Raw genomic sequence first — 72089 nt, forward strand, 5'->3', positions numbered from 1 at the left:
ATCCATCCCTCTCCTCATCAAGTTCATGATCTGGTGTGTTCCAAATAGATGTCATTGGATAATTGCAATATAGTGAAATAACTATTTCTAATTAGGGCAGATGCAGAACACTCAATGCAGAGGTTACAGGAAAAATCGCCAGGGAGGAGATGCTTGTGTTGGTTCATGAAGGATGGGGTTTCCCAAGAGGATAGGGAAACAGGTAGCTCAATTAATGTTTCCTATTATTATTACCATTCTTACCAGATTTGAGTCAGACAGACATGGATTCAAGTCACAGCTCTACTAGGAAGGTCAGCTTCCTCATCTGTAATCTTGCCCTATTTGGTTCTGCAAAGAATAAGTAAGGTGATTTAAGTAAAACAGAAACTAAGATATTTGACACACAGGTTCTTCATAACTGCTCTTTCTCTTCCCAACTCTAATTTTGTTTTGTTTTGTTTTGTTTTTCTTTATTGGAATATCCTTCTCCTCTCCATTTCCAATCTAGAAAAAAATCTACCTATTATTCAAATTGTACTTGAAATACTGCCTCTTCTATGAAGCTATTACTTACCAAGAAGACACAATTTTCCTTCCTTTGAAACTCCTTTGGAGTTCATCTTGACCTCCATAATGGTTGGTTTGTGGTTGGTACATGTTTGCTGTGATAAATTAAATTGCCCCCCCATTCTGACTCCTGTTCATAGTCTTAATGTCTGCTTGTTCTTTGTTTGTTTTTTCAATTCTTTCTCTGTGTCCAGCTAGCATTATGACCATGCCAAGGCAAAACTCTGATTTTTGAAAGTCTTGACCAGCAGTTGGGATAACTAAACTACAACGTATCTTTGACCTGCATGGTTCTGCATGTCCCTCCACTCTTGGTCAGTCTTGTTCCAAACCTGTCTTCTTCTCTCCACATGATACATAGCTACTGAGCTCTTTCCACATACCAGACAGGGTCATAGGTACTGGGGATATGTCAGTGAATAACACAGACCTTGTTCCTTGTCCGTGCTCCCAAGGAACTTATACTCCAGTGTGGTGAGACAGTCAGTAATCAAACAACAACACAAACAATGGCAATGATAATGATACTACGATGGAAAAATACAGACAGACTTGTTCTAGGCCCAGTCTGTCTCTTGTCTTGCTTCACCTAGCCTCTCCTCCTCGCTTTTCTTCCTCTCCACTCTCATCCCAGTGTCTGTAGGTCCAAATTCTTATCCTTTAAGGCCCAGTTCAATGCCATCTTCTTCATGAACATAGACATGTGCACCATGTAAATGTACAGAGAGCTTTTCACGTGCAGCTTCTCACCCATGCTACAAGCTCCTGAGGACAAGGCTTCACATACTTCATCTGGGCGCCAGGAGCTCCCAACAGAAAGCCAGGAAAGAAGTACTCAGTAGCTCTTTATGAAATGAGCAAAGCGTCCTCTCCCTTGTCCTGCCACATTGTACCTAAGGAACCCACATCCATGTTCTTCGTAGGAAACCTGTTCCGTTTCTGGCTCCGATTCAGGAATATATTCTTCACAAAAGGTAAATAAACACTTGCAATCCAGAGATGCCAAGAACTTAGAACATTCTGCATCATGATTTCCATGGTAACTGAGGTTGTGCGTAAAGAACTCTGCCGTGATAGCATCTTAATCCAGAAAGGTTGAGCATTTTTCAAATTGTGAATTCTGTTATTCTGGCCATAATAAATGGTTACCTGGATTGCAAGCTGCTAAATAGATACTCTGCATTTCTAAGCCCACCGTCACCGTCCCATGGCATGGCCACCATGAATGTAAAGTACTATTTACCAACAGATCATCTGAAGTTGTTTGTGGGAGCCCTGGATCAAGTCAACCCTTACTGCCATCAATAAATAAGCAAAAACTTACAGAACATTAGGCTAGGGTGTACATACGTTATTCCTCTGCTCATACAGTGCTTACTACTTTTCACCATATATTTGATTTTTATCTTAGGTGCTATGCATAAACAGAGCCAGAGGCACTGCTGTGAGGGCTGGTGAATGTGCATGCCTCTGTTTACTTGGGAAATGTAAGAGCTGTGGGGTTTTAATTACCCTGAGCTGGTAGAGATCAATTTGAAAAACAAACATATTTGTAAAAAAAAAATCAAGCACTCTTTTGCTGCCAGAGGATTACAACTTGAAATCATAACATCTTAGAGCTTTACAGCTAGAAGAAACAGAGACTGGGGGGGGAGCCAAGCCCCTCATTTTACAGATTGGAAAACTGAGCCCCACAAGGTGAAATAGCATGAAGAGTGTTTAAGACCTTGGGTTCTGCTATGAGATCTTGCTCAAATCCCAGGCTCATGATTTACCAGATGACCTGGAAAGTCACTTGACCCTTCTGGGCCTCAGTGGCCTCATCTGAAAAATGGAGACAATGATAGAGTTGTGAGGATTAAATGTGGTAATGGATGTAAAGTGCTCAGCATGGTACCTGACATAGTCAATAATCAATAATGCGAACTTTAGTCATTATCATCATCATCATCATCATCATCATCATCTAAGGTCACATGGCTTATTAGTAACATTGTTTTTGCCTGAACTAATACCTCCTTACACATACCTGAGTTTGTTTCTATAGATAGTAAGAAATAAAGATGTTATAAGTCTTGTCCCAATAATCCTATGGTCCAAGTTTCCAAATCAACTTTTATAGTAATTCAGTGTTCTCCAGTGCTCACTGAATCTTCCAGTAATTGTACATTCTACATTGTCACAGTTCTGGAAATATAGTTCACTCAGCATGAATATATTCTTGTCCTGAATGTGTAGCCACTTGAGAACTATGATTTACCAAGATGTTTTACTTTGAAGAGTACAGAATCTCAGTATATTTGGCTACAATTCTTTTACCCTTTCCAAAGGCCCCAACTTAACAAAACACGATGCTCTTCGTGGCTTGATCTAAACGGATAATCCGTGACTCAGAAAAAGATGATTTCAGAGCATGACATGCAAATGCAGAATTCATGGCTGTTTGTTTAAAATCTGGGCCCTTTTCCTTGACTGCATTTACTATAATTAGAAGATTGGCCGTTCTCACAAGGGGTTACAAACACACCATGGGCAATGTTATATGTGTGACACCAGAAAAAAGATTAATACTTTTATGCTGAAGCTGTCAGCCCCCAACATGACTTGCTATCTAAAAAAAGAGAAAGAAAGGCGCCTGGGTGGCTCAGTCAGTTGTCTGTCTTTGGCTTAGGTCATGATCTCAGGGTCCTGGGATCAAACCCCACATCGGTATCCCTGCTCAGGGGGGAGCCTGCTTCTCCCTCTCCCTCTGCCCCTCCCCACCACTTGTGCATGCTCTCTCTCTCTCTCAAACAAATAAAATCTAAAAAATAAAAAGAGAGAGAGATTCCAGAGAAGGAAAACACTGGGAATTTGGATGATGATTAATAGCCAGCCAAGAGAAGAGAACTGTCTACTTAGACTCTCCATGGGATGGTGGGAAATAAGAATGGAAGGACTGGACTATGTGATGATCCAGCCTAGAATAATATGGTGCTTTCAGTGGCAGATTCAAGTTTTGTGGGGTCCAAAGCTCATATAATTGAGGAGAGCTTCTTTGAGTAAAATAATACAAAGTTATAAATAAAAACTACTGGGACCTCTCCCAGAGTCTTACAAAGGGCCCTGGCAAGTGAGGGGCCCTGAAGCTTAAGCTTCATTAGTAACTTCGGGTTTTGGTGCTTTAAAGTTTATACGATTTTCACATAGGTCAGATTTAGTAAATTGATTAAGGGCCTTAGAATTTGGGGACCTGTGATTTGACTCCTGGGGGGACCATGCATAGCTAGCTGTGTCTGTCATCTTTGTAGGCAAGTGTCTTAACTTCTCTGATCTTCACTTTCCCCAACTATAAAAGAGAAAAAAATAATATCAACTTTGTATGGTCATGCAAATTTTTAAAATTCATGTAAAGCACTGAAATAAGCATCTAGTTAGCATCTAGTAGGTGTTCCATAAATAGTAGTATTGTTTTTATTTCCTATATTTCTCATCCAGTTCCCATCTTAATCCTGTTGATACAGTTTTAGAAAATAAGGTTTTCCCCTTCAGCATCAACCTTTGATAATTTGGGGATTACAATTGTCTAAGTCTGTATCTCTTGCTTCTCTGTTCTGATGCCTAACTTGTCCTCCTGACTGTTTGACCCAAAAATGAGTATGGGGCAGGATGAGAAATGGAATTCAAATCAGCTAGTTAATATCCCTGGAAAAAAGAAAAAAGAAAATGATACCTAGTGTTCCAAGTATTTAACCCCTTTCCCCCAGGTCAGCTGTTCTAGATCAGCCATTCCCTCCCCGTTATGGTCACATATGTCAGGGAACAGGGGTGGGACGCAGGTACACAAGCGTGGGCTTCTGCATCTTGTTCCTTCCTCGGTCCGATTAAGAAGATGCAACAGGAGATTGAGGGGTTGTCCAACTCTATCCTTTCTCCTGGAGATATAGACGGTGTCTTCAAGTTTAGAAATAAGGGCGTGTCCTTCTCTTTCCACAGTTTGCTATTGTGAACATTGCTGCCATAAACATTGGGGCAAACCATGTGACTCTTAACTCTAGGAAACAAACTGAGGGTTGCTGGAGGGAAGGTGGGTGGGGGATGGGGTAACTGGGTGATGGGCATTAAGGAGGGCACTTGATGTGATGAACACTGGGTGTTGTATGCAACTGATGAATCACTGAACTCTACTTCTAAAACAAATAATACACGATATGCTAATTAATTGAATTCAAATAAAATTTTTTTTTTAAAAAAAAAGAAAGAAGGGCATGAATTTTTCATTGAAAAGAACAACCTTACTTCCTGGGGGTGCCAGTCTCACATTTCTGACTCTGCAGGCGGGGACAAGCTTCAGCTCTGAGAGGAGACACATGGTGTAGATTTGAAGTCAGTTCCACTACTGACTGCTGGTGGGACCTTGGGCGAGTTAGTTTCAGGAGATGTAATAATCACACCTACCTCCCAGGATTCTTGTGAGGATTCAATAAAATATGTATGTAAAACACACAGTATAGTGCAGGGGCAGAGGGGAGTGGGGGGAGGGAGATGGAGAGGGAGGGAAGGAAAGAACCGGAAAAAGCCCAAACGAAACTCAAAGCATTCAGCTGTATCTCAAAGTATGAAGAACTGGGGCATGTCCCAATGGCTAAAGGGACTTCAGAGGGCAAAAAGACTTCATCCTTACGTGCCAAGACAAGCCCTGGCCACTTACCACAGTGTAATAAGAAGGATCTTGAGGCCGTATCCAGGCATAGCAGGAAAAAGTTCCGTGATCTATGAATAATGTTTGCCGTAAGCATGGGACAGAGCATCTTGCAACATATAGTCCCCACCTACTAGCTCTGCCTTCTCTTCTCCTGGGGATTCAGATCATTTTTCCAGGCTCTGCCATATGAGGTCACTATTTTAGGTAAAACCTCAATCTTCAGAACTAAGAAAACCTACCATTTACGTAAAATTAAAGAGTTCTTCACAATAAATATGCCAAGAAATAACCCAAACAATAGGAATCTCCATTGTTCTTCCTATTGCTTTATTATCTATCTACTTGGACCTTCTAATTCCATTTAATTTCTGCAGTGCTCAGCAAAGTCTGTTAATTCTCTTTTGAGACAGAAAACAACAGCAACAACCTTCCTGACTTACAGACTTCTAAACATTTCAAGACAGATGGTGTTCATTTTAGTTCTGCGCTGTGGATCTCACCTGGCACTAGCTTTGGTACATAATAGGTGCTCAATAAATACTTTTAATGAATTAATAAGATTTATTTTATGCCAGCTTCTTCATTCCGATATGTGCTTCTGAAAGACAGATATGTTATATTACTCATGATTTACTCCCTTGCCCCCATTCCCTCAAGTGATTGACATAGTATCCAGTACATGGTAAGGACTCTATAAATATTTGTTAAATGAATGAAGTATTAATGGCAGGACTGCCAACCTCCATAGCTTCAAATTCCTTCTGCTATCTCTTCAGACCTCTCGCTACATAAATCTTTCACATCAGCACATTACAGTATTTGAGAATTTCCCATTTGAAGAGCTCACCAGAGAATGTTCCCCATAAAGAGGAATGGGCCTCTATATCACCTTATTACTCACTAATTTCATCAGAAGTGCCGTTTGTTGAATTCCCCCAAGCTACTTCCTTTTTGTTTTTTACTTTCCCTGCCACTCTCTGCTTGCTTCTCAGAGGGGCTTCTCATTCTGTTAGAGCCACAGGCAGCCATCAGGAGCCAAACGCATTCTAGTCCCACTGCAGCAAATGTCCTGAGCTTCCCTGCTGCACCTTTGGGCTGGAGGAGTTTCCATTTACCAAATCCAGTAAGCACCTTTATAGATCGATGACTCACTCAGCAACTGACCTTTTTTCTTTTTTTTAAGATTTTATTTATTTATTTGAAAGAGAGAGAATGAGAGAGAGAGAGAGAGAGATAATGAGATGGGGCCAAGCAGGGAGCCCGATGCGGGACTCGATCCCGGGACTCCAGGATCATGACCTGAGCCGAAGGCAGTCGCCCAATCAACTGAGCCACCCAGGCGCCCTGAGCAACTGACTTCTAACACTCAGTCAATTCATGCTATGTTTCCATCATGTGTTGGTTAAGTTTAATTTAAGATAAAGATTTCTTCACACTCTTATTCCATTTTGCTTCCACTTCCAAGGCTATTTGTGTTTGTGCAGAAACCAAACGTGCTTTTCTACAGGCAGGTGGATGCTGGTGTTTTATTCAACAGGTGTCTACCTACTACCTACCTATCTTCTCATCTTTCTAAGTCTTGTTTTTTTCTCTCTGCAGAAACCCATTTTATTTCGCTTCAGTTCGTTTCATCTCATTTTATTGCATTCATCTTTGTTAGCTACTCAAATCTATTTGAAATAATGTGGTTTATACAACTCAATGAATGTATATATATAAATGTGTAGACACACACACACACACTCACTTGAGGAACAACGCAAGAGAGTGAATGGCAGACAACAGCAAGTATAGGCTAGTATGCAGAAGGTTAATTTGAAGGGACATTCGAAATCATCCCACCGAGGTTCGGCCCTGGCTTGAAGTCACATGACTATTTCGTGGCAGAGTTAAAACAAGTTCTCAGACCTTCTAACACCAAACCTCGTGCTTGTTCAGGTCCTCAGTACCTTACCCAGTGCTTAGTGTTAAGGCAAATATATGTAGTAATCCATTTGGATAGGTCACTCAGCAGATGTGAAATAATTTGTCATCATAGGGCAAACACCATGTATCCTCTAAGAGTTATACAAGCAAATGTCTGTCCTTAGTCATAAAATCTTTTCAATGTATTTTAGTCTAATGGAACTTAGGTTACTATTTGATTGGCTGAAAAACTCTCTAATTCTGAATCAATTCAATTTAAATTTATGTTTTCGAAACACTCATTTCTCTTCAAGAAGTATTCGAAGCAGCTTATAGTAGGAAAAAGAAAATTAATAAAACAGGAGCAAAAAGGGAGATTCAGTCTTGAAAACATTTGGTAGTAAGTGACAATAGTTGTTATCTTTGTGCTTTAAACATGGCCCTGAGCTTCCTGGAAGCCCAATCTAAAAAGAAAACACAATTAGTTGTGTGGTTCTCTTTAGCTGAGAAACAGAATCATATTTTCTCAGAAGAGAAGAAATTTCCTTATGTTAAATTCTGAGATAATTTTCTCACAGGGAGCAATATATGGGGGAATATAATAAATGGTATTTTCAATGACAACTCTGAGCTAAATCAGGAGAAAAATCCACACAACTTTTCTGTAGCAATTCCAGCAAAAAGACCAAGATGATGTCTTAAATTACATAAGAAAGATTCTGTGAGTTACCCAGCAGTCAACTCGATCAAAGGAAAAAATGTAGGTAATCTAGAGAAAAGGGCAAATTACATGAGCCTTAAATTATTCTTCCTCAACTTTTCTCTCTTCCAGGCTCTGAACCAGCTGTAGATGTCACACAGTTTCCAGGCCTTACTCTCTAGTAAGAACACAGAGTGCAGTTACCCAGAAGACTGCTAATTGCGGGCAAAGTTAAAATTTTGAAAAGAGTTAGCAGGTGTTAAATTTAATATTGCCTCAGGCAAACTGTCAAGCCTAAACAAACTTCCTGCCTGAGTGGAAGACCTCCACCCAGAGACTGGTTAAACTTCCCAGTCAGGAAAAAGTAAACAACTCCATGTTGCCATACTCAGGGCTGCCTCAGTTTCCTCAACCGTAAAATGGGAATAAGCGTTTGCCAACTCACAAAGTTGCCAGTGGAGAGTGACAGTGATAACATGCAAACATACTTGGCACCTAGTGGATTCCCAGTAAAATGCTACATGCATGAATAAGTAAGTTTCAGTTGATATTATAGACTTCCATTGAATATGGAACATGCATCACTCCAAAAGAGATCTCAAAATCGGCTTTAAAGGACCTCTGTGTTCTCGCTCCTTTTAACGTGTGGTTGTATCAAAGCTGCAGTTATCTAGAGCAGAAGTCACCAAACTACTGCCCTTGAACCAAATCCAGCCAGCTGCTTGTTCCTGTAAATAGTCTCATTGAAGTACAGCCACGCCCATTCATTTACATATTGGCTATGGTTGCTTTCCTGATGGACCAGCTGCTGAATAGTTACAACAGAGACCATCTGGCCCTTAAAGCCTAAAATATTTCCTACCTGGCCCTTTACAAAAAGAGTTTGTTGCACGCCTGGGTGGCTCAGTTGGTTAAGCGACTGCCTTCGGCTCAGGTCATGATCCTGGAGTCCCTGGATCGAGTCCCGCATCGGGCTCCCTGCTCGGCAGGGAGTCTGCTTCTCCCTCTGACCCTCCTCCCTCTCATGCTCTCTGTCTCTCATTCTCTCTCTCTCAAATAAATAAATAAAATCTTTAAAAAAAAAAAAAAGAGTTTGCTGACCTCTGAACAGAACACATGTCCTCTTAGATGCTGCACATCCTTTCAAATACGGAACATTCCCAACTATGATTTTCACCTGAGCATGCGCATTGATGAGCATTCATGCCGACTTACCTTCTCAACCTTAGATCCTGGTTCCTATCATTAATGCTCCCATCTTCTGAACCCAGTTAATGAATCAAATCCTACCATCTTCTTTTCCCTATAAAAATTCTCACAGCCTACAGCCTTTCCATTCTACTCCCAAGGTAGCCCGGAGGGCATTTAGCCTCCCCCACCCCCGCCCGCCCTTTCTTCTCCTCCCCTCCGTGCCCCCCAACCCCGTGCCTCTGCTGACAGACTCTGCAATTCGTCCTCCATACATCTGCCTGAGCCAGTGGCCTAAAATGCCATTTTTACACTATTCCAATCCAGCTCAAGAGTCTACAGTGGCTCCCACCTGCCTTTTACACCAAGTTTGACTTTACTCTCTTGGCTTTTAAAACAGTTTACACCCTGGCTTCACAGTACATGTAAAAGTCTAAGTCCCATTCCTTCCCGGTCCACACTCAGCACTGTGATCTGGCCCATCTCCGTCATCACCCACCTTGCTAAATCTCACCACTGTTCTTCATTCCCACCACGGCCTCTGTTCTGGATTGCATGGAGTCCTCCAAAATTCATATGTTGAAGTCTGGACCCCTAAAGCCTCAGAATATGACCCTACTTGGAAATAGGGTTATTGTGGATGTAATTAGTTAATACTGGAATAAGGTGGGCCTTATAAGGGTTTTTATTTAAAAAAAAAAAAAAGGAGAAATTTGGAACCAGAGACACAGGGAAAACACCATGCGAACGTCAAGACATAGATCAGGGGGATGTATCTGTAAGCCAAGAAATGCCAGAGGTGGCCAGCAAACCACCAGAAGCTAGGACAGGGGCCTGGAACAGATTCTCCCTCATGGCTCTCAAAAGGATCCAAATCTGCCAACACCTTGCTCCTGGACTTCTGGCCCCCAGAACCGTGGGACAATAAATTTCTACTCTTGAAGTCCCATCTTTGCTAGAGCAGGCCTGGCAAGGTAATACAGCCTCCTATCTGCCCCAGGCTCAGAAGCTTTCTGGAAGATGTCTCTGAAGGCCCTGTGATAGGTGGCCATACAGAGGTGACAGAGAGGTCTGTGAATGACAAGGGAGCAACTAGGGAACCCAGCAGACTGGGCCCTCCCTTCCCAAAGGAAACCCAACCAGCTTCCTCACAAGCCTGCACGCTTTCCCAGATTTGACCCCATTCCTACTGGGTCAGAGGGCGAGCAGGACTGAAGAAAGCCCAGATCCGGAAATGCACTCCAGGGATCCGCCTTCCTTGCCTTGCTTCTAAATGTCTACTCTTCCCCTCCCTTCCTTTCCTCACTGAAGACTTAAGCCACAACTTTTATAAAAAGCAAGTTCTGAGCCAAGCAAATCCACTTCAGGAGTCCAGTGCCCGCCCTCCCCCTGCTTCTGTCCTGGAAGTCTGGACATCTATCTGGAGAGGCCACAGTCCTTGAACAAAGGCTGCCCGCGAGAGGCTGCCAAGACTCCAGCTTTATCCAGGAACTTCAAGGAGCTAAATTGGAACCTATCAAATCATTAAGGAGACTTCTTGCAGGGAATGTGACCCCAGGGAGTGAAGAGAGGCAGAGTGGAGCTCTGCAGCCCTGTTTTGCTCTTATATGCAAGCCCATGTGACTCTGGCTTGTTGGCGGTGAGAAAACAAAACCCCCTCCAAGTCACTGGACTCCAGGAGCCCAAAGGCCAAACCAACCATTCAGCCACCGAGTCATCACAGACTGTGTGTCTGTAAATGTATTACCCTCTTCCCCAGAGACATCTGGTGAGTCCAAATGGCTTGGTAACCTTCCTATCTCAAAGGATGTAGAGTGAGCAGCAACCAGATTTTCTTGATCCCAGAGAAGAAAGAAGGACACACACTCAAGTGAGAACATGGCTGATTAGGTGGAGGGAGAAGCAGGGCCAGCTTCATAGATGTGCAGTGTGCACAGGCACTGTGCATTTTTATTTTGCTCTGAACCCTAAAAATTATGTAAGCAGTTCTAGGGAGAAGTGTGTGTGTATGTGCACACCTGTGTGTGTGTGTGTGTGTGTGTTTGGCTAGAAAGTGGGAGTTGATGATGAGTGATGAGTAGAGAGAGAATGGCTCAAATTCAACCTGGGAGTAAAGAATAATGAGAAGTCCAGTCTATTCTCGGTGTTTGTAGTACTTGGGTTCAGTAGAGTTGCCGCAAACACTGAATTTGTGAACACTGAACCATTGATCCTAGGGGAAATACAAGGTTAGGTTCCTGTGAGCCTCTGGTCCCAACATTTTCATCAACTTATCAACATACAACCTACTTTTGTATGTGTTTCTGTTTAAAGACACCTTATTAAACATATATTATTGATTTGTTAACATAAAACTCACAGCCAAGGGCACCTGGGTGGCTCAGTTGGTTAAGCGACTGCCTTCAGCTCAGGTCATGATCCTGGAGTCCCGGGATCGAGTCCCACATCGGGCTCCCTGCTCGGCGGGGAGTCTGCTTCTCCCTCTGACCCTCCTCCCTCTCATTCTCTCTGTCTCAAATAAATAAATAAAATCTTTAAAAAAAAAAACAAAACAAAACAAAAAAAACTCACAGCCTACAGCTCTATACCTCCAGTGGGAAGGAAACTTATCTAACATATTTTCTCTACAAAGCACATCACAGCCATTTTGCACTTCGGAACACCAGACAGCACTTCAGCACGGTGCTCGGGGGCCACTTTAAATAGTGAAATCACCAGCAAAAAGCACAAAATTGTGAAAACACAACAATAAATACACTGTGAAAAGGACACAACATGAGAGAGGAAACAAGAAGGCAGATGTGGCCTTGTTTGACCTCCGCTGGAAGATGCCTGCCCAGTGACTCAATTCACCACTCTGCACAGGTCCACAAAAAACTGCAAAAATGCCCCAAGTATTGGTTTGGAGTTACAAATAATTCACAACTATGGAATCCACAAATCAGGAGGATTGAGGAGCTTATCGTACAGTTTCTGTTCCATCACTGCTGTATGACATTCGGCAAGTTATTTATCCTCTCTGTTGGTTTCCTCTTCTCTATTAACTGAATTTCTATTCAACCTTTAAGACACAAGAAGCACCATTTCCTCCATGAGGATTTTCTAACAACCTCAGTTGAAAATGAATTGTTTCTTTTTTTGTGGCCCCAAGTCACTACTTTTCCATGACATCTGCCCCTCCTCTGTCACCATGCCTCAGATAATAGCCATGTTGTTGGAGCATGGGGCAGCTTTATCTACACATACTACACTACTCCGTCTTCCTCCTCACCTTCTTTGGTTCCATTGACTGCCACCTCCCGGTGCTCATGGCCTCGGACTGCCGAGTGGCTATGTGCCAATCCCTGCTTTATGTCACCGTCATGACGCAGAAGGCGCATTTGGGTTTTGTGGCTGGCACTTATGTTTTTGGTATCTTCAGTGCCTTTGTGATGAATTGTTCCTTTCTCCTCAATATTCCTCATTTTTGCCTATTCTGCTATTATAAAGGTGATTTAATTATGCTTTACTGCAATTCATTGTTGATCCTCTATTATTCCAGTAAGTAGATTATAAAATCTGTTAGGAGAGGGATTATATCTTATTCACCTTTATAGCCACAACACTAGTGAGCCCTTTTCCATAATATAGGTGGTGAATAGGGATTTATTAACTCGAAATGGGAATAATAAGCCTGGCCTTACCTATCATCATTTTTTAAGTTGTAGGAAAACATACACAGCATAAAATTTATCATTAGGAACATTTAGTACTTACAATGATGTACAACCATCACAGAATATTCAACACTCCAAAAAAAAAAAAAAAATACAACAACCCTGTACCCATTGAATAGTCATTCCCCAATGTCCCCTTCCCCTTAGGGCCTGACAAGTACTAATCTGCTTTCAGTCTCCATGGGTTTGCCTCTTCTGGATAGTTCATGTAAATGGAATCATACAATATGTGGCCTTTGTGTCTGGCTTCTTTCACTTCACATGATGTTTTGGGGGTCCATCCATGTTGTATCATTACCAATACTTCATTCCTTTTTATAGCTGAGTAATATTCCATTATGTGGATAGACCACATTTTATTTATTTCGTTCATCAGTTGATGGGCACTTGGGTTGTTTCTACTTTTGGCTTTTATGAAGAGTCTGCCATAATATTCTAATATTATGATTCACTATAGAAACGTTAGTGATAATAAATATTTTTGTTACACAAATGGACTGCCTGTTTACCAGTCCCCTACCGCATCCCCACTAGACTATAAGGTCCTGAGGGCAGGGACTTTATCTTGTTCCCTGTGGACCCCCTAGGGCCTTGGCTAGTTCTGGCGCAGAGTACATGGCTCAGTAAACCTGCTGACTGATGCATGATTTCTGCTTAGAGGACTGACTGCCTTATCACAGTAGATATGAGACATAGCAAAAGCCACTCCCCTAAAATCATAGAATATTAGATCTTGAAGAAGAAGCCATCTGGTCCAAAATTGTCATTGGATATTCTTGGCACTATCACTTTCTAGCTGTGTGACCTTGCATGAGTTTCTTAATCTGTTATTCAGATTCCTTACCTATAAAATAGATGTGATAACTTGATCTACCTCATAAAGCTATTTTGATGATTAAGTGACTTAATACATATTCAATGTTGATTATTAAGAAGGAGGAATTAAGATCAAAAAAGGTAAGCAAATTACCCAACATTGCACAGCTAGTTAGAGGCAGAGCTGGGACTAGAACCCATATCTCTTAGCTTTCCCATCTTCCATGTGGTTGTTTGAAGACTACTCAGAACACATGGGGAACAGAGCTTTCCCCTATAATGAGATCAGTACTGCTTCCACAGTCATATTTTCTGCGGCAAACATCACCTTCCTTGAACAGGTGGCCTCCAAGCCCTGTTAGGTGTTTTGTTTTGTTTTGTTTTGTTTTGTTTTGGAGGGGTTGTTTGTTGTTGTTGGTTTTTGTTTTTGTTTGCTTGTTTTTGTTTTTGCCTCCTTCCACATTCCAAATCTCAGTTTTTGCCTACTTCAGGAAAATAGGACATCTCTTGGAAAGGGACAATGCAAACTAGCACATTAAGTCTACTAAGAAGTTCTACATATAGATCCCTGCTCACCCAGCAGTTCCAGAGCATAAGGAAATATGAAATCTTTTCTCAGCAGAGAATCTCTATCACCCTACTTGGAATGCCAGGAAACATAGTGTTTTGGCAAACACCGGCCTCAGTTGTTACCCTTGACATCAAATGAAAGGGTTTTGTTTAGTTTTTTCACTGCTAGAACAGTACCTGGCAACAAATGATTATTTGTTGAAGGAATGAATAAATTTTAATAAAAATCCCTAAGGGAATTTGAGGTATTGGCCACTGGTAGAGAAGAAGCCAACACATCAGCTGCTGGGTCTTCAGTCTAATTGTCCCCAAGCAGAAGATCCCCCACTGAGTTGGCTTTCCCATAAGAAGAAGGCTCCCATCCACCCAGTACTGACTTCTTGCTTTCCAAGATGGCGAGTCCTTGTCAGAGTAACCCAAGGATGTAACTCCAGTCACTGCTGCCTGGTTCACTAGACTCCTTCCCCAGCATACCAGTGTTTCCAGGGGCACCAGTCTTTGTGACTTCCACACAAAAATCAGGTTCCCTTACAGATCTGGTATGAGTCAACGGGCTCTAACCGAACACTCATCAATGAATGAACTCCCTTCCACCAGCCCCTGCCAGTCCTTCTGGGCTTATCTAGGCAGTAGCCAAGAGCACTAGAAAAAGGGAAGCCTGCTTCAACTTTTCCTGGCAAAGGGGCCTTCCTTTTCAGAAACTTTAGCTCAGCTAAGTGGAGACACCTGGTGTTTGTTGTTGCAACTTCAAGAACAATACATCAAAGACTCCAGGCAGAAAGTCAGGCTCCTCATAAAAATTGCATCATCACAAAGACAGTTGGAGAAGAGGAAATGCAAATGGTAGGCCATCTCACTCCTAGGAGACTTTCTTCCCTCTCAGATTTTCTACTGTCTCTAGTTTTTCTCTATACTTTTGCCTTTAAAACATGGGGAAAGACACAATTACACGGCACCCAAAATTTGTGAGTAGCCAGGAAGGAGGAGAAAGCCTCATTCCTGATTGCTTCATTTTGTCAGGTGTTATATCAGAGTGCTAACTTCTGAGCAATAACTGTTCGGCAATACTTAATAAGTAGCTGGTGTACCATAGTCCCCCTCCCGACCCCAAATTTTTTAAGTCTATACAAGGCCAAAAGAATATTAAAGTTTAGTTTCACTGTGGAAGAAATATGGCCACTGCCAAGAACTGATTAGTCATAAAATCCACAGCATTATCATCATCCATCACTGCCTTTCTTTTAATGACTGAATAAAAAGAGAGACATCAAAGTTTTCAAAATAAGGTTATAAAAACGCTGTACACAGATGAGGCCTCCAAATATTTTGATAGAACCTGAGCAAAAAAAATACAGAAAAATCATTGAAACAAATCACAAAACATATGTTGTTATGTTTTGCTCTAAAAACCATGAAGTTTATCCAGAACCCTATTATGGTAACTGCTTAGCTTTTCATGCATTCCTAAATTACCATGTAATCTAAAACCTTGTTTTCAGCTGCCCTATATTGGAAAGTCCCTTAAAATAATCAGGATGATTACAGGCTAGTATTCAGAAAGAAACTCGCTTGTATTATAGTAAATGAAAGTGTTATTTATCAGGCAGGCTCCTTTAAAAAAAAAAAAGAAAGAAAGAAAAGGAAAAAAAAAAACTACCTCAGAAACACAATGTATTCAGGAAATACCTAAACCGAGGATTGCATTTTGGGCTCTCTACATTTTCAAACACATGGATAGTTGGTGTAAAAATATGTTCTTTTCCTGCAGGGACTTGACTGTAATTAGTGTATGCCAAAGCTCTCTCACAGAGATTTCATTGTCTTATCTACTTACATCATCTTAATGCGATTTTATTTTACTTTGTCAAAGTCATATTAATGTAAATGTGTTCTTGATAGCAAACAGAGTTCTTTTTTATGCAAAACAGGATTCAGCTGACTCTAATAAAACAGCTTGCAGTCTATTAGACTATAACAGTAATGTGCTTATTTTGTTTCTCAAATCAAGACGGTGTCAGAAAGCTATAGACGGAGATTTGTCTTGTTTTTCACAATAATTGCTAGGGTGGGGTTACATTATGATCTTTAAATGAATAGTATCGCTTAGAACAAACACTTCATATATCTTTTATCTTCCCCTGCATACAGTTCTGAGTTTTCTTTGAAAACGCTGCGCTACTTTTCCACATAAGTCATCAGAATGTTTCCAAAGAATTTTAACTGCCAGATTAATTATATCTTGCAAACAAAGATAGATTGCTTACATTCTTTATTCAGAATTCCTGCCCAGTATGGAGCAACTGGCAACAAATTAATTTCTTTTGCAACCATGCAAAATGTTTTGCTATGAAAAGCTCTGGAAGGTAAATGGATCCTTTAAAAAAAAAAAACAACCCAGGTTGCTCATTCTGAAAGGCTAATCTGTAAGCAAAGAACAGAGGATTAAATGAACTTTATGCTCTCCCCCCACCTTTTTAGCATCTATGTTATAGCCTTCCATTAATGTATTCAGTTAATTAAGTATTGCTGTGACCTGGTGGCAATTTTTGAAATCCAGGGAATTTTTCCCCCTCTAAATTCTGCCTCCCCCACAGAGCAGAATATAATCTGTTTCCAGTCAGTCTGTTTATGTCAGCTGTGCCTCCACTACAAGCCTCTAAGATGTTTTAATAAATTTATCAACCAAAAAATATTACAAACATTTCATTTCCTTTGATTCAGACACACACACATACACACACACAGGCCTCTGCCTTCATTGCAAATTCTTGCTGGTATGAATCATGCTAAGTAATATTTGCTTTAACTTTCGTGTGGTTCTACAAACAACCTTTATATGGCTGGACTTCAAAGCTAGGAGAAATAAAGGTTAGAAATGTGATAGGAGTAATCTATTATTAGGCATGAAACATTAAACCACTTTTAGCTATAAGTCTTAAAACCGGAATAATCTAGGTTTTTTAATGTAGTGCATATTTATTGTGCTTCCCTTACACAGGCATTTATCACAGAGAAGTGTTTGGAAGAGAAATATTTTCCATTGCACTATGGGCCACAATTTGGTTTAATTTTTCCTAATATTTAATTTAGAAAAACGGTAATATTATAACAGGGTTCTCATGTTTCCTGGCCAAAATGCTTGGTGTTCCTCACAGAGTAAAATTAATCTGTTACCAGCCTGCTGACCTGTAAGTCAGGTTTCAGTAAAGTAGGCACGGAGCGGGGAGGGCTGAGGAAGGGGGTGAGTTAGGGTGGGTAGGGAGATAAGATCTCTTTCTTTGACTAGAAGGAAAAAAAAAAAAAGCTTAGAGGAATGTCTCAACCCACCCATGCCATCAAATGACAGAAAATAAGCTGAACGTGTATTTGAGCTGAGGAGTGTTTGAAATCATTTATTAGCTCCATCCAGAACGACTTGCACTGCAGGAATGTTAATTGTTAAAATCTGTACTGCAGTGATTTCTTGAAGCTGGGGGGCTGAATGGAGTGGAAATTCAGCTCCTTGTTTCTCTTTTTCCTCCACATATATTCGCACTTAAAAAAACAAAACAAAACAAAACAAAAAAAAACAAAAAAACTAATGTTATGAAATAAGTCAGATGTCAGATGGGGAGCTTCCTAGCACAAGGGAATGCAAAACAGTGTTAAGGATATACGCATATGCAGGAACAACAACAAAAAACATTGGTAACATTTTGTTCTTGATTTAATTTGTGCTCCTAATACAGTAGATTAAAAATAAGTCCAACTGTTAAACACATTAGTGTTCAGTCACTGCCCATGTGCCAGGAAAGCAGCTATCACTCCGGACCTGGCCCGACTCTCTCTGGAGTCTTGAGGAGACAGGAAATCTGACCCCCAGGAAATCTGAGCCCCCAAGTCCATTAATGACCCTACAGTTTGAGGATTCCTCATTTTCATCTGCTGATTAAATCCCAGAAGCTTCTTCATATCTTCTCACACTGTGTAAAAACTGGGGTCTCTCAACAAAGCTGAAAGAGAATATTGGCTTGGAAAGATGGAGGGGAAAAGTGGCTAATAGCCAGCCACAAGCAAGACACTCTTTGAGGCAAATTGGGCAATTATTTGTGAGACTTGTGTCCTTTAAGAAGATTGGTGTAAGCCCCACCTTCCACTCCCCTGGAATTTTATGACTGGGGCTAAAGATAGGATTGAATCCCTATATGCCTGAACTGGAAGACATTCCAGAGATCATAGCACTCTCCTCTTCTGTGGGTGATGCCCAGTGAGATTAAGGACAGGGCGTGGCCAACGTCCTACAGTGAAGCTGGCCCTTATTAGACATGAAACCCAAGCTTTGGTTCCTCCAACCCTGTCTGATGTGTGATACCACACTGCCCTTTCAGTTTGTTCAACAACAAAAACAAAACAAAACAAAAAGCTGAAATTAAACCCATAGGTAAGAAAAATAATGTATTTCTTCAGGTAATTACAGTAATAGCTCTTTACCTAATCTGTGTGTTATTGCACCTGTATGGGTTTTTTTTTAATTTTTAAATGTTTTTTTTTTTAAGCTTTGTTTATTTATTCTTCAAAAAGAGAGCGTAAGCTGCAGGAGGGGCAGATGGAGAGAGAGAATCTCAAGCAGACTCCCAGCCGAGCTCGGAGCCCGATGCAGGGCTCCATCTCACGACCCTGAGGTCATGACCTGAGCCAAAATCAAGAGTCAGATGCTTAACCGACTGAGCCACCCAGGTGTCCCACACCTATATGTTTTTTAAGAATATGTATAATTGTGGGTTTTTTTTAATAAAAATACCAACTCTTCAGTTCTTACCCCCTCCTTCCCTTACACAAATCCTCCACTCCTAGCTTCCCCTGCTCCCTCTCCAGTGTACTTTTTTGTGGTCTTTGGTCAATCTGGTTTAATAGGTTACCTGTTGCTGACACTCTCACTTCACACAGAAATGAAGCTCCCTGCTGTGACATGCTTTCTGGAAGCAGAAGGGTAGGAGGCTGTGACATTTGTAAATCTAGGAAGTAATAGCTCCCCAAAAGCAGTGCAGAGAGTTACAGATCTTGCCAGAAAGGAGAAGAGTTAATTGAAACTATTTGGGGCATGCAGTATTGAACAAGGAGATGGTTTCTGAGCAACACATATCTAAACGTGGCTTGCCAAAGACCTGCACACTTTTAATTTGCTCTACAAATTTGGTTAGCCCTATAAGTGTAAATATCAAACAGTGGTCATGGAGAGCATTAAACATTAACCAACTGAGACCTTAAAGACTTGAGTAGAACATTAAAATTAGAGGAGAAAGATAGACCAGGCAACTCTGGGAAATTAGGTTAAAACTCCAAAAAAGAATGTTTGTTGGCTGAGTAAAAATAAAAAAAACTATTTTGAGATTGGTAACCATTTGTCTCTGTAGACAGGCCATTTCCCCCTCTGAGATTATATTTTTAAAATCAGGCAAACTTACCAAAGTCTATTTGATTTTCCGATTATTCTTTAAGATGCAATGTATTACCACTCAAATGAACCCTAAAGAGGGATATTTCAATTGCTCTTCCCAGACCCATTACCTTACCTGGAACTGTGCATTTTATCCATTTTGTGTGTTTGTGTGTATTCCATGTTGCTTCATCTAGGGTTCAAATCCCGTAAAGGTTCAATAAACTTTTGTTGAGCAGCAAAATAAAAATGCCCTTTAAGGCAGTAAGGATGGCTCCCAGGTTCACCCATTCAGATTTGTTGGATAAACCTCAAAACAAAAACCTGCTTGAATCCAGGATGTACTACTACCTTCTCCACAAGGGCAATAAGCACTTCCTTTGAAATAGTAGGATTCAGAAAAAGGAGAGTAATACCATATTCAAGTACCTTGTTCTCTACGTATCCTTTGGCCCAGCAGGCCTCACAAAGTAAATCCCTACAAGGTAAGAATAGTTCTCTCTCAGGAGAAATGTGGTATATTATTTCTTTGCCATCTTAGTAGATAAAGGATAAAGGATAAGGATAAAGTAGGTGACAGCTCTCAATAGCCCTACATAAGACATGGTGAAGCTGAAGTAAAATAAGTTAAATCACTACTAGACCAAGAATTAACTCCTAAGACAATTTAAATATGGCTGCTCATCTTCGCAAGATTCAAAATACCTACTCATGATAGAACAAAAGAAGCCTTAGGAGCCCTGTCTTAACTTGGGTTGCCTGAAAAGTAGTCCCTGAGACAAGACTTTGAGTGAAGAAATTGATTTGGGAGGCAAAAGAAAAACCAGTCCAGGAGAAGGCAAATGAATGAGACCAGAGAGGCAAGGCAGCCAGATTGAGACGTACTGATAAGCCAACTACCACCGTGGGCAATAGGAGCTCGGGCTCAGTGGAAAAACTCTTAGAGCCAGTGCAGAATACACACCTCAGTGTTATCCCACCAGAGAGATGGGAGCCGGGGTATTTATATACCAGCCATCAGTCTTCAGATGAGGTGTTTCCTGAGAGGCACTCACCCTGGGGCACAGACAGCTGGTCACATAGGCAGAAAAAGCAGGTTTGGGTGACCAAAGGAAGCTCTCCAAGCAAAGAAAGGCAGGAATGGCAGTTACCACACAAGGCAGAATGCTCTCAAGTCACCAGGGGGAGAGACTATGGGCAGGGCCCTAATAGGCCCCTTTGGTGGAATCTAAATATCAGCAGTAATTTCTAAGAAGTTCAGCTGTAGTTCTTTCTTGGGTTTAGTATAGTGGCTAGCACATCCTAGAGGCTTAATCAATATTTGTCAAGTAAAGGGGGTACCTGGGTGGCTCAGTCATTAAGCGTCTGCCTTCTGCTCAGGTTGTGATCCCAGTGTCCTGGGATCGAGCCCTGCATCGGGCTCCCTGCTCGGCGGGAAGCCTGCTTCTCCCTCTCCCACTGCCCCTGCTGTGTTCCCTCTCTCTCTGTCTCTCTCTCTCTGTCAAATAAATAAATAAAATCTTTAAAAAATATTTGTCAAATAAAGGAAGGACAGAATAAAACATCCATCAGTTAATGATTTTGTTTAATGCTTCACATAAACGCCTTATGTTCTGTTCAATATTGAATAGTTTTTTTTCTCAGGAAGCTATATAATATGAGCTCAGGCTTAGTATCAGACAGACCAGAGTTTATACCCCACTTCAGTCACTTTCTAGCTGTGAGAGCTTGAGAAAACTCCTTCTCTTCTCCTCATTTCAGTTACTCCATTTGTGAGATGGCTATTTCACAGTATCAAATGATAAAAGGCTAGACAAGTTAAGTGATACAGGGATTGGTAGAGTAACTGACACATAGGAAGTACTCAGTGCTACTATGAGGACTCAAGAGTCAGTTCTCGGACTTCAAATTCCACTTGGGCCACCAACTACCCATCTTTCTTCAAGCAAGTCATCTAGCCTTTTGGTGCAAACTTCCCCATCTTGAAAGTGGAGACGGAAGTTGCCTGCTGCTCATTCCCTGGAGAGAGAGGCTCTAAGCACATATCATGACAAGGATAAGTCACACTGAGGAAGCACTTCATAGGTTATACAATCCTTGCAGGTATGTCATCTTGTTTCTGAACAGGCAAGGATTCTGGACTTACATATCATTCTTCCATTGTAGGGAAGTGCTGCTCCATTTCTCCAAATGTCCCCTAGTCTGATTTGTGCTTGGATTATGTCATAGACCATGAAATGATCCAGAGACCTATAGGAAATGCACACAGGAACCCTGAGGAAATGGGGTTTGACTCCTCAGTGCTTGGTGAGCCAGTCAGGGTAAGCATGGGAGTCGGCGTCCAGTGGGGCCATGCCCAAATGGATCTTGTAAGTTTATGTCAGGATGGAGTGTTAATAAAGCCAAATGAGCCAAGAGTAGAATTTATACCAGCAGCCGCTGAACCAGTGAAGTCATGTAGCTGGGGATCTGAGTGGGCTTGTCTGAGATGGGCGGAGAAGGTAGGCCTCCTCATGCACACCAAACCAGGAGACAGAAGCTTAAAACTTAGCCTAAGGATGATCCCAACAGAATGTCTGAGCAGTCATTATGTGTCAGGTATGATAAAGGATATACAGATGAATCTCCTTTTATTATCCTTACTTCCCAGTTGATAAGACGGAGGCTTAGAAAAGTTATTTGCCTTGGTTATGCAAAACCGTGGCCCAGCTCAGCCTAATGCCAAAGAGAGGTTGTTTTTTTAGAGAGAAAGAGAGAAAGCATGGGGGTGGGGGCGCGGGGAGAGGGGCAGAGGGAGAGGGCGAGAGAGAATCTTAAGCAGGCTCCACTCCCAGTGAAGAGCCCGACACAGGCCTCGATCTCATGACCTGAGCAGAAATCAAGAATCGGACACTTAACCAAAGGAGCCACCCAGGTGCCCCTCAAAGGGAGGATTTTAAACCACTGCATGACACTGGCTTTCCACAACATCATAGCATTTTGATATCATTCAAAATAAAACTATAACAGATAAACACCAAATAAAGAAAACCTACTCGATAATATATATTTTTTAACTTTCAACATCCTGAGGGAAAAGCATTTTACAACAAAGCGTTTCCAGGCACCAGACTGAGCATTTGAATCATGAATACACTCCACAGGAGAAAACAAAGTCATGGCCACAGCTCTCCAAATGCCCTTCTTCTAAGGCACGGCTAAGCTTTGCGCAAGAATTCAGCCAGGTTAACATGAACAAATTTAAATAATTAGTCCTATTTGTGATCAGTTTCCTTCATTGCATCTCAGTGAGCTCACTTTAATTTAAGGGAATCTAAGAATCAAATAATAATTGCTAACTTACTGTTCATTTGCTGAGCACTTACTCTGTGTCAGGCATTGGCTCAATGCCCTACCAAGCTTGTCGCCTGTATTCCTCACCACATCCTTCTGGGGTAGGTGCTCTGAGTTTCCCCTTTTATAGATGTGAAACTGAAGCTAGAGAGGTTGAAGAACTTGTCCAAGGTCCCATTAAACCTAAAAATGGAAGAACTGAGATCCAAATCCTGACTCCTTGGTTGCAAGACCAACGTACTCATCATCCACAGTGCTTGGCTATCTCTGGAGCCTTGAATCCTAGTGATGGAAAAGTACCCATTTTTATTTAGGCATTCCCTATTACATGGGACAAATATGGGCTTTTAAGTATTATAAACAACTTTTTTTTTTCAATGTACTTGAGCAAACTCAGTTCCTAGGAATTCTTGAGAACAGAGTTTATGTTCCAAAACAAAACAAAGCTTCCTAAAATGAGCCTGTTCATGACATAATTGTATAAAAAAGTCGAACATACAATTGCATACAATATATGATCCCAATTTCATACACATTTTTAAAACTTTAATAAATAATATTTGTAAAAATATACTTTCAGAAAACACCATATTTCATATGCAAGTTTATAATCCTGACACTTAGCCTTATTTTATGAGTATACAATCTCCATAAAATTCAGCATGGAAAAAAACTCTAGAAAGAAATACAGTAAAAGTCAAAACATGATCTCTATTTCTTCTTATCTAAAAGAACAACTGTTATATTATTATCAGGGACAAATGAACATTAGTATTTTCTCATTCCCATTATTAGGGATAGAGCTGGGCTTTTTTCATCTATTATCTCAACTAATATCCACAACAAGCTTGTGATGTAGCTATTGTTTTGTCCATTTTATTAATAAGGAAGCAAGATTTAGAGATATTAAGTGACTGTCCCAGGGTCATATGACTGAAAAGGGGCAGAAGCAGGATTCCAACTCTTTCTTATTCCAGGCTGAGAGTTCTTCGCACTACAATATGACCCATCGTACAAATTATTTATGTTGGCATCTGCACATGTCTCCATGACGAGATGATTTCCTGAGATATTAATTTATGCTATGTTCCTGATTTTATAGGAGACTGAAAGGAAAAAGGCATTTTCCCCACCCTAAATCAAAACTGTGGAGAGGTACCTTCCCAAGACAGGAAAGATTCCTAGGGCAGAAGTGACCTACAAGTGGAAAGGGATGGATGGGGTGCTGGGTTTGCTGAAGGTATGGATGGAGTGCTGGCTTCCCAGGGATGCTCCCCACAAGGTCCGCAATCCAGGCATTTTGCCCGAAGATCCTGCTGCTCCAGCTTAGCCCATGGTAAATAAGGCTGCCCATCTTTGAAACAAGAAATCCTAGGATTGCTCAGAGCATAACTTGAAAACCTCCAACCTGAAAAATTCAATGAATGGAACTTTCTCCTTCTCTGTCAGGTCAGGGCTCAGACTTAGTAGCAAGGAATTTACTAAAACATAGGCACAAATCCCATTTCACCAAGGCCTCCGAGGTGTTGAACTCATTGGCACCATACCGGGGAATTCATCCTCGTTGGCAGGGACAGAACGAGAAGCAAACTGTGGTGAATACAGTCCACTGCTCATGTTTCTTTAGAGAGCTTCTCCTGGGGCAATATGGCTGCCCTTTGGAACGGCAAGAGCTGACCACCCCGCAGAAAGGAGCCCATTTCCCGGTAGCCTGTGGGCCATGTGGGCCACGCCCTCCCCCATCCTTACAGAAGCCAAGTTTCAGTCCCATCAGCTCCTCCTCTAGCTGCGGCCTCCAGCGTGGGCTCCACGTCGATCATTAGCAATAAATAGAAAATGCATGAAAACTCCCCCAGGAGTCTCCTTTTCATTTAAAACATGGAGATTTCGTTGCTCGTGCCGTGGCTAATAGCAGGCCACAAAGTGGCACAGCAGTTCCCCGAGTCCATTCTTTTGACAGACTCATTACACTTGGGAGTGGGGCTTGTCCGTGGTGCGTGCGTGTGTTTTGAGGCTGTTTTATGGCACATTGTCAGGAACTCAGGTGCTGGGCCTCTTTAACTCCAGCTTTCAGCAGCTGCCTTGGCACTTCCCTTTCACATAATTAAACACCCCATGGTACTTAACAGAGTCATAAGTAGCACATCAATAAAGCAATAAATAATTGTATTCAGGAAAACTCCAGAGCCATCATCCATTAACCAGCAGCTGTGAGCAATAGTTTTGATTAATCAATAAAGTTATATAATAGGAAAGCAAAAGTCAGTCAAGGCCCGGGGAGGAATCAGCCAGACTCCACAGCCATGAAGGAGTCTTATCTCTGAGGTAACTTGCAGGCAGAATATCAGTTGGAAGCACTAGCCCAGGGACTAAGTGCAGCCACAGGAAGCTCCACCTCCAGAAACTAGTTAAAAATGCTAGTTAAAAACAAAAAAGCGGGACCATTCAGCTCTAAGGCAGGAGGGCTGCCTACTGAGAATATGGAGGGAGGGCCCCATAAAAGCAAAATACTTCAACCTCAGAAAACAAATCCTGGCAGCTGAGCCGAGGAGCAAGGAGGAGGATCAGGACAGGCCCTCATCTCCATCGACGTGCTCACTGTGAACTTGCCCAGGTGCGGACGGGAAGGTGATCAGCCTCCCGCCAACAGGGAGGCACGATGGGCACATGATCAGACCACTGCTCTGAGGGCCAAGGCCAGGACAGGGCTGAGGAAATCATTTGGCGAACTGCGTATAGCCCTCAGAATCAGCCGTGGAGTTTTGGTTACAACCAAAACCGGGCTTGCCCGGGCCCGGTGCCTGCAAATGGGAGTCTGAACCTGCAAGTGGGGCCCAGGAAACTATATTTTTAACACACTTCCAGGTGGTCTTCCTGCACGGCCGATGGGGAGACCCTCAGGTTTAGAGACCTCCACGGACCTCATGGGCTGGGTCAGGCTTGCCACGGGAGCCATGAGGCTGTCAAGGTCCTTAGCTTGCCAAGCAAAACCGATTTCTGACATTCTAGTTTTGTTAATGAGCCACAAGCTTATTTGTTTGCACCCATAGTGTGGGGCCCATGCGGCACAAAATCTCAGGGGTTCATGTCCAAGCCTCTGTGATGTAAGATGTTCCCCCATGACTCTGATGAAACTAGCCCAATACCACTCATGTTGAGAAACATACGTCGATTCCACAAAATACTGAGGACCGTCTACATGCCAGGCACTGTTCTAAACTCTGGGGATTCTTCAGAAATAAAAAGTAGCAAAGATCCCTGCTCTCAGGGAGCTTCATTCTAGTGGTGCCCCAGAGGATGTCCCTGTGTCTCAGTGTGTGAGAGGGTGGGGACTGAGCCAGTGGACATCGCCTCCAGTTTAGCAAGACAGCCACGTTTTCACTGTAGAACCATGAAAGCACATAGAAAAGTAGGTGGGTGGTATAGTGAACCTCCATAGACCTCCTACCTGTTTCCACAACTATCAATTCATGGGCAATCTTCTTCCACACTCGCTGCCACCCCCATCACCCAGGTTTTTCTGAAGCAGTCCCAGACTGCATATCATCTCATCTGTAAGCATTGTCAGCATGCATCTCTAGGACACAGATAACCTTTAAAAAAAAATAATACTTATTTTCTTACATAAAAGTTAACATTAATTTTGTAATATCATTAAATTTACAGTCAATGTTACTGGTCCCCCAACTGTCCCATATTTTTTAAGTGTATGTATGCAAATCAGGATCAAAATAAGGTCCATACATGGAAATTAGTTGATACGTCTCTTAAGTCTCTTTGGCTCTAAAACATTTCCTTCCTCTCTCTCTCTCTCCCTCTCTGTTGAAATTTGCTGGAGTAACCATGTCCTCTGTCCTGTGTACTTCCTGTAATGTGCTAGCTAGTTACAGCCAGACATTTGCTGAGAGTTGCTTCTGACTTTCTGGCAAGAGTATTTCAGAGGGCTCTCAGGAGGCTTTTCATATCTGGTGGATGTTGAGCTCTTTTTGAAGTGAGCAGCCATGTACAGTCATTGCCTAGATCCCTTATTTCATTAGGGGTTCATGAAATAATTTGTGACTCACTAAGAGAATTCATCAGAATCATTGCTTTAGATCCCTTATTCAGTTGCTGATATTCTAATTTTGATAACTTTATCAGCTGAATACTTTTATGATGAAAACTTCTCATCAGCTTTCTGGTTACTCTGAGGTACAAGAAAGACAGGATAAATGTTCGATTTCTTTGTTACCGGTTTTCAAAATTAGTTGTTCCTTATCATCCATCAAAGGTTTTGATAAGTATCAGTATAAGTCCATGGATTCAAACAATTTGATGTGTTTTACTTCATTGCAGTTAATGTCCTTCTGAGTCTCACATTTGCACATCTTTGTCTGGTGGAGCTAACTTAGATTGGCTTCTGGATCCTTGCCATGTGACTCAGTGTAGTCTTTGATAACTTTTTCTCTTCTATGCCTAGATGTTCTAGGTGCTTCTTGCACCTTTCCTGCCTCAGGTCTGGAATTAGCCACTTTCCCAAAGAGCCCTGCTTTATTTTTAATGAGCAATGGTATTTAAAGACCATATTCTGCAGCCCCACTTTTATCAATTGTATTTACTGGGCTTTGGCATGAGATCCCATAGAGTATAACAGATTTTTGCTACTTAAGCATTTCTTTGACAGTCACTTGTCTTGGGAAGAAAAAGTTAATAAAGGGTTAATGTGGGATATATCATGAGTTCCTAAAAATTAACTTAAATTACAAATAACTCAATGAAAATATAAGCAAAAAATTTCAACAGGCAATTAAGAAAAAAGAAAAAAAAATTTACAGGAAACACAGAAAAATGTCCAAACTTCGAGCTGTCAAGGAATTACAAACTAAATCACTAATGAGGTACTGGTTTTCAGCCTTCAATTTGGAAAAATTTGAGAGTTACACTTTAAGTGGTACCAGAGGTAACAGATATAGACACTCTCATACACCAAGGTTGGGAATACTAATTGACCCAACTTTTTCTGGAAAGTAAAATTTTTAATATATATAGCCTCTGACCCTGTAATCTCATATCTAGGAATCGAGGCTACAAAAATGAAAGCACACATAGCATGTATTTGGATTTTGTCGCAGCATTGTTTACAACAAAATTGAAGGGAAAAAATACGTAAAAGTCCACTAGGAGGGCACTGGTTGAAATTATGACACATGCTATAGAAAATTATGCAGCTATTTTTTTAAATGTTATACATTTATATTTACCACTATGTAAACATATCCACAATATATCCATAGTTCCCAATTAATAGATGTAGAATAATCCTGTCTATGTATATATGAATGGATATATATATATGTACGTATAATAGATAGGTGATAGATAGAAAGACATCAAAATGACTCAGAAAGGATGCACAGCAAAATGTTGAGTAGTTACCTTTGGTAGGCAGAATGAGATGAGAATGCCATTTTTAATTTTCGATGCTTAATTTCATATTATTGTTAAAAAGTGATGGCAATGTGAGTAGTTTTAACTCTTTTTTTGGTTTTCGATATAACACCCCTAACCAAACCAAAACCAAAATAAAACAAAACTCACCACAGTAGCACCAGTTAAGACAATATCATTTATCAAAGAGTTTGACATGGGTCACCAAATTCCATCTTCATAAATCCATGACAGATACTTAAGGAAGGCTGTGGTGCTTAAGGGTAATTGCTACACACTTCAACCTTGGTATTTGAACCATGATTTAATTTCTGTACCCTCCAAGCTTCTGTGATTGTAGTAGGATGAGATGTTCTTCAAGGCACTCCTTTTCTTGCACTGAGGTAGCTTTTTGTGCTATTGTTTCTTTCTGTTCAGGTGTCTGGGATACTGTTCCCAATGAAACTGTTGCCTCTGACGATAGAGGGTGGAATGCTGAGGGCTGCTGCTGAACTGTAAATCTATAAATCGTTACTGGTTTCCTGGGACTCTCCCCATGACACACGGGCACTGATCCCCATGGACTAGTCAAATGAGGTTTTTACCAAGGTGTTGCAGAAACTAAGAAGAATATAAAATGTAATCGAAAGCATTAGAAGGGCTCATGGGTGGCATTAAGTTTAATGCTCTCCTTTGGGTGCATGGTAGCCTGTCCTGGCTTCCTCTCTAAGTCCCACAAATTTTCTGCAAGAGAAGGTGAACGTGTGGCTCATCTTGCTTGAATGTTTACAGAGCCCTTGGTCATCATATATGAGGTTAATCAAGCCAACATCCCAAGGACATAGATCACGGTCACAATCTCAGTGTAGAAACCTAAACACTATGCTGCAGGTTAAGCCACTTCCCTGAGTCCTACAACATTCTCTAATGTGGACACTCCTACCAATATTTGATCTCTTCTTGACATCCCCAGGTCAGTAAGTCCTCAGATACTCTTTGGCCTTATCTTTAGGGTTATCATCTCATTACCAGTCATGTCTCTTTGAGTTCCAACTCAAAGAGATTTCCATTTATAAAATGCCATTTAGAAAATACCAACCGCTTGCAAATTCAGACACCTGCCACCATGCCATTGCAGTGCCTTTCACGGGACCCCACGACTGGCCTCCAGCTTGGGAAAGGCCATAAGTTCATTCCTTTGAATTCCCACTGTGTTCCCACGTGCTGCCTCTGTCCAAGTTCCCTTGTCTTGTAGGACACTGTGCATTTGGGATCTAGAAGGAAACCTGATTACAAGCTCGTTCAGCCCACTATTAAACACCTGAACAAGTAGTTAGGTGGCCATGACTTACAATGTATCGTAAAGATCATTTCATAGCAGCCAGGGCTAGGGACCCACTAACATGTGGCTCTCCTGGCTTGGTCTAAGCACATATTTTCCTTCAGCACATAAATTCAATGCCTTCCCTAGCCTTTCTTTTTATTTAAATGTTTTGAGGTTTTCTCCATCTTCTTGATTCAGACTTAGCTGCGATATTTCCTTCCTTCCTACAAGCATTCTGGAAATCCAATTTTTTCCCAGCAAAACTCTTTTTGGGCTCATCATTTCTTCTATGATGATATGACTGAGGGCGATTCTAAATAACAGGAAAAGTGACTTCTCCGGATGTCTTTCCTTTTGCATATCTGGAAAATAGCAAATTCCTAGTTACCCTTCAATACCTTATCCAAGTATTATGCCTCCTCCTAGCCTTCCCTGCCACACGCTTTACCCTTGGCTGGGCAGAGTTATTTTCCTCCATTTGTGCTGGAGTGCCTAACAACATGCTGGTCTCTCCTGCTAGACTATGAGCTCCCTGAGTAAGTGACCACATTCCTTTACTACCCCTGGGGCCCAGTACGGTGTCTGGCCCACGAAAAGTGTTTGGTAAATGCCTGTTGAAACAAAATAAAATGGGTATCTACCATCTCTCTTAATGAACCCCTCATTCCCTCCCAGTATTTCTTTTTCTTTTTATCTATTTAATTTCTAATCTCTCTATAGCACGACATAGTTTCTGCTCTTAAATACTACATGCCACCTAAGTGTGGTTGGGGTTGTAAACATTTCTCATTATGCAATATCATCAAATAGTGGGGCATTTCACATAATAAAATGTTCAGTCCTCTTCTCAGGATTGATAGTTCCTTCTTTTAATTAATTGTTGATACCCTTTGTAAAAAGTATTACAAACTTCCCGGCGTTCTTAAACAGAGTACAGTGATTATAACGTATTGTTTTCCTGATGAGCTAAGCAACTTTAGGCACATCAATTATTGTACTCTGATATCATGTAATGATGCCCTTGGAGGCTATTAAGGAAAGTAGATTTGTTGGTCCCCCCACACCTAAAGACCCTAAGGTTCAGTGTTATTACTGCTTGAGTCTCGTTTTGGAGCTTTCTGTGTCCTTATTCAAAGTATAATTGTCAATCTGTTAGCAACAAAAAGTGAGACTTACCTCTCCTCATTCATATTGTGTTTTCAATAAGTCATTGTTGAATTTGATGAATTGGTTAAAAAGCAAGGACTTTTTGACAGCTACTCAGTACTTGTTCCTGCTCTTCAAGTAAGAGGGGCATTACTGATGGGAGGACAGCCAGGCAGCCACAGAATGGGAAAAATATGATGTAAGGATTAGGTGCGGGGCTCATGAGACAAGAAGAATCGGAGACGTGCGAGACAGCAGCAACATTCTACAGGATTCCAAGGGAAAAATAGGCAGAACTAGCAAATGAACTGCACCAATGTTTTCATTCACTGAATTCCGGGGCCCCCCACCCCTCATGTCCCAACTCTTACACCGTGGCAGACATCACCAAGTCCTCTTGTCTTTCTTTTCTCTTGGAGAAGGCCTTACAATCTTTCTGAGCATTGGTCTCCAGAAAGGCACAGTTGGTCAGTCTTCAACTAGAGAAGAGAATACTTTCCAATAGTCAATCTAGTAAGTAGTTCTCCTCAAAAAATCAAAGGACTACCATTTTTGGGTGGGCCATGTGCCAAGCAAAGTCACAACCATTTTATATCTCATTTAAAGTCCACGATCACTCTATGATACAAGCAACATTATTTCCCCATTTCATAGACAAGGAAACTGAGGCCCATAGAAGTTATACAACTTCCAAAAAAGGCAGAGCTTGCAAGTAGTGGCACTGGGCTTTGAGCCCTGGGTCTTACTTACTCCAGAGTCCATGGTCTCAAACCCTAGACTGTATCTCTTTTCCGGGGAGGTGCATTTCTTATCACTGAAGATATTCAAACACATACTGAGTGCCCACTTGGCAGGGATATTGTTGAAGGGATTTAAGTATCATATGAAGTTAAACCAAATGACCATTTAAATCCCTCACAATTCTGACAGCCTTATATTTCCATTTGCTCCTTGATAATAGAATTACTTACATGAGACAAAGTCTCATAAATCCCAAATATCAGTAGATAATTTCAAAGGTTTCTGTGTTTGCGGTTTTAAGATAATACTTAGGAGGACATTGTTAATGACGTTTATCTAAGAGAAGCTCTCATTTATTGAATTCTTTTACCAGTGGAATATGATGAGTTAAAGCAGGTATTTAACCAGGAGCTAGAGTCGAACATTCTCTAAAGCTGGCTGGGTTGGAGTAAAATCACAGAAATGTCAAGTTGGGTTTCAGAAGACTAGAATCTTTGAGTGGTTGACCAGCATCTGTTTCTCGCCTTTATGAGACTTATTAAGCGCCTATTATGACTGGGCTCAGGGGGTGCAGTAGAGGTTCAGATAGACAGGACCCTGCCTTTGCATCAGGACAGCTCAGGTAAGCTATGAGTCCAGGCCTCCCTTTTGAGGAGCCCCCAGAATGTATCTGCTGTCTCATCTGCACGGTCACACGTCATCTACTAGAAGTCATCTGTAATGTCTCCTTCAGGTCTTATTTTGGGGGGCTAAGCACTGCCAATGTATCAACCATCTCTCATACGATGTGGTTTCCAGCCTGCCATCCAGAAGGCCCTGTGCTGGATCCATGTTAACAAATGGAATTATGACTATCATATTCTAATTGTACTTTGACCAATAAAAAGGATGCTAGGCTTGCCTTCTCCCTCATTAGTTTTCCTACTTTTCTTATGGACCCAAGAAGAAAACAGTCAAGATAGCAGGTAACATCCTAGTGATAAAAACTATTGTCTATTGAGTACCTACCATGTGCCAGGCACTATGTTAAGAATTTTCCTTGCAGGGCGCCTGGGTGGCTCAGTTGGTTGGGCGACTGCCTTCGGCTCAGGTCATGATCCTGGAGTCCCGGGATCGAGTCCCGCATCGGGCTCCCTGCTCAGCGGGGAGTCTGCTTCTCCCTCATCCTCCCCCATCTCATGCTCTCTCTCTCTGTCTCATTCTCTCTCTCAAATAAATAAAATCTTAAAAAAAAAAAAGAATTTTCCTTGCATTAACTCATTCATTCTCAATTATTTTTCCACTTTAAACATGAAGAAACAGAGATTGTGAGGGGCTGTAACTTCTTCAAAGTGATATTGCTAGTAAGCACTGCAACTGGGATTCAGAACCGAAAACCAGAGTTTGCGATCTCCCAAGGTCACGACCTTATGGTCTGCATCAGGTGCATCAATCAGACATCACACCTTCTCTGTCCTGACCTCTGGAAGGTGGAAAACTTCCGTGAAGAAGTGCTAAGGTGGATGTACTTTAAACTCCCTGCAATGCACAGTTGCCCTTTCCAAACCTCCATTTACCCAAGTAGCAAATGGGGCTTATTCTCTCACTAATTTATTTCCCAAATATTTACCGAGTGAATACTATGTAGCAGGTATCATTCTAGGTTCTGGGCCATCAAAGGATTAATGGGACAGACTAGATTCCTACTCTCAAGGACATACATACATACATACATATATAAATGATAAACATATAGTAATGCTTTTGGGTAGTAATAAGTACTCTAGAGAAAAGGAAAGCAAAGTAAGGAAATAGAGGACAAGTGTTGGTGTTTCAAAATGTACTTAGGATTTTGGTTTTATTCAGATATGGTGAGGACAACAGATCAGGAGACAACTCACAGTTCCCGCTTGGAGGAGGCCCACCAGGTCAGGCAAGGCCACAGAGGGAAGCACCAGGATCAGTCAGAAGGCACGAGGGGGGAAGAGGGAGCAAAAGCCTCCATAGTGGTTTTAAAGGAAGGGAATGCGAGAGGCAGGGCAAGCAGTTGAGCTGTGGGCTCTGGGCTACAGGGTGGTCTCTACTACCCAGCCCTGGGTGATTTAGTGCAAAGGGACAGCTGTCTGCGACTAGAGGAGCTCGGTAAAAGGAGATGGGGAGGCGGGGAGTAAGGCTCAGGATTGGTTGGTTTACATAGCAAAGTTAGGCTCCTCCCCCAAGGCAAGTGGTTTGTTCTCTCTAGGAATTAGCCAACTCTGGGAGGGGCAGTCTCCCCCAGGGTCCTGAAGGCTCTGAGACACCAAAACCTCTCAAAGTCCAGAAACAAAAACAAACAAACAAAACATGATTAGTACAATGAGGTTTAGGGAAAGACAATCCTCTGTAGACTCATCGGGGGCAAAGAAGGATTTGAGCAGAAGCCTACAGGAGGCGAGGTCTGGGGGGGAGCCTCAGACAAAGAGCAGAGGAAACCCCAAAGCCTCCGAGAGAACAGGGTCTGTACCTGAAGAGCAGCAAGACAGCCAGTGTGGGGCGTGTGGAACGCACAAGGGACAGGACTGTAGGAACCAGACCTCCCAGAGCTCTGGAGGCCATTCTAAAGTTTGAGCTTAGGGTAAAGGGAAGATACTGGAGGGAATCTGGGGTTTGTTTGTTTGCAAGTTGACTTATTATAGAAAATTTCAAACATTTGTCAAACTAGAGAAAAATAGTATAACACATCCCCATTTTCTTATCACCTTGCTACAATCGTCAATTCAGATGGCCTAATTCCATCTAAGCCCACAGTATTATTTCAAAAGAGATCCTAGGCATCATGTCATTTTATATTTCAGCATATATCTCTAAAAAGTAACTCTTTGTTTAAAAGCATGACCATTGTATCATAATCAGACCTAAAAAATAACTAAATAAAAATAATACCTTAATATCATCAAACACTTACTCATGTTTCCCCCACACACACACACACAAACAATTTTTATTTAAGTAACATCTAAATGAAGTCCAAATGTCTGTGTCTTAGGCCTCTTTTAATCTGTGGGATTCTCCTCCCACCCACACCCTCTCCACCACTGCTAAGGATGACTAACCCTTCAGGTTTGTGTGGAACTGAGTGGGTTTCCAGAATGCTGGACTTTCCAAGAAAGTCCTGGGAAAACAGGTAAAAGTTGGTCCCTTCTTTGCTTTACCCCCCTTACTATTTATTTGATGAAATGGCCAAGTTATTTGTCCTGTAGCATGTCTCATATTCTGGATTTTGCTAAGTGCATTCCCACTGTGTCATTTATTATTTATCTCTGTCCCTTGTATTTCCTATACGTTGACAATTAGATGTAGAAGCTAGGCCAGATTTGGGTTTAATATTTTGACAAGAAAACTTTGTAGGTGGTAGTACATAGATCCACACATGATACCAGGTTATCTCTCTTTTTTGGTCTAATCTTAGCAGCCACTACCATTAGCTAGGTATGTTTTTTCATTAGAGAGTTTTTAAATGGTGGTTTTCTAATTCTATCATTGTTTCTTTATTTATTAGCGGAAATAGTTTTATAAAGAGAAAATTTTTCTCATCCATTCCTGGTTACCGTGAGATACAGCCACTGAGGGATTCTGAGAGGGGAATGATAAACATCTCTGGATGTTTTTCTAAACATCACTCTGCTGCTGTGTGAACAACAGATTGTGGGAGTTTAAGAATAGAATCAAGAATGGGGCGCCTGAGTGATGCAGTTGGTTAAGCGTCCAACTCTTGATTTTGGCTCAGGTCGTGATCTCAGGGTCATGGGATCGAGCCCTGGTGTTGGGCTCTGTGCTCAGCACGGAGTCTGCTTGAGATCCTCTCTCTTCCTTTCCCTCTGCCCCTCCCCCCACTCGATCTCTAAATAAATAAATAAATAAATAGAGAGAGCATAGAATCAAGAAAACTCTTTGGAAGCTAACCTGATGTTCTAAGAAAGAGATGATAGAACCAGTGGAGGTGAGAAAACATGGTCAGACTTGGGATGGAGAGTCAGTGCTGAAGGGTTGGAAGCAGAGTATGAAGGAAGATAGAGGAGACAAGAACGACTCTAAGGTTCTGAGTACCTGAGTGGGCAACGGGACAGTTACTAAGATGGAGAGAACTTGGAGAGAAACAGATTTGAGCTTAGGAGAGATAGAAAACGGTACAGTGAAACAAAATCTCGATGCCTGAATCGCATCAAGAGATTTGAAACCATTCCAGAGGATCTTAATAATATCACATTCAAGAGATACCTAGTCCACTAAAAATATGAGTCTTCTTTTTTAATTTGTGGTGTCTGCATCAAATAATTTGACTCTTGTAAATATTTAGAAGTTGCTCTATTTCTGGCCTACCACTAGGCCTATACCACCAACGCCATTTATCAGAGCTATGATGCCCCTGTGAGCCCCGAGGGTGAGCCTTGAGGTACAAGCATCCCATTCACACATCTACATTAAGCAGCCAAAGCTGTAACAGGAAGTCAACTTAGTCTAGAGGCTAAACTAATATTTCTTGAAGGCCAAGAGCAGCCACTTTTCTCCCTGCTGACGTAGCCTTCCTTTCCAGAGCCGCTCTGGATGGTTGTGCAGGTACAACTCTAGGGAATGCCCTTCACACTGTAATCTGTGTTCTTCCCTCCCGATGAAATCTCTCACTTCCTCAGAAAAATCCTGAAGAGAAAGTGAAAGGCAACTCACCTCAGTAAAGATGGTGGCGGTTCTCCAGGCAGCCAGAGAAGCCCTGGGCAACTGCTCTTCCTCCAGATTGCTCTCCCTGCATCACCTGCCTTCAGTCATGTTTTGTGGGCATGCTTTTTCAGATGAAATATCATCACTCATATATTGATACACTTAAAAAGAGCCATTCACCCAGAGCTCATCTACAGGTGTCACTCCCCTCCTGCCTTTTGTTCAACATCACGTGACATTTTGAATTTTACAATCTCTGGCGCGTTAAACCAAATGTGAAGTGTAAGCCAGCTGATTATCACTGGGGGAAAGAAGAAAAAGCAAACACACTTTTCCATGTTTGTCAGTAGGATACGTGACACACTATCGTTGTTGGTATAGGGAGGGAGGGGGGGAGGGATGAGGATGGGTACATGCATAGATTTATTTGTAAATTTATTGACACTGAATGAGCCTACAAGTTTCCCACCATGGGGTGGGAGGTCATCTTAGGGAGACCCAGTGGCACTGAGCTGTAAACTATTACAAGACAAAGGTAAATAATTACTCAGAGGTGGGAACACTTTACCCACAAGGAAGACCATTCACATCATCTCTTAAATCCTGCATCAACCTCACCTGGTGAGTTAGGCAGGGCATGTAGTATTCACCCCATTCTTGAAATGAGGAAAAATCAGGTTTGGGGAAGATAAGTGATTTGCATGATCCCACTGCTTATTAAAAACAGAGCAAAGCTTCACATTCATATTCTGAATTTAGGGCCTTTGGCTTACCCAATAGCAAGTAGTGGACTTCAGGCTTCAGTGGGGTAGATACTTCAAGTGTTAGTCTTTCCTAGAGACTCTCTTCAAAACCTGCGATGTGAATGACTATTCTCACCCACCAATGCATGAGGCCCAAGTGGACACTCCTTCCCCACACTCTGGACTTAAGCCCGAAACCCAGTTACCCATCTTCACTGGGAAACTTTATCCTGGAGGGTCGATGTCTACCAAAAACGGCTGTTTTGGCTTTTTTGTACAATGTACCATTTATTTTCTTCTAATTTTAAGAAGTATTACAAGTTCATTGTTTTTAAAAGTGAAAATATAGAAATGCTCCCTCATTTCGAAGAAAAAGTAATTAACATTATGTTGTAAGTCAACTGGAATCATGTAATGCAGATGTTTGTATAATTATATGCACTGAAGTTATAATGCTATTCTATTTTGTAACCTGCATTTTTCCCTTTCTACATCATGAGCATATACACCAACCATTAAATATTTTACTAAAATATTTTTTTAAAGATTTTATTTATTTATTTGACAGAAACAGAGATAGCGAGAGCAGGAACACAAGCAGGGCAAGTGGGAGAGGGAGAAACAGGCTTCCTGCCGGGCAGGGTGCCTGATGTGGGACTCGATCCCAGGACCCCGGGATCATAACCTGAGCCGAAGGCAGACGCTTAACGACTGAGCCACCCAGGCGCCCTAAAATATTATTTTTTACTTCTGCAGAGTAATTTTAGCCTACCATATGGAAGTACTGTTATGTACTCAACCATTTCCTTTTTTTTGGATGGACTTGTTTGTTCAGTTTCAGCTTTCTTTTCCTTTTACCTTTTATCATAAAGGAGCAGGTTCATATGTACCCCAATATTTGTCATACACTTGAGTCCCCTCTATCCCTAATGTCATACATCTCACCAATCAGCAGACTCCTGCTGCCTTAACTCCTTCCTTCTTGCCCTCTGTCTTTCCTCCTCCACCTCTACCACCAATACTCCAGTCCAGGACCTCCCACATCTCTCTCCTAGACTGGGCTCCCTAAAATCCATCTGGGCCCAGCCTTATCCATTCACCAACTCCAGCCTGAATAGTCTAAAACTCTAGTTGGACCATATTGCTCCCCTGCTTATAAACCACTCAGTGGCCTCCTATAAGCTAAAGCTAATGCCCAGTGTCCATTACATGGAATATGGGGCCCTTGACGGTCAGGCCCTTAGAAGTCTGTTTTCAGTATAATGTCCTGCCACTCTCAGCCTCCAACTCCCCAAACCAGATGTAGCAAATGGCCCCCAGCAACCACTCCTGCCCTCTCAAGAGTCATACTGTGCATTTTCTAGATCTACCATCTCTACCCATGCTGTTCTACTGCTCCTACAAAGCTTCCTCCTCACCTCATCTCTTCACCTGGACAGCTCTTTTTAGTTGTTCAAAACTCTGATCAAGAACTTTTCCTCAGGAAAAAAGTCCCTCCTCCCTTAATGCCTCCCCTTATCACTTCGCCTACCCCCAAGACTGTGCTAGGAGCCCCTCCCCATAGGGCTCCCACTGGCCCCTGGGCACATATCCATCAAATACTACCACACATTGTTTGCAAGGACATGCACACCTGTATGTATCCCTTGCTAGACCATAAAATAATCCAAAACTCTTTTTTACATTTCAACACCCATAGGCCTATATATAACACTTGGCACAGCACAGATGCTGAAGAAATGGTTAGTGAATTCAACCAATTTATTCCAAGGAAGTGAGGCTCATTGTGTACTTAATCTCAAACTTGTCCCACCTACATTGCTTCTGAGTCTCATTTCTTGAGATTGACTTAATCGATTGTCTTCTTTTGATCATTTGCTGATTGTCTACATGCTGGGCATTTTCACACACATGACCTAAATTTAATCTCACCACAAACTGGCAGAGGTAGACAGCTGGTATTTCTGCCTCCTTCTAGAATTCACTTTTCTTCCATCTTATAAACTTACTCCAACTTTGCTCTGCAGAACAATCCATCTCCTACTCCAGAACCGAGTAATTTTGGTGCAGTGAGAGGTGCTAACAGCACACAGCAGTGAATGGGCAGATGACCAAGACCAAAACCAAATAGCACAGCACATGGTCTTTGCCACAGCAATTGTTTCAGGGATGAGCACGTGACCAAACAAGCCAATGAGAGGCAAGAAATGCAGTTGGGCTGTTTAGATAAATGTACATCCTCTTTCCCAGAAATGATGCCAGAACTGCTATAGCCGTCTTGCCCCACCTGAGCCTCCAAATGACACCAGTGAAAAGAAAGGCAGAGCCAAGAAAGGGGGGACATCTTTGTGATGATGTTGGATTAGCCCTAGATGAACGTGGGCTGAAAGCCACTCCTGTGATCTGGACTTGTCACTTGCATGAGCAAATCAACTCCTTTTATCTACGTAAGTCAAATGGAATTAGGTTTTCTATAATCCACATACTAAAAGTCTTAATGCATATACCTATAAAGGAAGTATTGTTGGAAATAATTATTGTAAATTAAGACTCCAGAACATTACTATAGGCAAATTATAGCTAGTAAACAGCACAGCTAAGATTCAAGTTTGGGATCTTATAACTCTATACTTTGCTGTTCTCACTCATGTGATTAAAAACCTGACACAATCGGGCGCCTGGGTGGCTCAGTCATTAAGCGTCTGCCTTCAGCTCAGGTCATGATCCCAGAGTCCTGGGATCGAGCCCCACATCAGGCTCCCTGCTCAGCGGGAAGCCTGCTTCTCCCTCTCCTACTCCTCCTGCTTGTGTTCCTGCTCTCACTGTCTCTGTCAAATAAATAAATAAATAAAATAAAAAATAAAAGCCTGACACAATGTAGATAAGGGAAAGCACGCACACGAACACACACGCACACACGCACACACACGATCTCTATACCCTATCATGAGATTTTAAATGACATCTGTGAGTCATTCTGCCCTTCTCTGCAATTAAAACATATTAGTACGTTAACTCTAAAGGTCTGCCTCACAATACAGAAGGGTATTCCTAAAAATGTGTGTACTTATTACTTTTAATTAGTCAAACTTCATTGTATAGAAATATTCTTTATTTCAAGGGATTTGATGGTAATCCTTCTGCAAAGTGAAGAATCTTAATGTTGAGAAGAAAACGAGTGCCATAATTTAAATCTGGCTGTTGATCAATCAGGATTGCTTAAAAATAAGTCTGATTTACAATTTAAAGAGAGAGGGAATCCTGACAGCATGCAGGTTATGTGTAAAAGACAGAGTATATCCTACACTCTGTTTCAAAAGTTTGGACAAATAGATCATTCAAAATGTCCAAAATACTTCCAAAGATCTTCCAGGGTAGAGATCCTCAACTGTGTAAGGAAAATTTGATAAAAACAAAAACAAACAAACAAAAAAATACCTTCTGTTGGAACAATTAGTTTATCTAGTAGGCATTAATTTAAAAAAATATATTTTGGGGCGCCTGGGTGGCTCAGTCGTTAAGCGTCTGCCTTCGGCTCAGGTGATGATCCTGGGCTCCTGGGATCGAGCCCCGCATCAGGCTCCCTGCTCGGCGGGAAGCCTGCCTCTCCCTCTTCCACTCCCCCTGCTTGTGTTCCCTCTCTCGCTGTGTCTCTCTCTGTCAAATAAATAAATAAAATCTTTAAAAAAAAAAATTTAAAAAATAAATAAATAAATAAATAAATAAATTTTTTTGAGCACCTCCTAAATTCCAAGGACTGTGCTAGGTACCTGGGATATGACATTAAGAAAAGATAAGAGAGCCTGTTCTCTTGGAGGTTATACTATAAAAATGTGTTCTGGATGCTCTACTAGAAGCTGGGTATACAGAGATAAATAAAAGAGACACCATCCCTGCCCTCAGAGAGCTTCATCAAGCACAACATCTCTCAACTATTTTGATTGTTTCACCCCATTATTACAAAGACTCTTGAGCAAGCATCCCTCACAAATGTATATTTACTTGTTTATAAATTGTACCTTTGCTCTAGTTTCAAATATGTGCTGTATAACATATACACATCAAAACCAACCAACTAACAGAAAGCAGGAAGGATGAGACCAAAACTTAATATAAAGAGTTCTAATATTTCCTTCCCACACCCTTCATTGGAGAACACTGGTCTAGTAGACTGCGCCTCCAATGGCCAAGCATTGCCCTGACGGAATTACAGCTCCCCGTAGGCACAGTCAATGACTGACCCGCACTCTGGGGCTGGGGCTAGGCTGAGTATTTCTTACTTTGGTCCAGAAAACCACTGATCAGTGCCTGGCCACTGTCCGTGATCCTGTCTGGGATTCACGGACACCTAAAACCACTCTTGAAAACAGGGCAACCAGGGTCAAATCAGTTGAATTTTTATTTTTCAACCCTTGGCTTTGGCACTGAGTAGACACTCTGCTTGAGTGAACATTCCTCACAAAATATCTCATTTACACACCAAGCAGAGCTGGTTTATTTTGCCAGTGCTGGAAAACTCACAGACTAAGTGTCCAGTGCATTCTCTCCAGAACGACATGACTTGGACACAGCTGGCTGCATTGTCCCACCAGGCCTTCAGTTACAAAGCACCAGTATTCTTGGCACCCTCTACTTCCAAGACCAATGTGTAGAGCCCATAAGCTACAAGAAAACAGTGTTTCCTTACACCAATTTCTATTCCTGTTGCTGCAAATTAATTCAAACAACATTTATCGAGGGCCTACCTTGAACAAGACACAACAAATAAAAACTTATTTTAGCCAAATGACTTGAGCCAACATAGATATGTGGGTGAAGAGACTTGGTCATAGGCAGAGCTCCCACTTTAAGGAAATTATTTCACAGAAAAATGAAAGCTAAGTAGAGTTTTCATGCCCATCCCCTGGCATCATTGTGAGCATACATCAGCAACCAACAGCATGCTTCATTCCCGCATACGCTAATGAAAAATGATTGCTTGTCTTTCTAAAACCAAACCAATTATTCTTGTTTTTGTTGAATGGAAATCTAGCTTGTGTTTAGTGACAGAATAACTAAATCAGTCTTATTTGGAACCCAAGCGTCAACGTGGATCCTGTCACTTTGCTGACAGGAAATGTACCCCAGATAGCTTATTTGATAAAACAGGGCTATTTTGGCTTTGAAACAAAAAACTCCCCTCTTTTGACTTCAGAACGAATGAGCCATGTGCCCTCACCTCCATCCCTCTCTTTCCCTGATGCCTGTCCTCACACAGCACATAACGGGGCAACATTGTACATAACCAGCAATATCTGCTCCGAGCTGGTACACGGACACCTACCTGATTGAATATCACCATTTCAGAAGTGCTGCCTAATCACATTTTTTCAGGCTGTGTGAACAAAATAATGTTTCTTTAATTACGTGAACTCTTTATTTTTGATATTTTAATGACATTTTAGAAGATAGAGCAGCCACTTCTCTTAGATCGGGTGGTATTAATCAGGTGTGACAGCTAGTTATTTGATACATTTTTAAATCCCACTTGTATTTTCACACGAGTAATCTGGGACTTGATTTCTCAGTCCTGAGCCTGTAATGGCAACTTGTGCTTCTGCCCATAATGAGCAAAATAATTGAACCAAATTAGCACTATCTATAATTCAGTTGTAGCTTAGAGGCCTTATTTTATTTTATTTTTTAATGAAATTAAAAAGCACTCTTTCCCCTCCCCCCGCCCCAGGATAAATGTTAATAAATAAAGGTCAGTGAGATCAACATTCTTCATCGTGTCGGTCCAACACATGTCTTCCCCTGGGGCTGCACCCAGCGGCCACGCTATAAACGTGGCAGATCCCTTTCTTCACTGAGCATGTTTTGTACCGGAGAGTTGCTCAGACACACGTGGGGGCTCCGTTACCTGGGTCAGGACGCTGGGGACCATTTAGTGCATCTTAGATGCTGTTTGGGGATCACAGAGTATTAACATGGGGTACGACCTGGGCATGCGTTTGTCATAAGTGCAATAATTGTTAATTTCTTTGTCTCTCTGGTATCCTGAACTGAGAGGCCCCAGACGACAGGCTTGGGTTGCCTCTGCCTCATCGGAACTTCGGAGCCTCCACACCCAGCGTTGTTCTAGAAGTGCTTGTCTAGAGGCCACACTGTTAGTAAGTAAATGTTTTTGTAGAAGGCAAAGTATAAATATTGCTCAGGCCTCTCATTTGACAGAGAAAGATGAGGAGGCCCAGAGTAGACTTGATCAAGTCACAAAGCCCACATACTTGAATTCCATTCACAGGTCCCAGGCCAGTCTCCCATTTACTATACTGGTCTACTCCATAAAGCTGAGGGTCCAGCTAGTATTCAGTTAATAATAAGAGCAGGGGCGCCTGGGGGGCTCAGTCAGTTAAGCATCGGACTCCTGATTGCAGCTCAGGTCATAATCTCAGGGTCGTGAGATTGAGCCCTGAGTCAGGCTCCGCACTCAGCACAAAGTCTGCTTAAAATTCTCTCTCCCGGGGCACCTGGGTGGCTCAGTTGGTTAAGCGACTGCCTTCGGCTCAGGTCATAATCCTGGAGTCCTGGGATCGAGTCCCACATCAGGCTCCCTGCTCAGCGGGGCACCTGCTTCTCCCTCTGACCCTCTTCCCTCTCATGCTCTCTGTCTCTCATTCTCTCTCTCTCTCAAATAAATAAATAAAATCTTAAAAAAAAAAAAAATTCTCTCTCCCTCTCTCCTTCTGCCCCTCCCCCTGCTCGCACTCTCTAAATAAATAAACAAACAAACAAACAAATAAATAAATAAAATCTTCAAAAAATAATAATACTTAGAGCAATAGAACAGTCTTTCTCAAACATAAACGGGCATATGAATCACCCAGGGAGCCTGTTAAAATGCAGATTCTGATTCGATAGGTCCAGGTTGGGACCCGAGATGCTACCTGTCTGAAAAGCTCTAGGTGACCCTGGGACTGCTGGTCTGTGGACCACACTTTGAGGAGCGAGGTCAGAGAACAGAGTGATTAATCCTGCTGTCTCTGGAGTCAGACTGGCAGGGCTCAAACCCTGACTCTGCTACTTTGTGCATTTTACCCACAGGCCAAGCACAGTGCCGCTATTTTCCCCAGACACCATGTTGTCAAGTCTACAGACACCAGAGAAACAAAGCAGGCAGTGGGGAGTGGGGGCGGGGGGGAACTGAGGCAAACTGGAACATTCGTGTGCTCTCTGGGTAGAAGCTGCCGTCTATCTTGATTTGATTGTTACATCATGGGAACAAAAGCCCTTGCAGAGAAAATCTGCATCACTGATTTCATATCTGAGGAAGAAAAAGATGAAGATAGATGATAGATGATGGATAGATAGATAGACAGACAGACAGGAAGACAGATAGTTCAATGATATCTCTTAATTTTTAAAAGTTGGCAACTACTTAAAACATTTCAGAACATCTTGCAAGCCACCCAGGGGCGGGATCCTGCCTCTATCTTGCTACTTCTTTACAAACATGTTCTCATTTAATCTTCAAAACAACCCCAGGAGGTGAGTATTTCTATGATTACCATTGATCAGCAAGGAAACTGGCCTAAAGCCGCTCAGGAGCTCCCTCCCCTTGCATGCTTAGGTAAAGACAGTCCAGGACGCGAGCTGGGACTGCCTAATTCCAAAGCCCGATCACTACACAGCAGTGGCGATCGTCACCCAGTCCTGCCCAAATCTCTGTTTCTCAAACGTCCCCTGGGCTGCGGCTGATGTGCCATGTGCTAGCAAAAGGGAGCAAACACCAATAACCATTAAAAGGAGTTTGCAAATCCAGCTGGCCCAAAAGATCAAACTTGTGACCTAGGCCTCCTGAGCGCTATGCTATCTCGTTTCTACCACAGGCTCTGTCCTCACATTGTGTGAAGGTTAACAGAATGAAATAACTAGAAACACCACCTTGAATCTTGGCACTGTGAGCCACGTAATGTCCATAGGCCTCAATTCGCCTCAATGCCCACCTCGTTGGGCTAGTGTGAGGGTTAAATGAGAGCTGAGCTCATGAAGCAACTACACCAGGTGTGTAATCATGCTCAGTAAACAGCCACCATATGTATACACAGTCCCTGTTATCTCCAGGGCATCTCCCCCAGGGACCCGAACACGGAACCAGAATGTTCCTTATATGTCAGGAGATCTGATTCACAGTGCACCTTTCTCAGTAGCTAATCAAGAGGAAATCTCAGGCCAGTTGAGCAGTGCCTGATGTCCCAGGATAATGACTTCTCGTCTCCCTCTATTGTCTTCTCTGCCCCCCCCACCACCACCCTACTGCTACAGAAAAAAAGCCTACACACTTGGAAGACAAGACAATCTGGTCTGGATCCTACTGTGCCCCTGGCTCCCTCTCGGTTACATCACATAGGCTACTGGAGATTCAATATTCCCAATTGAGAATGAGAACAATAATCGTTATCTCCTAAATTTTCTTCTGGTTTTTGTGGGAATTAGATGAGATGATGTATGAAAAGTGCCCGATACATAGTAGGCACTTTGCAAATTTAAGTTCCTCTTTCCCTTCTGTCCAACCTTATCCCAGAATGTCACCGGGTAAAGAGTGAGCAGATTACACATAACCTACACACGCTCTCTCTCCAGGCTCTGAAAAAAGCTTGTAAAGAAGGTAAAATTATACCACATTCAGCTCTGGACTGGGAATGGAGAACTTAGATGTTTGTTTATAAACAAACATGGAAATGCAAACTGTCATTAACCCCATTTTCAGGGCAGGGAAACAGGTTTAGAGAGGCTAGGTCACTCATTCAAGACCACTCTGCTATCAAGGAGGACTCAGTGTCTCATTTCTCAGTGGGTACACACCAAGACAAGTCATTTTACTTCATCGGTCAAATAAAGATCGCAGCAATATCCAACCATATAGGAAATTCATATTTTTGTCCTGGCTTTTGGAGAGTCTTCCCCATCAGATTCTTCACCGAGACTAGACCAGGATGCAGCCCCTGCTGAACAGGAGCCTAAGGCCAGTGGCTCGCCCTCAAACACACTGTTCTCTCATGTTAAAGACAAGTCCTGTTTGGTGATCTGCCCCAGTCTCCTTTCAAGCGGGCCTGTGTGGACAGTTGGGTAGTCTCTCTCTTGGATCTAAACTATTTTCAAGTGGCTCAGATGTCCAGGATGGAAAGGATCCTTTTGATACAGATCAAGTTCAGCTTTGATCATTAAACCATTCCCTACTTCCCTGTGAATTTTCACCAAAGCGGGAAACTGAGCCAATGCATGCACATTGGCTCAGAGGGTGGGTGCTATGGATCAAGGCGAGAGGGAGGTAGGGGCACAGCTCTCTCCCGTAAGCTGCATGAAGACACCCTGTTAGGACCGCAGTCCAGGGCGAAAAGAGGCACTTTAAATAGAGATCAAATACTGCTACCCTTTCTCCCTCTCCACTCCCTTGCAAATAAACACATAAGGTTTATGACTGGATAACCATTTGGTTTCATTCCAAGTGTAGAAATGGGTTTAGAAGACTTCAGTTTCCTGTCTCCTAACTTCCCTGACCACAAATATTTTTTATTGTAAGCCATGAAAGCAAAGGGTTATTTGATAAATTAACACTTCAAATGCCTTTGGTTCAACTCTCAGTTAGTCCTAAACTCAATTATTGGCCTTCTATTCATTTAGCTCAGGCACTTAGACCTGCCTCACCTGTCTCTTAATTCCTTCACCTAGAAAGCTTTAGTTCCTATCCTTGCTAGATTTTATGGGTTTACAATACTTTATTCAATTGCTCTATTGTAATATTTCTGCCCTCCACCCCCACCCCAAATAATCCTTTATGAGGAAGCATAGACACAGTAAGGTAAGCACAACAGTCTTCATAGCATTTCACAAATTTCTCGTGGCCTCAGAAATCACAAAATAATCACATTAAACACACACACACACTCACACACAACAACCTAGGCCTTTGCCTGCAGGACAATGCATGTTTTTTTATTAAAAGAGGAATTTAAATTCCTTCTGTGCACAGACTGTTTTAACTAGAAAGACTTAGAAAATTAATTTTTGCCTATAATCTCTTATAGATAATGCTTTAAAAATAGTTCCTCTTTAAAAAGCATATTTCATGCAAATATCAAAAAGCCTTTTATCTGTGTTCAAGATTTCTTGTTCTATTTCTGTCCCTTGTTTCCTTCTCTTAGGAAAAGATCAGATTTCGGGGGCCCTGGATCCCAGAACTCAGTGCTGGGAGGCAGAGCGTGGGGGCTGGGGGGGGGGTGGCGGGAGGCGGCGGGGTGGTAGGCCACAGGTCAGCCGGCCTGCCATCTCACAAGCTCAGAACCTCAGGTCCCCACCGAACTTCCTACGCTGTGCTGGGGCCGCGGAGGGGTGGATTCAAAAGGTGAGAGTTGCAGCCTTGCAGCTGGAAAGATCGCGAAGGCCTGGCCCTGTGGCACCCGTGCAGAAAGAGACGGAAGGGCAAGAAATAGCATCTTCAGGGGCGCCTGGGTAGCTCAGTAGTTAGGTGGCTGCCTTCCGCTCAGGTCATGATCCCAGGGTCCTGGGATCGAGCCCCGCATCGGGGTCCCTGCTCAGCAGGAAGCCTGCTTCTCCCTCACCCACACCCCCTGCTTGTGTTCCCTCTCTCGCTGTATCTCTCTCTGTCAATTAAATGGATAAAATCTAAAAAAAAAGAATAGCATCTTCGAAGCAGTGTTGCCCAAACCGCCCTCACTCACAAACCACCTTCAGGGTTTCTGCACATCCTAATACTGCCTGTATTATTATTTATTTAATATTTTCTTCAGACGATTCACTTTTTTCCTTTAGTTCAGCCTCATCCTAAGCAATCACCTTTGGTGAATGTCACTGTTTAATGAGCTGCTGTTATGTGTGTTTCTAATATACATTAAAAGAAGGACATAGTGGCGCCTGGGTGGCTCAGTCTTTAAGCATCTGCCTTCGGCTCAGGTCATGATCCCAGGTCCTGGGATCGAGTCCCACATCGGGTTCCCTGCTCGGCGGGAAGCCCGCTTCTCCCTCTCCCACTCCCCCTGCTTGTGTTCCCTCTCTCGCTGTGTCTCTCTCTGTCAAATAAATAAATAAAATCTTTAAAAAGAAAATAAGGAAATAACCATTGAAATGAAATGTTTATCCACGTGCCTGTAACAATGTTCTCAGGTAAACCACCAGGCAGCCCCACAACACACTTTGGGAAACCCTACTGCTATGGACTGAATGTTTGTGTCCTCCCACCCCCCACCCCAAATCCATATGTTGAAATCCTACACTCTAATGTGATGGTAAGAGGAGGTGAGGGCTTTGGGAGATAGTTAGGAATTGTGGGTGGAGCCCTTATGAATGGGATTAGTGCCCAAATTCCATTTGACTACATATATTTTTTATCAATTTGGGAAAGCTATCAAAGCAGGCATTTCACACAAAAGGGTCTTTTTTTTTTTTGATATAGTGATTTCCCCAGCCTTCCCCCAGCCAGATAATATCAGCTTTATTTCCAAGCATTTAAGTGAAAATGCCTGCACAGCTGGCTGAGTCTCTGCCCTCCACTACGTGAGGGCACAGTGAGAAGGCTGCTGTCTGTGGACTGGGAATCAGGCCTTCACTAGGTATGGAATCTTCTGGTACCTTGATCTTGTACTTCCCAGCCTCTACAACTGTAAGAAAAATAGGTTTGTTGCTTAAACCACCCAGTCTATGGTATTTTTGTTGTAACCGCCTGAAGATGCTTGCACAGATGAAGAAGTCACCTACCTTAAGACACAGAAGAAGATACCAGGAAAAGGCAGGAAGGAGAAAAAAATAGCTAGGACTCAGCATTTGTAGAAAAAGAGTTTCCAAACTGTGTCACGTGGTGGGGGGGGACTCCTCACCTGTGTACACACTCCCCAGATGAAGCCATGAAGTCGAATGCTCAAGATGCCTTCTGTCCTTCTGTCCCCAGGGCCCCAGGAGATGCAAGGCCCAGACCCTGCAAACTCATACTGTTTGACAGGTGCCTGGGCCTGGAGAAATCTGCCCAAATCTATTCCAATCACCTGAACACCCATCGAAGCCCACCTCCTATCACTGTAGTCCATGGGATAAGCTCTCACCGTGGAGAGACAGTGCTCATTGTTATGCTCCCTGGCCATTAACACGGTACGTTTATGGCCCACAAAGGCTATGATACCTACCCATGCCCCAAGGATTGAACATTTGGGTTTGCTAATTTTCTGAAGGCAGCTTTGGGATAGTAGAAAGAGTGAAGTTATGGAGTCAAGTCTCTCCTGCATTTCTTCCCAGACATTGACCAGATGTGCAGTCTTGGGTCAGTTACGTAAATCCTGTAAATCCTGTGACTCCCAACTTCCATGTCTTCAAAATGCAGGTAATGATCCATACTTATAACAATTTTTTGGGGGGGGGGAGGCTGGACAAAAAGCCTAGTGTATATAAAAACATAATACTTAACACATAATTTGAAATCACACAGTAAATATATTTTTAATATGAATTATGCAGCCACTAGAAACGATAAAATCATAGTAAAGAAGACTGTAAAAGCAATTATCAGAAACCCTTAAGATGATCGAAAGATATTCCAAATATTCCAATATTCCAATCTTAATATATTCCTGTGTGTGCATTTATGTGTATTCACTCCAATTTCACGTGAGAAAAACAGTGCCTATTTATGGACAAAAACAAAACCACAGTAAAGTAAAACCTTTTGTGCCTTAGAGCTGAGAGACAGTCTGGCCTAGAAGTGAAATCCTGAGTCCACTACACTGGGCTTTAATCCCAGGTAGGCCCCCTCCCGAATGTTATCTTAGCTAAATTACGTAGTCTCTCTAAACCTTGGGTTCCGCTTCAGAAAAACAGGGATATTAATCATAGTATCCACCTCACAAGTCGGCTTAGCTGGTCTTAGTAAATTCTGGTATTGAGTAAATTTGCAAGAAACAGTACTGATATTAAGGTCTTAGGATGATGGGTGATACTTCTACTTTTTAAGAAGGATCTTTGTTTTCACTATTGAAAATGTAAGTAGCCAAATTACAACTATATTCACTGTGTTTCTATTGTTCAACCCCAAAGCTGTAGTGTGGGAAAGAGCTAGAAGAGCAAAGGCACCGCCACCACTAGGCTGTCCGATCAATGCTAAGCCACACCTGGGCAGCTTGTGACCACACCAGAGGGACAAAGGTTCCCTTCCCACCTGGCACAGTCGAATAGGACATAATGATCCAAGTGCTTTTTTGTCACACGGAACAAATGCATCTGAAATATCCCTGGGCTGTATGTCTACCCCTGCCACTTCCAATTTTACTTCACAGCTACAATGGAAAAATTTAAACCCTCTTCAATTTAAGTTGCTTTTATTTGTATTCAGACTAAGATAGAGTGTGGGTGCCAGGGGATAACTTGACCATTAAAAAAAATTCCATTTGACTACATATATTTTTTATCAATTTGGGAAAGCTATCAAAGCAGGCATTTTCACTTAAATGCTTGGAAATAAAGCTGATATTATCTGGCTGGGGGAAGGCTGGGGAAATCACTATATCAAAAAAAAAAAAAGACCCTTTTGTGTATCCAATTTCACATCGCTGTTGTCATGTACAGGATGTATATTCAAATGTGTTTGCATATTTCTAAACTGATCATACATCAAAATTAGAGCCATATTGTTCCTTTTACAGTGAAACTGTTTATATAGGAAATATTGTACCGAACAGTCCCTGCCTCCACCCTGGGTTGTGACTGATTGCAGAGTGAGATAAAAGCACTTATGTCCACAAACAGGAGAAAAGCCTATATGCATGCAAGAAATCAAAAGAAGGTGTGATTTTAACACAAACACTATTATCAACCAAGAAAAAAAAAGATTACTGGAGTTTATGCAAATTCAGAGAAAGCAAAAAGCATATACTTACACACTGACAGACTGAAAATTAGGGGTTGGGTTAGATAACAGAATTCAGTTTGGTACAGTTCAAAACAGCTCCTGGATGGCTTTTTATTTCCATGTGACCCACAGAATTAGAGTCATTTACAAGGGATAGATATGGCCCACCAAGGGGAATCCACTTCCTACTACCCCATGGGAAACAGTGATAGAAAGCCGGCCCCTTGATTCTTTAGTGTATTCGCCAGAAGAGCTGAGCTGGTTTCAGTAAGTTCAGTTGAATTTTCCCTCCTCCACACTCAGCCATTTTTCCTTCTTCTTGCTCAAAACCTTGCTCCAACTACAAAGTGAAGATGGAAGCTGGCAATTATCTTATAAATCCAGGTTATGTTGTTTGGTCAACAGAATTGTAGATTTGATGGAGCTTAAAGGTATTTTAGAGATTATCCCATCCTGCAGTTTTCAGACTTCAAATATTTTGTCAGTGAAATCATATGTAGAACCCCAACAGATAAATTAGATGTTAACGGTATTCCACCATAAATTTATTTTAAAAGCAGGCAAGAAAAAGTCCTGATTTTAACATTTAACCTTTTATACAATCGACAAATCAGAATGGTAAGACTGATTTGATAAATATAAAATATTGATATTTGGACTTATGAATGACAACAGTCTTACAACTGCCTCAGCATCTAGTTTGTTGCTTTTGAAACCATCATTTCTCACACAAATAAGCAGTGTAAAAAAGTAACAGTTTTATATTTTAAACAGATAAACAGAAAACTTGATTTAGAAAATGTCAAATGTTGGGGTGCCTGGGTGGCTCAGGTCTCAATTTCAAGGTCATGAGTTCAAGCCCCATGTTGGGCTCCATGTTGGGTATGGAACCTACATAAAAAAAAATAAAAATAAATTTTAAAATATAAATACATTTCAAATGTCAGAAGACACTGTATTCCAAAGCCTTCACAAAAACAAGGTAACCTGGCCACATAAATAAAAGGATTGATAGGCTGTAGTATGTAGAATTTGGGGGATTATGATTTTTGTTATTATAATTCTTAAAATTGAATAGAAATCTACTTTAAAATAAAATTCAAATTAAATGGCTACAAAACTCTTGACTATGGTTTGAAAACCTCTGATCTAGTTCAACATCCATATTCTAGAAGCAGGGAGACCAAGACCCGGAATTGAAACAACTGGCCCAGGGACACAGCGTAAAGCAGGTGGCAAACTCCTTACGTGCCCCCTCTTCTTGCTCCTCCCATTTCTACTTCTCGGTAGATTGTTCCTAGAGCTCTAGTATGTTTTATTATCTCCCATTTTTAAAACCAATAAAATAAAACAAAAAGCCTCAATGACCCAACACCCCAACATCTTCATCATATTATTACCTGCCTTCCTACCCCCACTTTTTAAGTCTCTTGAAGAATATCCTCGAGTGCCATCTCCTCTTCAGTCAGCTCCAATGTGACCACCCCTCCTCCCCCCCCAACCAATTCCCAGTCTACTTTCCCTTTGCTAAACTTTATTGTCTGTCACCTCCATTAGATTGCTAACTTTATTATGACAGAAATTTTTGCATGTTTTGTTCATTGACGCATCCTGATTACCTACTCACAGTAGGCGCTTAATAAATATCTTTTGAATAAATTAGTAAGTCATGTTATGGTCCCTATCATTTGTGACTAAAGCTGCTTATCAAAAATCTCTAAGAGCAGAGTTATATTTTCAAATAACACTTGATAAAGGACTGAAAGGGAAGGGATATGCCTAGTCAAAAGCAATTGCCCAGTAAGAATCATTACAAACATAATCATTTAATGGCTCTAGAAACACTTGTGTTGTTATAAGAGACCAAGTTTTAACCCAACTGTGGCACTCAAAGGCTTTCTCAGTCTCGGGTTTTATTGGTGTAGATGACAAATGCTTCCATTTTCCACAAGTCCTGCAATTTGGAGCTTATATATGCCCTTTTAATTTTACCTGTCAACCTGGCAGTTCATTTTCAAGCTCATCTCTTCCTTGTCAAATGCAGCCAACAGAACCAAGACACACTAGTAATATTCTGTTTCCCAAACTCCCATACTTCCAAGTAATTGCAGATGACATCCAATCAGTAGCTTATGATGATAAAGTTTTATTTCCCACTCATGCTGCATGCCCGCTGTAGGACAGCTACAGCTCCATCCCATGAGTCTTTTTTATTCTCGGACCCAGGTTCAGGGATCCGCCCCTTTTAGGGACATTGCATTCTCATGGCAGAGGGCAAGAAAGCAATGGTCCCTAAAGCTTCTGCTCAAACATAGAATGCGACACTTCTGCTCACATTTCATTGGCCAAAGCGATTCATATGGCAAAGCCCGATGCCGATAGTTGGAATGCATTCTTGCCATGGAGAGGGAGGTCCTGTAGAGGAAGAAATCCCGTAAAGATGAGAGCAGTGAAGGGGGTAATAACTGTTTGAGGAAAGAAAAAGGAATAATACTGTCCTCCTCAGTGACAGTTTGAATATTGAGAATGAGAGAAAGACCAGAGTCTAGATAGACTCCCATGTTCTAGTCTGGGGAGCAGAGCAGGGGAAGATGGTACCATTCCTCCTGTTCAGAAGTACAGATGGAGGAGCAAGTGGTGAAGACAAAGACTACTTGAGTGAATGAGGTCTCCCAGGGAGTGTGAAGGAAGAAAGAGGTGAAGACTGAGGAAAGTACATTCTTGGAACTCGCAATTCAGTTGTCAGCCGTGGAGTGAGAGCCTACAAAAGAGACTGAGAAGAAGAAGGAAAGATCCAAGAGAGGCCCATGGAAATCAAGGGAAGAGAGATTTCAGGAACTTGTAAACTAGGCACCAGTCACCGTTTTAAGTCCTGCACACATATTATCTCAATTAACATCCACCACACTATAGAAGTAGACTCTATTTTGTAGATAAAGAAACTGAGATAAAGAGAAGCTGGATGATCTGCCCATGGTCACACATAAGTGAAGGAGTGCTGTGGAACCAAAGTGTATAGCTCCAGAAATCACTCTCCACTTCAAAGGTTATGGAAGGAAGAAAAAGGGTGTGAGCTTGATTGTCAAAAGCTGTTGAGTGCATGGAAGGTGAGGAAATGGAGTAGGAAGGAAACAATTCCTTTTGGCTGAGCTGACCAAGAGAAACCTCATGGTATGGGTACTAAAGGATGAACATCTTTCGGACATTCTTTCCTTCCTTCCTTGTCTCCCCTCACCCTTCCTTGTCAAAGCTGTAATTCAGAATTGTGATCTTCTAAGAACTCCATCTAAAGGGCAGCCACGTGGGAATTTTTTCAACCCGAGTAGGTTGTCACTTCCCTGCAATGACCATCCCACCTTTGGATCTTGTGGCAAAGATGACTGGCTGGTCACCAGGGCTTCCTCTTCTTCTTGCAAACACAACTACATTTCCCAGCATGCTTTGCAGCAGATATGGTCATGCGACTGGGTTCAAACAATTGTATGTGGGAAGTAATGCTGTTGTCCAGGCTTGGCCCAGAAAAGAAGAGCGTGGAATAGATAAGATGTCAGTGAGAACACACTGGTGTAATGGAAGGGTCACCAGATTCAGAGTCAGATCACCTTATTCCAGTCGCATGACCTCAGGCATGTCCCTTAATTTCTTTGTTCCTTCATTTATAAAATAGGGATAAAAATACCTACTTTGCAGACAATTTTGTTTATTCAACCAACATTTGTAAGGCAGTTGAGAGGTTGCCCTGCCACATGAAAGGAGCATGTATGTATATGGGGAGGTGCTCTCTAAGCAGAAAGCACTCAACAGTTGTTGATGACTAAGTTCCCATATCTCTCTAACTAGGTTCCTGCCAGTGTGTGTCTGTGCTCAAAACCAGTAAGGCAAAATGAGAATGTGCAATATCATCATATCCAAAGGATTATAATCCATCTTGGAGACTGCAGGAAAGGGTTTTATAGAACTGGCCCCCGGGTCCCCCTGGACATTCTGCTCTTTCCTCAAATTAGAAACACAGGTTTCATTCCCTGCTTCCTCTGTGTGAGCCAGCATCACCAGCACTCAGCCTCTTGCTCTTTTATGACTCTACCCATCCCCAGGTACATCTGATAGGCAAGAGACAGAATTGCAGCCAGTGGTGAGCAGGGAGCAAAGCCTGTCAGTCCGAGGCTCCATGCCAATTCACCTTTAGGGTCAGGGTTTCATTCGGCATGGCAGCTCCTTCGACATCGGGCAGGCACATCTCATTTCCAATTCTTGCTAGATTTTAAGGCCATGTAGAAATCTGGAACCAAGGAACTTTACTCTCTCATCTGCCCATCCGTGCCACCACACTCATTGTCCAAGAAGGCTGCCTCAGATTTAGGATCACTGAATGTCAGGACAGGACAGGAGAGAGAGGTTGGTAGGCTATTCTCTGATTCATCTTTTTTTTTTCTTCCAGAAAACATTTCAGATTCTGAAAGAGTTCTGCAGCTAAATAACTACAGAAAGGTTTGTAAGACACTGAAGCAAGTTTCATGAGGCAAGTGACTTACTCTCCAATCTTCAATGTCCTCAACTATAAAGTGTAGGATATAGTATGTGTTTTTTTCTGCCACACAGGATTGTTTTCAAGCACCAATGAAATTATTTCCACAGATGGTGGAGGTATCATCGTTAGTATCTTTATCACTATCTTACCGAAGACCAGCACCAAGACCTATGGCTTGAAATCATGTCATCAACAGGACATCTTCTGGGTCAACCATCCTGTATGTAAGACTACATTATTTCATGTTTGAAAGATGCAGGATCTCTCTGGAATTAAGGACTTCAATAATAGTAAAGTCTCAGGAATCGAGACATTGCAAATTCAGAATAAATCATGGAGGGAGTGCCTTTGCACCAATTACAAAATAAGGCCTGAGTGTGTAAACAAGGATTCAAGGGGAGTATTGACCCTCCTCTTGAGTTAATCTTCAAAGCATTTTGCTCAGAACTTTAAGAAATGTTTTCAAAGCAACGTCTTCCTATAAATAAGTAATACAGCAATTCGGAAATATTTTTACTGCTTTGTTATGGCAAGTCCCACAAGGGCCTACTCATGAAGATTCTGTTCACTGAGATTTCTTAATTAAAAATGTATTTGCTGAAAATATTCTATAATTTATACTTTATAGCAAGAATAAAAATTACCTTTTATTGAGGGCCCATTGGGGCACACATCATCTCATTTAACCCTTAGGACAACATGACAACTCCCAGATATATTGTAGAAGCTATTCTTTTCTTTGTACCAGCAGGAAAGTCTGGTTTGGGGAGTTTAAGTAACTCATCCAGTGTCCTAAAGCTAGAAAATGATAAAGCAGGGATACAAACCAAGGATTATGTGATTCTAAAGCCCTTTCTCCTAGTCATTTTTCTATTTTGTCTCTTAATTCAGATGACCTCTCATCCAGTTAGGCCAACTTAGTAGGGACTTTGCTGCAATGAAATATGCTAAAAGGGTCAGCCTTCACATCATCAGTTGGCATGTTTCTAGAAAGCAGTAGCCACACTTGATCAGATCCTTATTAAGTCCATTTGGCCCAGCAGGGTGTCATCATCCGTGGATGCCACAGGAGGTTTGATACTCATGATCATGACTTCCAAGTTTCCCTCATGGTCAGGATACTGATAAGTGTGAGAAATGACCTGTGTAAGGTCACAAAATCACCTAGCAACTGGGAAATGGGCATAGCAAGTTAACTCAGGGCCTATCAGGCTCATCTACCATCTTCTCCTTGACCTTCTGCCCACACTGCTCCCTGCAGTAGCCCTGGCATTTAAAGGGAAGGTAAAGGACAAGAAACATTAGTCTTTCTCAATCCCTCCCAAGAAAGAAAAGAGACCCAGCTGGAAAGAGCAGTGCAGTTGGTTCACGGTAATGCAGGCTGTAGAGGGAGCTGGCCCCAACATAAGGAATGTGCAACTCTATCCGCTGCTGATTTTCTCCCCAAAGAGAGACCCTGTGGAACGTAAACTTCAACCAAGAATTGGATTTTTCTTACAATGTCAACAATTACTTTGTTATTAAAGAAAAAATCTGGGAGGGAGATAGCAGATGGGCACATCTGACAAGAGGCAGGGAGGAGGGAGCAGTGTTCCAGGTAGTGGAGAAATTGTTCAAGGACAATTTGTGTGTGAAAATATAACCCCTATAAATCTGCCAGAGCCAACAGGACTGAAGGCGAATCACTTACAGAAATGTGTCGTCTCTCCCCAGCAAAGCTGACCAGGGGCTTAATTTAGGTTCACGCCCTGTTTGTACTGGGTTTCAGATATTTTTTTAAGTGAGGCATGGGCACCAAAGAAGTAAATTGATATCGGTCCCCCTGCCTTGTCCCGTTAATAGCATCTTTTGCCTCCTGGTATTTTTAGAGCTTTGATTCAAAATATTAAAGTCTATGCCATAATCCAGATCAGCGAGCATATCATTGCCTTGGCAATAGAATACTGGCCTAAGAGCAAGAGAGCCAACTTTTTGTTCCCAATGCCATCATCAACTTTCTTGTTCTTGTCAACATGACTAAAAAGGATGGAAGAGCTGATCCATTAGTTAGCCAGTTGAGAATTGCCTAAGCAGCTTATTCAACCCATTAGGATATAAGTCACATTAAGGCAGAGATTCTTTTTTTTTTCCTTGTTCGTGCCATATCCCCAGTGCCTGAACCATGACTAGTTCATAGCAAGAGGTCAATCATTATTTGTCACATTAATAAACGAATCATCTATCCATTTATCCATCCTTGAAGACTAACGCAAAATATGTATGGGTTTTCTTTCCATGGAATTGCAAATGATACTCATTATCTCACTCAACTTTCTCCTTGAGACACGAGTTAACATATTTCCATATTACTTTAACTGCTGTTCCACAATTTTGGAATAGGAGCTCCCCTCTGGGACTGTCTTGCACCAACGAATACTTCCACTTAATTTTGATACCCACCCCTACCAACTCTTTAATAGCGGCCTACTTTCTTAATCACATATTCAGCAGCTTGGGTAATATAGGTTACAGACAATTAAACAAAGAGTTGTGCTCAGAATTATTGCTCTCTGGATTATCAGATTACAGTTTTATTCCATCATACTTTCTTAAAATGAATGATCTATCAGTTTATTATGGGAGATTTTGGAAGAGAGATTTCTGATCTGCCTTTGGCTAAGTCACTTCCATCTCCTCATATGGAGAGAAACACTTGGACCAAATCAGAGGTTCCAAGATGGCAATACTCAGAGTGGATGGAAACCATGGACACTTTCTATTTGACCTACATGGAAGTTTTTGTTTCTCTCTGTCTCTGTGTGTGTGTGTGTGTGTGTGTGTGTGTGTGTGTGGCGGAGGTGAGGGTGGAGGGGTGGGACAAGAGGTAGGGGAGTTTAGTTGCTTAGTTGCCAAGAGATAAAGACATCTTCACATAACAACCCAAAAAATCCAAATTCCCATCTTCTTTTTGCAATTCAGATCTGGCAACACTGTGTCTAAAATCTCACATAGGAACAGTTAGGAGCTGTTCCCTTTCTAGTTTGATCTCTCTGGTTCTCCCAGTGCCCTCCAACCCACATCACTCCTTAATGCTGACCCCCTGAATTAGGTGATCTCTGAAATTCCTTCCATACTGAACATTCTATTATTATGGAATTGTATGCAATACTGTCCATTGGATTGGGTCTCTAATAAGCATTTGATGAGAGTCTACAATGGGTAAAACTCTGTGTTGTCACTATATATGACTTACTTACTTTTTAAGATCCTGGGGACACTTGATGCTCTGAGTCTGTTTCCTCATCATTAATGAAGGAAATGGCTGCTAAACAAGAAAATATGAGGCCCAGATATCCAACCTGCTGGCCTCACTTTGAATATAAAGCTAAAGGATTAGAATGCTACCTCATTGCTGCTTCTCAAATATGCCCAGATATTAACTTTGAATGACTATAAACTGTAATAATTTGCTCATTGACTTTCTTCCAGTCATAGTATATAGTATATGTTATAAGCCAGTACATTTTTCCTGTGGAACTCAATAAACTATTTTTATTTTGAATGGAAAATAAAAACAGAGGGAGGCAGGGAGGAGGGAGCAGTGTTCCAGGTTTGTTTGTTTGTTTTTCTGAATAATCCCTTCCAGTTCTCAAATTCTGTGAATCTGTGTTTTGGGTTTTTTGTTTTTTTTTTTAATGCCCTTTCTTCACCCAGAACAAAATAAGCTCCAAAACTGGAGATATTCTACAAATATCATATTGGTAGAAAGGAATAAAATTGAAATGGCCCAAATATGCCCTACATGTGTTTCAATACAATTACCTTCTGGCCTCACAGGAGCCCTGTAAAGTAGATATCATCATCCTACTTTTACTGAGAGGCCAGTAAGAGCTGGAACTCAGTGTGGTCTGATTAGAAGTCCCAAGCTTTTCCCACCATTTATCATGGCCCCCTGGAAAGATCTGTCACCCTAACTGTAGACAATTACATGATCTTACTTTATTTTTATTTTTTTCAATTACATGATTTTTGATGGAAAGAAGCACCGATGAGTTGACTATCCCTCCATTACTGACTATTAATAAATACATTCTTCTCAATGAGGAATTTACTTTAGAAGATTAGAAATTAGTAGAAAATTGTAAATCTCTCCATAATTTTATCAATAATTCCTTTTCATTGTTGAGTTTTATTTTTTTAAACGTTTTTACAAGTTTTGTTTCCTCTGTATTTATTTCTTGGCTACCTTCTATTCACTGCAAATGACACTGATTTTTCTTTTGGTCATAAAAAGTTTTAAAAGTGAGTTACTATAAATTAATAGTAACCAGGAGGGGAAATACAGGTGGCAAATTGAGAAACCAAAGATCAGAAAGAAAACATGCCAATGTCTGAAGTTGGAGAAAGACTAGTCTGAAGGAGGAAGTGTGTGATCAGGGTTCTTGGGAAGGACTTACTCTAGTTACAAGTTAATGAAAATCCCTCCCCAGGGAGCAGCCATCTTATTGGCTGGATGTGGAAAAAGACCAGAAATAATGAAGGGTCAACAAGGAGAGATATTAATCAAAGAAGAGATCTCTTTTTGTCTTTGTAGTGTTTCTCATTTCCTCCTGTCTCTTAACTCCACCCCACCCAGGGCCTATTATTTTTCTATTAGGAAGTGCATGCATCTTTAAATCCCACTTAATTGGTCACTGACAAATCTGACTCCTCTCTTGAACACTGAAGTCACTCAGCTCAAGTAAAAATTTTCTTGTCTCCTCAGTAGAGCAAATGGAAATTATCTGCATAAAAATAATAAAATTGATAAATAAAAATTCCTTCTGTAAGAAAGAACATTAATAAGAACACAAAGCAGAAAATGCCAAGTGTTTAGAAAGCCTTCAGCTTCATTTTATTTAAATGTTCCATTGTTTGTAAAAAATTCTTTTTTTTTTAAAGATTTTATTTATTTATTTGACAGAGAGAAACATAGCGAGAGCAGGAACACAAGCAGGGGGAGTGGAAGAGGGAGAAGCAGGCTTCCTGCCCAGCAGGGAGCCCGATGTGGGACTCGATCCCAGGACCCTGGGATCATGACCTGAGCCGAAGGCAGACGCTTAACAACTGAGCCACCCAGGCGCCCTGTTTGTAAAAAATTCTTAATAGCTTGCAAATCCAATTTTTCCACTACCAATTTTATCCTTGGCCACTTGGCAAGCACTGGCTTTTTTTTTTTTTTTTTTTTTTCTTTTCTGCCTCTGTTACCCCAGTGCAGAATTTGGAGATTTAGATATGTGAATCCTGAATTATGAAACATTGCAATAAAAATATCATCTCTGTGCTGGGAATAGCACTAAGAAACATCAGGACCAAGACTGTTACAAATTACTGGGAGCAGACTATCCCTCCACCCTACTATACAACAGAGATTCAGAACACACAGAGAATAGAGACACAAATTCTCTAGGGGTAGTTGATCTGTAGTGAAACCCTTTTATAATTTAGTGCACACAATTGCATCTAACTTTTATACTAACCACGTATTATTACTCATTGCATAATTATTGCAGGATTGAAAATATATGACAAATATGCCATAACTCCCCCCACCCACACCATGGCAGACATTATGAATCAATCATGGAACTATTTCCTGTTAGAATGGGGTTGGGGAAGGAGGGCCAGAAAGGGTATCCTGATTAACCCTTTCCCTCATAATAGAATCCAGCTTTCCAAGGACTGATATTCCCATGACTGCCAAAATGAAAGCCTCCCCTTTTATAATGTTAGATAAACATTATTCAAATCTTCCTCTTTTGGTTCTTATTTCAGAAACGCCAAGCAGTTCATGAACACATTTTTCTTCTGTCAGATCTTAATGCAATGGGTTGAGTTTCAGCTTTGGCCAGGTTACTGCCCTTGAGAAAATTGAAGCTGCCTGCCTATGTCCCACTTAATGAGTCATGTCCACATTCTAAAGGCTGTGAGGAAAAATTCTAACTCAAACTTATTTGACCCATTTTTCTTCCTGAAAAACCTGCTTCACAGATCAAACCTCAGGCAGTCACTTTAGGAAAACTTGCCAGAGTACTATTTTTCAGCATATTAATATTCCCCCTTGATTGGATATAGGCTATCCTCATCTCCTTATGTCCACTTCAGCCACTCAGGCTTTTCCTTAGTGGGTGTCATTTCCAGGTCGTTGGCCTCATTGATCATACATGAATTCTAGGTATTGGCCACCCATCCTTATAACAGCAATCTCCTCTATAACAGGATTTGGCTAATGGTTTAAAGTAATGCCAATAATGTCTTGGATAAAGGCTTTTTCACATCTCTTATCTTACTTTGCTCTCACCATAGTTCAGTTAGGTATGAGCCATTTTGTGTCATTTGTCCCATTGGCAGATGATGGAACTGAGGCTCCAGGAAGTAACTGAGAATATGTCTTAGTGATGACCAAACCAAGTCTATAACCCATACCTCCTACCTCTCAGGCTTGCCCTAGAAGCCAATTAAATCCTTGCACAGAATAGGTTCTAGACTTTTCACACTGGACTTTTCAAACATTTGAAGTTTCATGCATTGAAGGCTTAGTCTGGTAGATTATGTCTAACTTTATATCACTAGGCTTCTCTCTACTGAAATAAATAGGTTTGCACCACCCTAGTCATTGCTGTTGTTTTCCCATTGTTGTTATTTAGTAGCGTTCCTCTTCTTCAAGGGAAGAGCAATGTAAATATACAACTTACTCAAAGAGTCACAGCCAAGCAATACACACTGCCTATGGAGTTCCAGGAACATTGAAATAATTCCCAGTTGATAGCATCAGAGAATTCTTCATAGAAGAGGGGCTCTTGAGTTGGGTTTCAATGAATGATGAGGAAGGGGAAGATGAGTTGAGGTATTCCAAGGAACATAACCATCATGAACAAAACTTCACAACAGTCATGAAGGTTTTTCTGTCCTTTCAAGATTCTGGTTCGCACTATTTAAGATAGAATATTAAGGAGCATCAGTGGCAATAATGAAAGTAATTCCTCTGTGTCTGAAGGTGCCCTGAGGTTAGACAGAGACCCAAGGGCACTAGGCACATTTTCTTTGCAGCTGGTCACTGATTCATTACTTGTCCTTAGGACTAAGTCACTTACCAGTGGCGCATTCTTTGATGGACACAATTAATGTTTTCTCATTCTCATGCTAAGTGCTATGCAAGCACAACTTGAGAGAGTTCTCCTCCTTCTGACGGTACTCCCACCCTTAGGGCCCTACTGTTTAGAAGTTCTAAAGTTACTACAGCATTTAGTACTTCTGTATTTTCCAACTAGTAGTTGGGAGAAACAGCAAGGTCTCAAAAGAGGAGACTCTTCAGGATGTAGAAAAGAATATCAAATGTTCATAGAGAGGAACTGGGAAGGGGAGAGATGGGTGCCAAGCCAAGCAAAATCCCCAAATTACCAAAATGAATTGAATTGACCTACTCTAGGTTCCTCTTCAGATCAGATACCCTTTGTATGACATCCAATTAAAAGAAAAAATGTACCAGGAAAGCACTTTCTATTTGGCAGAAAAGTTAACTGGCCCATCAAAAGTCACACAATATAGTTATTTACCTATACTAGATCCCCTCAGGTCTCAATTTCTAATAATGGATGGTTTAATTTTTAACCAGATAAACTTATCCTCTTTTTGAGGGAGATGGTGCCTTCACACCGAAGGGTCAACTTTATTTTTTTATTTCTGAATACTACAAATTATTCACATCCCCTTAGAAGCTTCCTCCTTAGTGACTTTGAGCAAGTATTTAACCTCTCCATGCTTCAACTACTTAAAAGAACTGCTGAGAGTGCTTCTATCATAAGAGTTGTAAAGATTAAAAGAAATAATTCATTCAAAGTATTTAGTGGAGCTCCTAGCACATAATGAGTGCTCAATAAATGTTAGCTGTTAATTTCACTTTGAACCTTCTCTGGTTACAGTCACTGCCTGTTTTGCACATTTGCCCAAGTTTGCCAGTGGCTAAGGCAAGGAAGGCTGAGCCCTTTCTCACACATATATGGGATATATATAAATACATATATATTACATTGTAGAAATTTTCAAACTACCAAAAAGTACAAAGAAACATAATTGCCTCAATTCTACTATTGACATAAGCTTGTATGTTTTAAGTTAAAAGCATTCCCTTTTTAAAACAACAGTATTTTTAATATCTTCCCATGTCAATAAACATGTTTCTGTTGCATTCTTAATGTGTGCATATTTTTCCTTACTGGGGTTGTACCATGATTTTTGTAGCCAATCCTCTATTTCCATTACTCGTGTTTCTCTCAAATTTGTGTTATTTTAAATAATGTTCTGGTGTAAATTATATATTCCTTTTTGTGACCTTGTCCAAAATTTTCTTTAGCATAAATTCAGAGACGGGGAATTTCTGAGTTTGAGGGTGCACTGTATCTAAAGGACACATTATGTACTGCCAAATTATCTTTCAGAAGGACCATACGAATTGACATTCCCCTCCTTGGGGCAAATGCCATTCTCTTACTTCCAATCCAACACTGGCTGCTCTTTAAAATCTCTGCCAGGTTGATAGGTTGTAAATCTAATTTCATTTTTTAATTTAAGGGTTTTTTTTTTTTTTTATCAAAAGTAATGAAGAAAACAGCTTAACACATTCATCAAATATTTGAAATTTTTTCTTCTGTGACATCCCTGACAGTGTCATCAAGGAGATGGTAAAATGTGTGTGAAGAGCACAAACCCTGGACTGATTACCTGAGTTTGAATCCAGGCTTTATCTCATGCCAGCTGTGTGATCTTAGGCAAGTTACTTCTCCTCTCTGTGGTGGTGCACAACAGACCCAGTGCCTTCATTTAAATGTGGATAATATTAGCACTTACCAAGTACCTGCAGGCATTTAGGACATTGTTTGCCCATTTTTCAATGGGTGTGTTGGACTTCTTTAGGTGGATATGATGAAGAAGGCAAGGTGAAGGATATCCAAGACAAGTAACGGCATAAACAAGGGCACAAAGGAACATGAAGTGTCGTGCCACTCCTACAGTTGAATCTCTCCAGTAGATTCATATGATTTAAAGAATGAAAAACAAACACAGTTTCATGCATTGTTTTTCACTTCATGAAACCCAATTTAAAAAAAAAAGCCTTGGCAAGTCATCAATGTGAAATTTTCTTGGTCCATGGACAACTGTCCCCCTGGGTCTAGCAGCTCCCAGGTTGTGTTGTCTTTTACCTGTAATGACCCTTGTTGAGCAGGTGTGGCGAAGTAGAGCTACACTTGTTTCAGAATTCTACGGGCCCCAGCCTCTGGATCTCAAAATGTAAATTATACCAGGATACCTCTCTTTTCCTTGTGATGCAGCACAAAGGGGGATGTTTAGAACCCAGTTTGGTGCTCTAACATTGTCCTCATGTGTGGGTGACACTACCTAGAAATGCAGTCCCGGAAACTTCATGGAGAGTCAAAAGAAACCTCAGACTTCATCTGGTTCAACCTTTTCATTCACAGTGAAGGTTCAAGACCACTGTAGTCACAACAGACCCAAGAATGGGGGAGCAGAGACCTCAGGGAGCTTTCTAACTTTTAAGGTTGAGGAGTATTGTATGTAATTTGTTTAAAAATGTTTAAACCCAACCCCAATGTTGACAGGATCAGCTACACATGAGGAACCATAATTACTTTACCCCGTTCTATCCATCCATCCTGTCCCAGAATGGCTTGAGGCACTTTATGAAGGTGGAATTCCACAGCATATATTTGAGAACCATTTGTCTAATGTGCCAAGACTCTCTTTCCAGAGCTTTGCCTTACAGAGGTCATCCAACACCACTTAGCATCTCTGGGTCTCAGTTTCCCTCATAGGTAAAACAAGAGTACAGTTCTAAAATGCCTTCTTGAACAAACATTTCAGGATTTCACTTATGGAATCATGATTCCATTTATTCCATTTAGGCCTATATATTGACTCAAAGAGCAGACTTTCCTAAGACAGGGTACTTTATGACAACAGAAAATCATCACCCCCAAAATTACTATTATTGAAAAATAGCCCAAGGGGTCAGCAGAAATTATCAGCCAGGCACAGGATACAATTCAGGGCTCCTCAATTCCAGACCATGAGAAGCCAGGTACACTCCAAATGGGCATTGCTTCCAAAAATAAAAAGATGGGTACTAACTTAGGCAAGAAGACATTTTCAAGATCATCTTACTCGACTTCACAAACAGGACTTTTTAATACTTCCAAGTAAAAATTTCAAAACTGCTTTAAAAAAAGAAAAGATTTTATTTATTTGAGATAGAGCAAGAGTGAGAGAGAGAGCACAAGCAGGGAGAGCAGCAGGCCGAGGGAGAAGCAGTAGCAGGCTCTCCACTGAGCAGGGAGCCCAACGTGGGGCTCAATCCTAGGACCCTGGGATCATGACCTGAGCTGAAGGCAGACGCTCAACCAACTGAGCCACCAAGGCGCCCCTCAAAGCTGCTTTTAATACCATCTTCTCCGTGATGTTTCCCCAAGATGCAGTCCCTGATTTTTCTCCCTGGTATCACAGTCTGGGATTCTCACCTCCAGTTGCACATTAGAATTCCCTGCTTGGGGGGGCGGGGGGGTGTAAAAAATTCCTATGACTTGTGTACCTACCCTCAGAGATTCTGACTTAATTGACCTGGGGGCGCAACACCATCACCATATCTTAAAAACTCTCCAGATGATCCTGGCGTGCAGCCAAAGTTGACTGCAGCTTGTCTAGATGAACTGGCCACAAAGGCAGGTGCCTACTTCATTAGCATGCTGAACAAAAGTTTAGGATGTCTTTTGTATATATTTCAACTTCTTTATAATTGATATCTTTGACTATATTAGTATCTATTATTACATTTGTAACAGATTAGTGTAATGGCAAATATATAATTTATAAACAAATACACATTTATCTGGCGTGCATTCCAAAACAAGGGTTTTCTGATAGAAGTATGTCCCTGGAAAGTTTGAATCTCACTAATTCATTGGGTAAGTAGCCATTTCTAGTAAGTGGGCCTTTCTTTAATTATAGTCTTTGAGGTCTGTTTTTAGCTAACATGTATAGTGTTATCTGCCTTTCATTTCTGCATTATGTCCTATCTCCCAAAGTAGATTGTAAATGACTTTAAGGGAGAGACTCTGTTTCTTGCTTCTTACTGTTCCCCATATTTCTTGGCATGGTGACCCATGGCTGCTCAACTTAGGGCATGCCTTAGTTCCCTCACTCAAAAAAATATTGATACTAATAGTACCAACTTCATACCATTTTTATGAGGGTTAAATTTGAGACACAGTTCCTAATACATATCATTGGCTCAGTGAATGAGAATGATTTTCTTACTTGTTTGTTGAGTTAAACTCTTATCCCATATACATGGGATACCAGGTACCATGCTAGAAAATGAGGAAAAAACGCATAAGACATGGTTCCCTTTTAAGGAACTCGGAGTCTAACAACAACAACAATACCGCAGACATTTAAACAAACGTAAGGACACATAATAGATGCTCAGATTGGCACATGTATAAAGTGCTATGAGAATATAGCTAAGGGAAAAATTTTTCCTAGGGCCTTGAAGCATGAATAAGAGTTTTCCTACTGACAAGGAAGAGGCATAGGCTTGGAAGACCAGCATAAGCAAATGCAAAGAGCACTGGTTCTCCTAAGTGTACTCTGGGGAACTGTGGGAATTCCTGACACCATTTTAGGTGGTCCACAGGGTTAAAATAATGATCATAATAATTATTTGCTTTTTTTCACTTGCACTCTCTCTCAAAAGTATAGTGGCATTTTCCAGAAGCTACATGACTTGGGATATTCAACAGACTGAATGTAGAAGCAGCTATGAGAATCCAGCTGTCTTTCATTAAAGAGATTTGTAAAATATAAAACAATGCTTCTCTTTTCACTAAGTTTCTTTGTTTTGGAAAACATAGTTATTATTTATATAAAAAAAACATGTTATGCTGACATGTAATGAGTTTATTGTTATTTTAAAATGAGTTAATGAATATTTTAAAATATTTTTCTAATATTTCAGTTATAATTTCTAGTATGTTAAATATCAAGATATATGCGTGTGTGTGTATATATATGTATACATGTATATATGTGTATATGTATATACATATATACATAACTACCATAAACAAGCTTTTTGAGGTCCTCAACAATTTTTAAAAGTGAAGAGGGTCCTGAGACCACTAGCATAAAGGCATAAAATTGCATGGTCTGTCCAAGGAATAAATGAATAAATGAATACATGCAGCTAGCTAGCTGCTTCCAGTTCTTTTCAGAAGTAGACAGAGTATAAATTATAAATATATACATCACGCATTCATACACAATGAATCTGATTATCATATCCTCTCAGCCCCTGAATAACAGATAAAATACACCAGAATGCTGAAAGAGTTAACCTGAATTTATTGGTGATTTTTGGAAAAGGAGGGGGGAGCAGATTTAGTTAATCCAGTGAAAGTCATCGCATATAAATTTGCAAACTAAAATATTCCCTGGGCTGAGGTCATGTGTTTAATTTTAGCAAGCAGGGTGAATATGTTTGGGTAGGTATTTATACTAAGTGGTGGACTGAGCTGGAGATAGGTTTGGCAGTGGAAACGGTGATACAACCTTTATTATTTTCAATGCAAAAAAAAAATGAACTATTAATGTGATGTTCTGGTTGAGAATTTAAACTCTCAAAAAATCTGGAAATTCAAAGTCATGGTACCCATAGCAACCATAACTCTGCCCCCTTGCATGCCCAGTGTGGAGTATTTTGTATTGCAGTACATGCTGTGAAATCTATGCCTAAATGTGCTATATAGCAGAGTTACAGTTGCTGTGGGAACTGTAACTTTGAATTGCCTGCCTTTTGTGTCATTAAACTTTCAGCTGAAGTATTGCATTAAAAGAATTTTTTTTTCCTCCACTGCGTTCCCTCATTTAAAAAAAAAAAACTGATTGGGTATTTTTTTTAAAAAAGGATGTAAATGATGTTAGACTCAAATGGAAGGATAATGCATTCTTGTTTCCCAGATATATGCACTGATATAGCATTAGTGAATTACCACATTTACATATTTCAACCTGCAATCACAAGTCATAAAATAATCCTCTATTTATACAGCACCTTTAATCCTGAAGGGTCCCATCACACACAGAGACATACTGTAACCGAACCACATTGGACGAGAAAACTCAATAAATATTTAACAGTGCCCAACAAAATTATACAGTGCTTTAGGATAGGCAGTAGGAAAGAAAGGTATTGTCATCCAGTGGTCGGAACATAAGCCAAGGAGTGCGAAATCTGAATGTTTCTGTCTTCCTTTTGTGATGGCATTGGCTCTGCCCTTGAGTCAATGATTTGAATCCCTCACAATTCTGGGTGTTCCATTTGCTCTGTTTACCAGAGGAAGTATTTCTAGGTCCAATGGCAAGAAAAGACTTCAGAAGGTCATTTGGTGGGGTCTACTGCTCCCAGCCAAGGAACATACCTACATATTATAGAACAGACCACTTCTACAAAATTCTGCTACAAAGGGCACAGTAGTAAATATTTTAGCTTTTGAGGGCCATACGGTCCTTGTCACAACTCCCCACCTCTGCTGTTTTGCGTGATAGAAGCCGTAGACAATACAGAAATGAATGAGCATGGTTGAGTTCCAGTAAAACGTGTTTATGGAAACTGAAATTTGAATTTCATATAATTTTTATATGTCACAAAATATTATTCTCCTAGTGATTTTTTTCAACCATTTAAATATGTAAAACACATTCTTTGCTCATGTACAAAACAGGTGGTAGGCTATAATTTGCCAGTCCTTGCTCTAGAAGTTTGGGTTGCATGTCAGGCTCAAGGCTACCTTTAGACAGAGACATGCTTCTAAATATTTAACTAGCTTCCCAACCTTAAAAAAGAAAAAAAAGTACGTGTGTGTGTCTGTTTATATCTAGATCTAGATACGTACATATGTATATATCTAGATTTGGATATATACAAATATGTGGGTGTGTAAGTTCATTATACATTTTGCTGATATACAGGAAGTAGAGCATAAATGTACAAACAATAATAAAATATACAACACTTTTCACCGTAAATTCCATATAGCCAATCTATTCTCATGGAATGCTTTTTGTTAACTATTCGCTGAACTCTTGTGTCCATAGCTAACCTATGATTGCATTAACAAATGAGTATAGTTCCAAAAAAAAAACAAAACAAACAAAAAAAAAACCAACAAAAAAAACCAAGCGAATATAGTTTCAGTGTGAATGTCGGTTGATCTTTTCATTTATATTAAGGAGAAAGACAAAAGTGAAAAAACAATGATGTATCTCAGAACTTCAATCTTTCATAAATGACATGAGCAACTTCTTTGCTGAATCAGGTTATAACTTTCAAGTATTTCCTTCACTTTTTTGTACTATTCGCAATTTAATTGGTACAGACTTGACAGACTTTCAAGTTAATTTGCGTATTAGTCAGGGTTCTCTAAAGAAACAAAACCAATAGGATGTGTATCTATATATATATTGGCTCCCATGGCTTAGAAGTTTCAAAATCTGCAGCTGATAAGCTGGAGCCCCAGGAGAGCTGATGGGCAGTCCAGTCAGAGTCCAAAGACGAAGAACCAGGAGAGCCAATAGTGTAAATTTCAGTCCAAAAATCAGCAGGCTCAGATTCATGAAGAGTCAGTGTTTTAGTCTGAGTTCAAAGACTGGAAAAGACCTATGTCCCATCTCAAGGAGTCAGGCAAGAGTTCCCTCTTACTCAGACTTTTTGTTTTATTCAGGCCTTCAACTGACTGGATGAGGCCCACCCACATGGGGGTTGGGGGGGAAGGTGGGCAATCTGCTTTACCCAGTCCACTGATTCAAATATTAATATCATCCAAAAAATCCTCACAGACACATCTAGAATAACATTTGACCAAATATCTGGGCACCCCATGACCCAGATTGATATATAAATATAACCATCACAATCTGCAATATGAACATTTTTCTCCATCATTTTCTTAAGTCTAGACAATCAACAAAACAATAAATCAAGCTCTGATTTGTAATGTTCGCTGAGTTCCATGGTCTAAATACTCCCACCACAGACAATTTCAAGCCACCAACATGCCAATGGACACGGATTGGGAAGAGAACTCTCAGTAACACACCATCTTATAGTATTGCAACCATAAAAATATAAAAGCTAAAAATAACCTCAAGAGTATATAGATAAGAGTGAAATGTAGTAATATAATTAAAAAGTGGTGAGTTTTGAGTAGGTATTACCTTTGTTTTTAATACAATACTTACTTGTGAGTTCGTGTCATTTAATGTTTAATAATAGAGATGTTTATTAGCCAGCTTGCAAAGTTCCTGAAAATATAACAATCAGCTCTGGTGAGTAAGTAATAGTTGGTTCCAGCAACCTTGAGAATGGAATTGTGCAAGCCCTGAGTAAGGTTCATACTGGTCCCCTGCCTTCTTCCTGAAAAGGCTGACCAATTTCATTTTGGCCAAAGCTTACTGAAGACAAGAACAGAAACAATCTCACTATTCTTCTTGGTATTATTTTTTCCTCTGAAGTACTCAGATCTCTTTACACCCTGAGTGAATTACTACATTTACATATTTCAACCTGTAATAACAAGTCATAAAATTATCAGTCTGTGGCATGGCAAAATGTAGGTGGAGGCAACCAAGGGACTCGCTGGCGCTTCCATGGGTTTGGTGGATGGCCTAGCATGGGGGGCTGCTAATCCACAGATGACCAGTCTGGATAATTCTGCCACAATCATCTGAGAAATCCTGACAAAGCCAGAATTAGGGTTTGAGTCCTGCAGATAATTATAGCCATGGACAGGGAGACATAGGAAATCAGTGCAGAATGGTCCCCTTGACTTTCAGTCTAGTGATTTACCTACCATACCCACTCTGCTTCTAAATAATGAGTTGCTTAATGCCTGTCAAGTAATTTTAAGTTATAAATCACCAAACACAAGGCATCATTAACGTCCATTTGAAACTGCACAGAGAAATTTTTAGTAGGCAGTATATGAGTCCCCCAGTGGAACCAAGACTCCATGTCTGTACATTTTCTTGTCTTCTTTTTGAAAAATCAGGTATGGCAAGATGTTTTAACAAACCTCAGATGGCTGGGATCTCTGGTTTTAGGATGATCTAAGATAGCTGTCCCCAGCAGTACCAGGCTGAGGGGCAATTTGATTAAATTCTTTATTAATATGAGGATCACAAATGAAGCTGAAGAATAAGGAGCCTGGAAGTTACACCACCCACTCACCACCTGAGATGAAATGGTGTGTCATCCCAGGAAAGGAACAAGGTCACAATTTAGTCAAATGTCATATGTGCACCACTGCAGCGCATATAATTTAAAAAAGAAGAAATGAAGCTTATTTATTTCTAAACTAAATAACCCATAAATATCAAGGCATTTGAAGGCAGTGAATTGTTAAAATTAAGGGGGTTTGGGTGTATCTGTGATCAGGGTGACGGAATGAGACTTGGCTTTCATTGACAAACAAATTTAGAAAAATAGATTCAGCATTGCTACTATAACTGGAAATGGCTTGGACAAATTTAATCCAACTTCCCTGAGAATACCTAATTAATCTCAGGCCCGGGAGGAAAATCAAGATTAAGATAGGAAGTCTCCATCTGTACTAAGGGCAGAGGAACTTGGGGCCTCCGTGTCCACAAAGGGCATCACATGACCCCTCCCTGG

This window comes from Mirounga leonina, unplaced genomic scaffold (genome assembly GCF_011800145.1).
Source record: "Mirounga leonina isolate KUSES-001 unplaced genomic scaffold, KU_Mleo_1.0 Mir_108, whole genome shotgun sequence".
In the NCBI taxonomy this organism is placed as follows: Eukaryota; Metazoa; Chordata; class Mammalia; order Carnivora; family Phocidae; genus Mirounga; species Mirounga leonina.